Source organism: Saccostrea cucullata, unplaced genomic scaffold (genome assembly GCF_032062105.1).
Source record: "Saccostrea cucullata isolate Sc308-1 unplaced genomic scaffold, CSIRO_AGI_Scuc_v1 ctg114, whole genome shotgun sequence".
Lineage (NCBI taxonomy): Eukaryota > Metazoa > Mollusca > Bivalvia > Ostreida > Ostreidae > Saccostrea > Saccostrea cuccullata.
This window is the reverse complement of record NW_026930714.1, coordinates 129257-184173: the sequence shown is the minus strand read 5'-3', so window position 1 is coordinate 184173 and position 54917 is coordinate 129257. Positions and strand designations below refer to the sequence as shown.

General features: G+C 33.6%; 3 protein-coding genes across 4 annotated transcripts; all 3 read right to left on the bottom strand.

Moving 5' to 3' along the window:
* Nucleotides 1-4757: 4757 nt before the first annotated feature.
* On the bottom strand, nucleotides 4758-8548 carry LOC134229809 (uncharacterized). The gene is made up of 6 exons (XM_062711604.1): nucleotides 8380-8548; nucleotides 7755-8085; nucleotides 7174-7296; nucleotides 6228-6254; nucleotides 5825-5887; nucleotides 4758-5558 (listed from the first exon to the last, which is right to left on the bottom strand). The coding sequence occupies exons 1-6, from the start codon at nucleotides 8404-8406 to the stop codon at nucleotides 4765-4767; spliced, it is 1365 nt and encodes a 454-aa protein (XP_062567588.1). The 5' UTR covers nucleotides 8407-8548; the 3' UTR covers nucleotides 4758-4764.
* A 1683-nt stretch (nucleotides 8549-10231) lies between these two features.
* On the bottom strand, nucleotides 10232-31819 carry LOC134229814 (mucin-2-like). 2 transcript variants are annotated; one of them, XM_062711607.1, is made up of 22 exons: nucleotides 31792-31819; nucleotides 23447-23537; nucleotides 23022-23135; nucleotides 22900-22923; nucleotides 22743-22790; nucleotides 22491-22600; nucleotides 22245-22312; nucleotides 21546-22072; nucleotides 21087-21146; nucleotides 20653-20761; nucleotides 20131-20273; nucleotides 19745-19804; nucleotides 19299-19407; nucleotides 18797-18939; nucleotides 18435-18494; nucleotides 17995-18103; nucleotides 17491-17633; nucleotides 17128-17187; nucleotides 15417-15525; nucleotides 14216-14358; nucleotides 13442-14050; nucleotides 10232-10872 (listed from the first exon to the last, which is right to left on the bottom strand). In XM_062711607.1, the coding sequence occupies exons 1-21, from the start codon at nucleotides 31816-31818 to the stop codon at nucleotides 13449-13451; spliced, it is 2859 nt and encodes a 952-aa protein (XP_062567591.1). In that variant the 5' UTR covers nucleotide 31819; the 3' UTR covers nucleotides 10232-10872; nucleotides 13442-13448. The 2 variants fall into 2 exon arrangements, with proteins under 2 accessions (XP_062567591.1, XP_062567592.1); XM_062711608.1 differs by lacking the exons at nucleotides 18435-18494; nucleotides 18797-18939; nucleotides 19299-19407.
* A 5092-nt stretch (nucleotides 31820-36911) lies between these two features.
* On the bottom strand, nucleotides 36912-47167 carry LOC134229799 (uncharacterized). Its single transcript, XM_062711588.1, has 14 exons — nucleotides 47120-47167; nucleotides 45371-45483; nucleotides 44906-45009; nucleotides 44552-44584; nucleotides 44265-44365; nucleotides 43559-43626; nucleotides 43248-43447; nucleotides 42778-42981; nucleotides 41920-42034; nucleotides 41275-41417; nucleotides 40353-40445; nucleotides 40034-40142; nucleotides 39137-39279; nucleotides 36912-36925 (listed from the first exon to the last, which is right to left on the bottom strand). Exons 1-14 carry the CDS (start codon nucleotides 47138-47140, stop codon nucleotides 36912-36914), a joined length of 1461 nt encoding a protein of 486 aa, XP_062567572.1. The 5' UTR covers nucleotides 47141-47167.
* Nucleotides 47168-54917: the final 7750 nt, after the last annotated feature.

Genomic DNA, 54917 nt, shown 5'->3' with positions numbered 1-54917 from the left:
GTGGATAAATGTTGAGCATAAATAATGTTTATATTCTTGTTATCAATTTCATATGTTCATGTATATAGTGTAGTTATGCAAAGCATTATGGAAGGAAGTGCATAATCAGAATTATTGTAGATATTTATTTTATTTAATTAACATTGATATTTTTATGTGTACATGTATTATACTTGTTTGTCCCAATAGTTTCTTGTTTGATTTTTTAAACAACCCATTATATAAGGTTTCTAATGGAAGAAAACCCAAGTACTGTCAATTTTTACTTTGTGTATCTCTTTTAGATAGGTAATCTGAATAAAACAATTTTTGTTGCAATGTGTTCTTGATCACAAATTAAGAAAAAATAATGCACATTTTTAAAAAGTTATTTACACACTTATTTTGAGTAATACTATTTTAGTACTATTACACATATATCTTGCACACTGTCATGATCATTATACATATGAACAAACATCTTTTGATTTAATAATTTTCTCTTAATATATATAATATTCATAGTCTTAATATATTTGTGTATGAATATTCTAGGTTTTTTTTTTTAAACAAACGACTAAAATACTAAATCTAAATCGTCATTATCGTGTGGAGATTTTAGAAATTGTGATTAACACCGCCTTTGAAAAACAGATTCAAACTTCGTAAATACATTCTTTAATTTAATGTTGTAGATTAGATCTTGATTATCCCTGCAATTGTTGATTTTGACTCGAAAGACTTAAACAATTTTGTTTTGAACATATTTTAATGCATAATTCATAGTTCTTGCAACTTCGAAAAACCTTTCCCTGAGACTCAAATGTCGCAACACTTAAAGCTTTTAAAGCTGAAGAAAGATTAATTTTTGTATTTATTGAAGACTGGATCGTGGTAGTTGTATAAGCACTCAATTCTGACTAAGTTGCACCAGTTAAATCAGCAACTGTTTTGAACATTGCTATGTTTGAAAATCTGTGGTAATTGTGTTGAAAAGTTTAATTTGTATTTATAGGCACTTCAGTTGTAGAAGTGTCTTGCGTTGTATTCGTTTTAATAGGCACTTGATTACTATCATATTTATTTTCTTCAATTACTATTTCACCATATGTTTAAAATGCCCTGATACCTTACGTGAAACACTGTAGAGATTGTAAAAGGGACTTGTTTGCTACACACATTATGACTGTTGTGTTATAATTGATATTTTTTAAAGTTTGATTCTTATGACTAAGCCCGCTCGGATCCACTTTTAGTTTTCATACATCCTATGAAAAATATGCATAACACCATAAATTCAACATTTAAAATAAAATTCTTAATAAATATTAACATTATTAAACAAATACTGAAAGTAGGAATTCTCATATTCATTGCATAAAGCAATTAATGAAATTTTCATTGATTCAAGAAGACAATATCAGGATAAGATGGTATCAAAGACATTGATATTTTAAAAGAACATATGCAACCTAGTTTAAACTTTTTTGTCTGTTTCCATGCAGGTTAAGAGTTTCAATTCTTGAAGGAACTGTATGCTGTAATTTAATGTCTATATATAATCCGTGTTGTATACTTTTAAAAAAAACAATTTTGGATAAAAGAAACATATGGAATATACTATGTTCAGTCTTTTGTTATATATATCTTTTTCCTTTGAATCATCCAATAATTTTCATCATTTGATTTTTTTTTTCAAAATCCCTCTGTAAAGTATGCTTACTTTTTGTTTTGTCTATATTAACATCCGATGATACTATAATCTTGAATTAAGAATTCCTTGAAAAATATCAGTAGGTAAGGTAGTCTTTGTGTATGTCCTGAAATTTTACCGTTTTGTTTTCGAAGCAAAATCATGTCGATGTCATGAGCTTTTTGTCGCCTACTTGCAATTCAAAAGATAAAAAATGCACAATCAATGTTACTATACAGCATCTATAATATGATACAACCAAATTCAATTAAATTAAGATATAATATCCTTAATTTTGTCTAATCTGAATTTGCCCTATTTTTTTTTTTTTTTTTTTTTTTTTTGTTATTAAATGTTTTACTTGAAAAAGACTTTAATGATAATCTAACAACCAAGCTCTATGATAAACGTGATGACGAACTTTTCTATCGTCAACTTCCCTTACTTATGCAGCAATATACCTTCATCACCTGCATACGGAGTTTTTAGCTCACCTGAGCCGAAGGCTCAAGTGAGCTTTTCTGATCACATTTTGTCCGTCGTCCGTCTGTCTGTCTGTCCGTCTGTAAACTTTTCAGATTTTCGACTTCTTCTCAAGAACCGCTGGGCCAATTTGCCACAAAGTATCCTTGGGTGAAGGGGATTCAAAATGAAGGGCCACGCCCTCATTCAAGGAGAGATAATTGGGAATTAATGAAAATTTGGTGGTATGTTTTAAAAATCTTCTTCTAAAGAACCACTGTGCCAGGAAAGATGAAACTTATGGGGAAACATCCTCAGGTAGTGTAGATTCAAGTTTGTTCAAATCATGACCCCCGGGGGTAGGGCGGGCCACAATGGCCGACCAAAGTTTTACATAGAAATATATAGGAAAATTCTTTAAAAATCTTCTCAAGAATAGCAAAGCCATAATTGATCATATTTATATGGAAGCATTGTCAGGTAGTGTAGATTCAAGTTTGTTCAAATCATGACCCCTAGGGGTAGGTCGGGGCTACAATGGCCGACCAAATTTATACATTAAAATATATAGGAAAATTCTTTAAATATCTTCTTCTCAAGAATAGCAAAGCCATAATTGATCATATTAAAAGCATGTTTTATTCAAAAAAGACTGACCAAAGTTTAACATAGAAATATATAGGAAAATTCTTTGAATATCTTCTTCTCAAGAATAGCAAAGCCATAATTGATCACATTTATATGGTATATGGAAGCATTGTCAGGTAGTGTAGATTTAAGTTTGTTCCAATCATGGCCCCTGGGGGTAGGGCGGGGCCACAATGGCCAACCAAAGTTTTACCTAGACATAGGAAAATTCTTTAAAAATCATCTTCTCAAGAATAGCAAAACCATGATTGGTCATGGGACTACTTTTGGATTTAAACTTTTCAATAATAAACCAATTTCTACTTTTTCCTAGCCACAGTGCTCAGGTAAGCGATGTGGCCCATGGGCCTCTTGTTATATATGTAGGACTCCAAAGTGCGATGGGACTCCAAAGTCCGACACGCCAAAGTCTTTTGGTTTGACACGCCAAAGTCTTCGGAAAACAATAAATGTTTATGACGTCATAGTACTGCTGCACAAAAATGCAATGCCATACAAATAAATATTAAATGCAAAGATTAACAATCTTTTAGATATAGGTGCGAGACTAACACTTATCAGTCGAAAAATATGTTAAAACTAGATATCTTGGATGAGTGCAGAATAACCAAAATTAGTCCAATAGTGTGCAAGGACTAACCATAAAATCTCTCGGGGAAACAAATTGGTGTTCAAGAACTAATTATCAATTTCTTAAAGGAATAGCTAGGCGAAAACTAAGCAATTCATAAAATGTTTGTGAGACGAATATTGAATCAATGGATTTTGAATGCAGGACAACAATGCAAGTTGATGACGTCATAAACAATATCGCACTTTAGCGTCGCGCGTCTCATTTTGGCGTGACCATCGGACTAAAGTCATCGGACTTTGGCGTCACCATCGGACCTTGGAGTCTTACATATATCTCAGCTGATTCCATACACAAGAGTATGCTCTACGAATGTACAATTTCTTAAAGGAGGTAAATTATTGACAAACAATTGCAAGTTGATGAAGCAAGAATATCAACAGTCTCATTTAAAGTCATCATTTCGTAAATTATGTGGTCGATACAATGAGCATGACAGCAAATACAATTTATCATTGAGTCAAATGCTGACTTACGTTTTTCATACTAATTGTTAGTCCATTATTAATACACTGAATTGACCACGGATTTTTCCCTAATTTTCCGATCATGTCAAGGAGCACACGGTGGGGATGCTCACTCCTCCAAGGCACCTGATCTCACCTCTGATGTTTTGGAGGTCCGTGTTTGCTCTACTCCTATTTTGTATTGTTTTGTGGACTTTTGAGCTTGAATACTGTTCGTTATCTCCATATATTTCATTGGGAATATTGGTTATTTTATATGCTTTGGCAATTTAAAATTTTAATTACATTCACACATGAGAAAGTAGTCATATAAAGGTAATAAATGATACAAAACAACAGCTTTGACCATTTAGTAAGAATAAAACCCCATATTTACTGATTATTGCTAAAATTTGCACCTTGATTGGAATTTTTCAATCCAAAAACAAAAGTGTAGTTTGTTTGGAAAATCGTTTTTTTTTTCTGTAAAATAAAAACTTTATTCTATTTATATTAATTTTAGTTACATAAGAAAAATTCTTAAAGTCTTTGATTAAAAAAATCATATCGGGATTAAATATATAATGATTATCAAATTGTTGGATGGATCTTTAAGATACCAGTCTTCAAGATGACTGCTGAAAGAATGAATTTTCATTTAACCGGGTTTTTTTTGACAGGACTGCATGTCTGATAATAGAAACGATGTAGTGATTCATCTAGACAATGTTGAACAATGGCGTGCTTAAATAACACCAGTATGTATATTCAATAAAATAAGCATGAATATCCCAATTGTCAATAAGGTATCTGTTTTAGATGATGGAAATGCTAATGAAGTAAAAGAATACATGTTGGTTTTTAATTATTAGGAACCGTTGTTGCATCACTTTTGATATTGTTTTTCATTCGGAGTCTGTACTTGTATATTCTGTAGTCATTGTAGCAGAAGATTCGGTTGAAGATTTTGTTGTCGAACTAGATACAATGTTATCTGTACTTGGCGTTGTGGTTGACTGTATAATGGGGATGGTTTGACTTGTAGTTGCAGTAATACTAGTTACATAGTCTGTTGTACTTGTATTTGAAGATTGCGTTGTCAAGGGCACTTGAATTGTAGATTGAGAAGTTTCACTTTTCTTTGTCGATGTAGAAGGCTGCGTCGTTGATATGGCATGAGTTAAAGTTGTTTGTCCTGTGTTAGCTACAGTGCTTGTTGATGTTGTTGTTATTGAAGACAGTGATGTTGATAAAGTTGAACTACGATTACTGTCTTTTGAACTTGTTGAAGATTTTATTGTTGTGCTAACTGAAGCACTTGATTCTGATGCAGTTGCATTGGTAATATGATCAACTGTATTGAGCATTGCTGTAGTTGAAAACTGTGGCACCTGAGTTGAAAAGGTGCTGCCTTGAGTTAAATTTGCATGGATAGGCACTTGAGTTGAAGAAGTGTCTTGCGTTGAATCTGTATTGAGAGGCATTTCAGTTGTATCTGTGCCTTCTGTTGGATTGGTATTGGGAGATACAGTAGTATCTGTTCCAAGATTTATTGTACTGGGTTCATCTGATGTTTCTGATGTTGATCCTAAGGTAGATTGCTCTGTTTCTTCTGTGTCCCTGCTTTCTGTTGTTGTCCTTTCTATCGTTGGAGATGTGGTGGATTGTTGAGTTGATCCTGAAGTTTGTGTTGTAGACTCTGAAGTTGACATGACGAAACATTTGAAGATAACTAACAGTATTCAAGATCGAAAGTCTCATAAAACAATACAAAACAGAGGCAGAGCAAACATGGACCTCACATTGCGATTTGCCACGTGAATAAATAGTTTGTTAAAATATGGATTGACCACTCATATACATGTATTAACAATCTATAAAACGCATATGACAAATTTCACAAAAATATTAGAATGGTACAATACCTTTCTACCCTTTTTTTTATTATTAATAATTGAAGCTTACCTGGCACAATCGTTGACCTAGGTGTTTGTGGAAGGGGTAACGTAAATACAAACTCTGTCGTTTCTGGAAAGAAACCCCACCGCTCTTCATAATTTTATACTCAATGCGTGTCTTAATTATAATCTCAATATACTACATGTAGTATGTTATAAAATGATGCATTTTCATTGACTGTATTGACCAAATTACATTGCGGAAAATAATTAGAAGTTGTATAGTTATAAATAATTTTAATGAACATAATTTATGGAGATAAACAACAAGGGCTAATAATAATCACAGCCATTTTAATAACTACACAGGCTTTCAAATTGAATTTAAAATAAAATAAATGCTTTACACATGTGTATATCAAGTAAAGAGAAAACAACAAAATATAACTGGAATGTGGATTATTTCTTACGCGGTTGTATGACTCCTTTGTTGTCTTCTGAAAAAAGAAAACAAATGAACATGGTAACAAAGAGTAAAAGTAATTTGTAAGTTGTTACGCTAAAATAAGAAAATAAGGGTTATCAAATATAACATGTAGCTTAACTTGACTCAAATGGTATCTTTAGGCATATGTAAGTCTAGTAATAAAGAATCTGTTCATCCAGCTGGAAAATGTATGAGACCAAGCAAGTTCGAAGATTCGAAGCGAGTCTGTACTATACTCAAGATGCATCGGCCCACTTTGGACTTAAAGTTTCTTGGGAATAAATCTGTTTTCATTTTTAAAGGTTAGATAAAGTGTCCGAAATAGGTCTTGTGGTTGGCATTTTTACATAATTCTCCATGTAAGTTTCGTCCAGGTAGGACTTGCTATTACTTGCAAATAACACTCCTCTATAAATATTTTGTGCCTGTTCACTTGTTCAAAATGTAAATCAGGTCCAGCAGTCTCAGTCAGAATGGTGACATGCATTCTTAAACATGTAAGCATCATCCATGCGATTTTAGTCACCACTGGGCTTGAGTTTTCTGGAGAATGAAACCTACTACCTGCATTCGATGTTGCATAAGTTTATGCACGTTGGTCTAGGGAGGAAGGTTGGAAAATAATGAAACTTACACTTAAAAAAAAACCACTAATGATAACGCCGACACCAATGCCAAGATTATGTAAGCAAAAGCTCACCTCGATTCGACAAGGAGAAAAAAAATTGTCAAAAAGAAGTTATACTCCTAGTATACACCTACATGTTCATTACCATAAACGTTAGTTTTCTCTCGTCAAATTACATAAATGATTGTATACCGTTTTCTTAATTTTTGATGCACCATGTTTGTATTTGGTTCCTCTAAGTGTCCTGCACTGGATTAGAAATCTAAATCTTATCTTCGATATTTTCAATAATAATTCTTACCGTTAAGGTACCAGATCATGTACACAGAGATGACAATGGCGATGAGAGTTATGAGGATAAGAAAACAACTCGATAACGATAAACGCTTCGGTTTCAACTCAGGATAATCTGAATATGAGTAACCTGTGAAAAAGACATTTGATGAACAGAAATATTCTGGGTAAAAAGTTATAGGTGTCTATAGTTTTGAACCTACCTTATTACTGCTTTAATTGTAAGTATTAGCATTCCACAATGCTTTCCACATGTCATTTTCATTGACATAAAGTTTGTATTGTAATCAAAGTCTTTTGCGAATGGAAAGCAAACCAGACAAGATATTAAGTAGAGATACTAGTAGATTGTGAAGTCACTTAATGTCGTACCTGAACTAGTACTCAATATTTTATTTTGCATTTCCAAGTCTAAAATATGCATATATAATTTTGTAACATATGTAAAAAACAAAAATTTAAGTATAAAAATTCATTTTAAAAAACATTTAAGTTTCATTGGGATATGACATGAAGTTTGGTCATCAAGAAGTTTGGTGTTCACTTACCTATGTTAACATGGTTAAGGTGGGTGATACTGAAACTTACCACTGTATGACGAACCTTTCCCCGTTGATCCAGCTAGAGACGTAGAGGGACCTGAAACCGACTCATCTTCCACAAAGGCTTCGTTAGAGAAGGCCATACTTTTTTCTCTTGAGGTGGGCTTACCGTACATGAATGCCGTTTTCTCGTTTGTATCTTCATCAATAACAACAATGATTTCATCGGATGGTTTCTGTGGGATTTGCTGTTTTCCAACTTTTGATAGCAATTGACCATCATCACTGTAAACAGACAGCGGCCTGGCTCCTTGGGCACCGTGCAGAACATATTCCTTACCGTCAGAATACACGTGCACGGACGCACCTTCACCAAACTAGAATATACGAGTTAGCTTTCAGTATGAACCTGAACATAGCATGCGCAATACTTCCTGCATTCATTGATGACAGACACAGTATAGAATATAAAATTTCTTTAAAAATACTTTAATGCGTTTTGCTTAGTAAAATATTACTGCCATATGGTTAATATGTACTTTTCACTTATCAATGATTATATTAAGTCCTTACTGTTCATATTTTAAATATGCTGAGGCCAACGCCCTTGATACGAACAAGATGAGATGCTACTTAAAACTCAAAGAGGGATTTGAAATTAAAGAGCTTACCGTTGTAAATCGTTTCAGTTCTGCCATGTTCTTGTAATTTAATTATCCCATAGAGGAAGCCATAATTAAATTAAACGAAAATGAAGACTATTTTAGGCATACCCTTGTCATTACACCCGTTAAAGGTGCAGACTTTACGACAGATGAATGTGACAAAATACAATAGGAAGTCAGTGATCCAAGAATTTAAACATTTGACATTTAAATTTTATGTAGCGGAATATATGTGTTACGCATCTTATGTGACTGAAACTGCACACAAAGTGAACTTAGAACATATGACATAATTAATTCTGTTGGTCGCACAGAACATATACAAAGGATTTTTTTCAATGAGAAAAGGTTCTCCTTTCTCTCTTTACACAGGATATATGTAAAACAAGCCATCTCACAATTTCATACAAATTGTTAAAATGCAACTCTTGCCCTCTGTATTATTTAATTTTTAACACATTTATATATTTGCATATTTTACTACAGGTAACATAGAAGAAAGAGATAAATGCTCTTTTGTATTTGTGTATTCATAAAAAATAAATGAACCAAACAAAAAGATTATAAAATACCTATATTACAAACGTCAATATAATGATATACACATTGTATGATAATATGAAAGAAAATCAATACAAAACAATATACCAATGCTGGCAAAGAAATAATATATAAATGCTGCCACCGGTTCAATGATAAAATTATGGAAATATTTTAATAAGCTTAACTTATTACAAGGCGTTTACGAGCATAGATTCGTAGGAACCATCCTACACAACAGTATAAAGAAGTGCTCATATATAGTTATTCTGGAAAAGTTAATGGGTATGATTTTTTTAAGAAGTCAAAACATCCATCAAACATATTTAATTTCTTTTTATTCTTGGTGGAATTTTGGCATCTCCACGTCAATTTTTAGCTCTACTGGTCAGAGACCAGAAGAGCTTATGCAATATTAAGGTGTCCGTCGTCCGTCCGTCTGTCTGTCCGTCTGTCTGTAAACAATTTTTCAAAATGCTACTACTCCTACAGTTTTGGTTTGATTTTAATATAACTTGGCACACATGTAGACTACACTAAGATACACAAAATAGTGCACCGGTTTTTGATTTCGATGAACGGTGTTGCCATGGTTACTAAAATAGAATTTTCTGTGAAATTCCTTTAAAACGCTACTCCTCCTACAGTTTTAGTCTGATATCAGTATTACTTGGCACACAAGTAGACTGCACTAAGATACATAAAATAGTGCATCGGTTTCTGATTTCGATGAACAGTGTTGCCATGGTTACTAAAAATAGAATTTTCTGTGAAATTCCTTTAAAACGCTACTCCTCCTACAGTTTTAGTCTGATTTCAATATTACTTGGCACACAAGTAGACCACACAAAGATACATAAAATAGTACATCGGATTTTGATTTCGATGAACAGTGTTGCCATTGTTACTAAAAATTGAAATTCCTTTAAAACCCTACTCCTTCTACAGTTTTGCTGTGATGGCAAGTACAAACCAGTACAGCTACAGTCTCGACAGAGACTTCTGGTTTTTGTTAAGTATATTTTTTTCTGACCTTTTTTACTCCCAACATTTTTAAAATAATGAAAACAAAACCTTTGATTTTTTTAATAAAAATGAAAATTAAAGAATAAAAGCACAGAGAGCGTTTACAAATAGGACACAATTTGATCATTAAAAACTTATATTTATTCCAACAAATTATCCTTCCATACACAAATGTATGCACAGGTCGGATTTTTTATATATATTTTTAAAAATGAAAACGATTGGTATGCCAGTATCATATGTAACATATGGTTTCGTTATCCAAACTTTAGTCTAAGTTGTAAGACATCCATCCCAAACCTTCCTTTATTGCGCCAAAACCCTCAAAGAGTTACATATACAAAATACATTGATAAAACTTACAATGTTTACACAAAATCAACTCAGATTCATGCTCAATATAATAACAAAACATTTATCATCACACGTTACACTAACTAAAGGTGAGCTTTGTACGCTCTGCACAGGTTGGTAAAGCGAGTACACTAAAGAACTCTATAGAGTATCATTATACTAGGAGAATAATTTTTCATTCTTACACTCACTTTAGCTATGATGAAATGATTTAATTAAGGAATAATATAGATAACAAATGGTGTGCATTAAAAGCTAAAACGACTTAACTACAAAATTTTCAAGAAATAATGCGTATATATTATGCTAAGCTTATTGTAACTGGTGTTCACAGTCTTGTATTTGTCAATATCAAAACGCAAATTCTTATTTTGACAATAGTATGTCATTTCTAGGTCTGTAGATGACAGAGGATTTTGATTGATAATTAAGATGATTCAGTAATTATCTATACCATTTACACACATCCAAGTTAATTCAGATTTACTACACTTCATCGTCATGGACGTCAGTATCCCTATCATTGGAGGATATATCCATTTTCTCAGATGCTTTTTTTTCATTCATCCCCATATGAACCTTAAATAAAAATAACTTCAGCGTATGTATTCAACAATGCATTGATTATTGTGTTTTTCTAGAAATATCTCTTGTATTTTTCTCCCACTAAAGTTATGATCATTTTTAAAAGTGGAAAAATTTACCTCCCAACCCCATCTTTTTAGATAAATAAAGTTTGATAAAGTGTTAAAAACAACGTCATCCGTTAATTCATTTGGTATAAAAAACAATCATGAATAGTTTTTACAACTAAAATGGTTCACTTTGTTTATTTAACCTCTGGTCGAAATAAATAATTATATTGTTTGGTAAACAAGCCCATGCACAAAATATACACGTACATTGTCTGTTGAAATAAGGTAAAATAAATTTTAATAAATAAATATCTGTTATATGAAGGAATCCAAACCGTTACTTTAATTATTTATATTAAATTAGCTTTAGGTCACTAAAAAAATGCAAAACAGGAGACCCACCACTTTAAAAAAAATATTGTAAGAGAGAAAATATCATTTCCTCCCTTTTCAAAAATCAAGATATTAATTCGAAACATATCTTGCATTACGTAACAAGAGGCCCAAGGGCCACATCGCTCACCTGAGCACATTATATCAAAAAGCATATGTGCCAAAACTTCTTTATCCACTTAGAGATTGGATGATTGTCAAAATTTAAAGTCATGTTAGTCTGATTTGATACAATATACAATCATAAAAGTTTAACCCTCCTGGGTGTCATGATTTGAACAATGTACAAGGGTACCTGAGGATAATTCCATATAAATAGGAAAATATTTTTATGGCTTTTAAGTACATATATTTTTAAAAGGTTTCCCTATATATCCTTATTTAAAATTTAATCTGCCATTTTTTCAAAAAAACTAGCCCACAGGGGTCATATCTTTAAAAATTGATCATTACACTATGAGGATAATTTCATTTTTCATATTTCCTTTCTCAATGTTTCTTTGAAGGCTCTCTTTTAAAAGATTTTTCCTATATATTCCTATGTAAAACTATCATATTTTGTTCTTGGTATATGTTTCAAGGGTCTCTTTTCAAACTTGGTCCACACTATCCTATAATTACATTTTATTTTTACTGTAGTGGTTCTATAAAATTCAATGAATTTGTTTTTTAAAGATTTTTCCTATATATTCCTATGTAAAACTTGGGTCGGCCATTTTGGCCCCACCCTTGTCCCAGGGGTCATGATTTGAACAAACTTGAATCCACACTACCTGAGGATGATTCCACATGAGTTTCATCTTTCCTGGCCCAGTGGTTCTTAAGAAGATTTTTAAAGATTTTTCCTATATATTCCTATGTAAAACTTTGGTCGGCCATTTTGGCCCCGCCCTAGCCCCGGGGGTCATGATTTCAACAAACTTGAATCCACACTACCTGAGGATGATTCCATATAAGTTTCATGTTTCCTAGCCCAGTGGTTCTTAAAAGTTAAGATTTTTAAAGATTTTTCCTATATATTCCTATGTAAATATTTGCTAAGCCATTTTGGCCCCGCCCTAGCCCCAGGGGTCATGATTTGTTAATATCAAAACTTGAATTACACTACCTGAGGATGATTCCACATGAGTTGTCATCTTTCCTGGCCCAGTGGTCCTGGAGAAGAAGATTTTTAAAGATGTTTCCTATATATTCCTATGTAAAACTTTACCATTTTGGCCACACATCCCCTAGCCCCGGGGGTCATGATTTACTAACAAACTTGAATCCACACTACCTGAGGATATATCCACATGAGTTTTTCTTTCCTGGCCCAGTGGTTCTTAAAAAAAATTTTTAAAGATTTTTCCTATATATTCCTATGTAAAACTTTGTGTTTTTGGCCCCGCCCTAGCCCCGGGGGTCTTGATTTTTCTCAAACTTGAAACTACACTACCTGAGGATTTTTCCACATGAGTTTCATCTTTCCTGGCCCAGTGGTTTTAGAAGAAGATTTTTAAAGATTTTTCCTATATATTCCTATGTAAAACTTTGTCATTTTGGCCCCGCCCTAGCCCATTTGGTCATAAAAAACAAACTTGAATCTACACTACCTAAAATGATTCCACATAAGTTTCATCTTTCCTGGCCCAGTGGTTCTTAAAAGAAGATTTTTTAAAAATGCTATTAATTTTTCACTAAAATCATACATTGTCTCCCCTTGGAAGAGGGCATGGCCCTAAATTTTAATAATCTTGATATCCCCTTTATGAAGGAACTTTGTGCCAAGTTTGGTTGAAATTGGCCCAGTGGTTATAAGATGAAAATGTGAAAAGTTTACGACAACGACAACGACAACGCCAACGCCAACGACGCCAACGACAACGACAACGACAGACGACGGACAAATTTTGATCAGAAAAGCTCACTTGAGCCTTCGGCTCAGGTGAGCTAAAAATGGATAGAGTATATATATCTCAGATATGTTAAACACTTACTGTGCTTTTTCCTGAATGAAGATCAATATATCGTCCATGCAAGTAGGCATAAAGTAAAATCGGGGGAGATAGAGGGGACATTGGGGCAGTTAAACGAATGCACAAATAAAATCCCTTAAATGTATTTTCTCATTAAGAACTTACTTATTTGCTATGATGTGTTTGTCGATGATACTGTTGTCAATACTGTTCCTATTGTAGTAGGTGACAACACTGACGTCCAGGTTGGCGGTAATGATGTTATTTTTGTTGTTTTCGCTGTGGATGATACCATTGTTGTAGTCAGGGATGATGGTACGGGTGATGACGTAGTTATTTTTGACACAGTTGTCATTGTAGGTAGTGGCTCTGCCGTTGTCATTGTGGGTGACGAGAATGTTGTCGTTGTTGTTGTTGTTGGAGATGACATTGTTGTTTCCATTGTTGTGGGAGATGAAAAAGACGTAGCTGTTGTTTCTGTCAGCTTAGTAGTCTTTGAAGTTGTGGGTGATAATGTTGTTGATGTCATTATTTTAGGTGTTGATATTGTTGTTTTTCCTGTTGTGGATAATATTGTTGGTGTTAATGTTTTTGATGTTTCAGGTAAAGATGTTGTTGTTCTGGATGACGTGTGTGGCATTGTTTCTGATGTTAACATTGTTGTCATTCTAGAGGAAGTTGTCGGTGGCAGCGTTGGTTTTTCAGTTGATACACCATGCGTTGTCACGTCAGCCGTAGGAGTCGAGGTTGGTGTCAATGGACTTGTTGAAAGGCCTGCAATTTCTTTGAAAATTTAATTGGATTCTGATTTGATAAACAAAAAGTCATGAATGTTAGACAAATAATAAATCAATTATGTATTAAATATTTTTTCTCAGAAGTAATGAAAAAAATTATCTAAAAATTTTCGGGGGCATAAAAATAAAAAGTAATTCATACAAATTTCTGGATTGATTCCGAGATAGCCATGAACAATACTAGAAAACTCTTTAGCAGCAGCATGTTTGTCGGCCTCTGAACACGTAATATTGAATTCATTCTGTATTTGGTTCAGAACACAATCTATGGAAGTGAGGACAAAACTGAAATAGAGTAAAGATAGAATTTGTAATTATTAAACGTGGTATACTTGCATACATTTAAGAATCTAACATAAAATTTTGACTACAAGTACTTATTAAAGAAGATTCCTTAATAATAGAAAGAAATCAAAACAATCTTAAGATAACTTTAAACACCCAATTCTATGTTAACGCCCCCAAAATCTACCTGACTCAAGATAATTAATTTACCGCCTGTCAATCATTGAAAAAACAATAGCTTCTGATTTGATTGACAGGCCAGCTACCTGTGCTTCCTGATAAACTGAATTTGCATGTTTTGAAAACGATTGCCTGGTCACGCATCAAACACTTTCATGTACCCGCCTTGTATACACAGCTGATACACGATGCTCTGTGTCATGATAAGGTAAACGGAAAGAATCCGTACACAATTCAGAGTGAAAAAATGGCCTTCCGAGTTGTATGGGAAAAGACAGCTAACATTCGAATATCTTAAATTAACATCACCTTTGCGTGCATTTGTAAAGCTTTAAGAGTCGTTTAGACTTGGTAAGTTCAGATGAACAGATAACGCGTTGCAGTTCCATTTTGATACTCATGGTCCATGTAATTAAGGAATAACTGTTAGATGTTTTGGTTTCATGATGTGATCAATCGATTGGCTTGCATGATAATTTGCATAAACGCCGAAGGCGTTCATGCATTAAATTATCAAGCAAGCCAATCGATTGATCATCGTCATGAAATCAAAAAATCTGACGTACAGCTATTACATATGTAATTATATTTACATTCTCCTGATTGGACGCTAATCCACGTGCTTCAAGCCCCGCGTCTGTCTCTATTGCTTTGACACTCCCGCCCGTGATTTTTTTTTTCTAACAGCGCCTATCCATGAAACAGTACATTGATGGGGAAATAAAGTACATTAACTATTTGAAATTTTATCTCGGACAAAGACATTGGAAATGTAAATATAAGTGTATAAGGTTCAGTTAGGTATCATCAATTCAGCAAGTGAGAAATGCAATATACAGTAGGATTCAATGCAATCTCAAAGGCTTTCATAATCTTACTTGCACTTGATATCAACAGTGGAAAGCTGCACTTCGCTAAGCTGGGTTGTATTCAGACATTGTTCTGTTAAGGTTTGGGTCAGGTAGGCTGTGTTATTGCAGGGAGATACTAAAATATAATACAAAAAATGCATTTTTGAATAGGAATAGATATGGAATAATGCATAAAATATTTAATATGATGAAAATAATGAAAGTGTAAATTAGTTAAATGCACATTTCATTAATGGTGAATGCAAATGTTCGTGTACAATGTATGATAGAATATGTACTTAATAATGATAAATGTTTGATTTTCGCAACAAATAAACACTGATTCAAAATAACAAGAGGCCCAGGGGCCACAGCGCTCACCTGAGCACATCAGGCTTGAATTTACTCCATCCCCCCTCCAGGCGTTCATCATTTGAACAAACTAGAATCTACACTACCTGAGGATGATTCCATATAAATATCACTAATCATAACTTTGAAGTATTTGAAAAGAAGATTTTAAAAGGTTTCCCTATATATCCCTATGTAAAACTATGGTCGGCCATTTTGGCCTCACCCTAGCCCCGGGGGTCATGATTTGAACAAACTTGAATCTACACTACCTGAGGATGATTTCACATGAGTTTCATCTTTCCTGGCCCAGTGGTTCTGGAGAAGAAGATTTTTAAAATTTTTCCTACATATTCCTAAGTAAAACTTGGGTCGGCTATTTTGGCCCCACCTTTAAAACGGGGGTCATGATTTTAAAAAAACTTAATCTAAAATACCTGAGGATGATTCCACATGAGTTTCATCTTTTCTGGCCCAGTGGTTCTGAGAAGAAGATTTTTAAAGATTTTTCCTATATATTCATATGTAAAACTTAATTCCCATTTTGGCCCCACCAATCTTGCCCCGGGGGTCATGATTTGAACAAATTTGAATCTACACTACCTGAGGATGATTCCACATATAAATCCTTTCTTTGGCCAGTGGTTCTGGAAACAAGATTTTAAAAGATTTTTCCTATATATTCCTATGTAAAACTTGGGTCGGCCATTTTGGCCCCACCCTTGCCCCGGGGGTCATGATTTCAATAAACTTGAATCTACACTACCTGAGGATGATTCCACATGATTTCATCTTTCCTGGCCCAGTGGTTCTGGAAAAGAAGATTTTTAAAGATTTTTTTATATTCCTATGTAAAACTTGGGTAACCATTTCAGCAAGTGAAATATGCAATGTACTGTAAGATTCATTGGAATCAAAACTTGAATCTACACTACCTGAGGATGCTTTCACATGATATCATCAGTGGCATGCTGTTCTTGAGAAGAAGATTTTTTAAAAATGCCATTAATTTTTAACAAATTCATGATTATCTGTGTTTTGAAAAGGGAGTGGCCCTTCAATATAATACAAAAAATGCCCCTTTGAATAGGAATAGATATGCCAATTTTGCATAAAATATTTAATATGATGAAAATAATGAAAATGTGAAAAGTTTAAATGACATTTCATTAATGGTGAATGCAAATGTTCGTGTACAAATTTTGATAGAATATGTACTTAATAATGATAAATGTTTGATTTTCGGCAAATAAACAATGTGAAAATAAAAAGGAAATACGCATCCAAGTTAATTCTGTAATATGCCGATTGCATTGAGAACTGTGAAACAATAATATGAACCTTTTTATCCATTTTCTCTTTATGTTTAGTTCTAAATGATACATACTTATTTTCATCGCCGTTGTCGTCAGAATAAGGGGTGGTGAGGAGGTTGACGGGATGAGACCTGTAAAATTAATTGTTAGATCTACAATCTTCTATTGTCAAAATATTTAAATCCAATATAGTTCTTGAATACTTGTGTACTTTCGTAAACCCCAAACAATTTGTGAATTCTGTAGGTACAATATATCAAAGCATCTGATAAATGATTCCATAATATGAGTCTATTAACAAGGCAAATGCTAGCTGAACCTTAAATATATAAAAATTATTCGTCTAATTTAACGGGTTTCTATTGCATTCATATTTATTTTTAAAACGATGAAGGTTTTAAAAAGTAATATAATAAAAAATAAGTAATTCATACAAATTTCTGGATTGATTCCGAGATAGCCAGAAACAATACTAGAAAACTCTTTAGCAGCAGCATGTTTGTCAGACTCTGAACATGTGATATTAAATTCCTTTTGTATTTGGTTCAGAACACAATCTATGGAAGTGAGGACAAAACTGAAATAGAGTAATGATGAGATAGAATTAGAAAATATAAATCCTGGTATATGCTTGCCTCATTTAAACAAATACAACTGTGAGTGTTTAGATTTATAATTAGGCATAAAATAATGGCCCACTGATTTGTATGAAAAACTATAATCCACATTCGAATATTTACCAACTACATCACATTTGCCTGCATGACATTTTTTAGCTTTCAGATTCGTTTAGACTTGGTAAGTTCCGATAAGTAGATAAAGTGTTGTAGTTCCATTTTTATACTCATGGTCCCAAATTAGGTAACATCAATTCAGCAAGTGAAATATGCAATGTACTGTAAGATTCATTGGAATCACAAACGCTTTCATATTCTTACTTGCACTTGATATCATCAGTGGCATGCTGAACTTCGCTAAGCTGGGTTGTATTCAGACATTGTTCTGTTAAGGTTTTGGTCAGATAGGCTGTGTTATCGCAGGGAGATACTAAAATATAATACAAAAAATGTATTTTTGCATAGGAATGGAAATGGAATAATGCATAAAATATTTAATATGATGAAAACAATGAGTGCAAATTAGTTAAATGCACATTTCATTAATGGTGAATGCAAATGTTCGTGTACAATGTATGATAGAATATGTACTTAATAATGATAAATGTTTGATTTTCGCAACAAATAAACAATGATTCAAAATAAAAAGGAAATATCCCAGTTAATTCTGTAATATGCCGATTGCATTGAGAACTGTGAAACAATAATATGAACCTTTTTATCCATTTTTCTCTTTATGTTTAGTTCTAAATGATACATACTTATTTTCATCGCCGTTGTCGTCAGAATAAGGGGTGGTGAGGAGGATGACGGGATAAGGCCTGCAAAATAAATTGTTAGATCTACAATCTTCTATTGCCAAAGTATTTAAATCCAATATATTTTTGAATACTTGCGTACTTTCGTAAACCCCAAACAATTTGTGAATTCTGTAGGTACAATATATCGAAGCATCTGATAAATGATTCCATAATATGAGTCTATTAACAAGGCAAATGCTAGCTGAACCTTAAATATATAAAAATTATTCGTCTAATTTAACGGGTTTCTATTGCATTCATATTTATTTTTAAAACGATGAAGGTTTTAAAAAGTAATATAATAAAAAATAACTAATTCATACAAATTTCTGGGTTGATTCCGAGATAGCCAGAAACAAGACTAGAAAACTCTTTAGCAGCAGCATGTTTGTCAGACTCTGAACATGTGATACTGAATTCCTTTTGTATTTGGCCCAGAACACAATCTATGGAAGTGAGGACAAAACTGAAATAGAGTGATGATGAGATAGAATTAGAAAATATAAAACCTGGTATATGTTTGCCCCATTTAAACAAATACAACTGTGAGTGTTTAGATTTATAATTAGGCATAAAATAATGGCCCACTGATTTGTATGAAAAACTATAATCCACATTCGAATATTTACCAAGTACATCACATTTGCCTGCATGACATTTTTTAGCTTTCAGATTAGTTTAGACTTGGTAAGTTCCGATAAGTAGATAAAGTGTTGTAGTTCCATTTTTATACTCATGGTCCAAAATTAGGTAACATCAATTCAGCAAGTGAAATATGCAATGTACTGTAAGATTCATTGGAATCACAAACACTCATATTCTTACTTGCACTTGATATCATCAGTGGCATGCTGAACTTCGCTAAGCTGGGTTGTATTCAGGCATTGTTCTGTTAAGGTTTTGGTCAGATAGGCTGTGTTATCGCAGGGAGATACTAAAATATAATACAAAAAATGTATTTTTGCATAGGAATGAAAATGAAATAATGAATGAAATATATAATATGATGAAAACAATAAAAGTGCAAATTAGTTAAATGCACATTTCATTAATGGTGAATGCAAATGTTCGTGTACAATGTATGATAGAATATTTACTAAATGATGATAAATGTTTGATTTTCACAACAAAAAAAAAACAATGATTCAAAATAAAAGGGGCATATCCCAGTTAATCCTTTAATATGCCGATTGCATTGAAAATTGTGAAACAATAATATGAACCTTTTTATCCATTTTTCTCCTTAATATTTAGTTTTAAATGATACATACTTATTTTCATCGCCGTTGTCGTCGGAATAAGGGGTGGTGAGGAGGTTGACGGGATAAGACCTGTAAAATTAATTGTTAGATCTACAATCTTCTATTGTCAAAATATTTAAATATTGTAAGTATCCAAAATAATTTATTAATTATACTTGACAATGTATTCTTTCGTAAACACAAAACAATGAAACAGTGATTTCATGTAGGTACAATATATCGAATCAACTGATTAATGATTTCATAAAATGAGTCAATTAACAAGGCAAATGCTGGTCCTTAAATATATTAAAATTATATGTCTTATTTTTACTGGTTTTTTGTTGCATTCATATTTATTTTCAAGACGATAAAGGTTTTAAAAAGTAATATAATAAAAAATAAGTAATTCATACAAATTTCTGGATTGATTCCGAGATAGCCAGAAACAAGACTAGAAAACTCTTTCGCAGCAGCATGTTTGTCAGACTCTGAACATGTGATATTGAATTCCTTTTGTATATGGTTCAGAACACAATCTATGGAAGTGAGGACAAAACTGAAATAGAGTAATGATGGGAAAAAAATAGAAATTGTAATACCTGGTATATGTTCGCTTCATTTAAATAAATACAACTGTGAGTGTTTAGATTTTTAATTAGGCATAAAATAATGACCCATTAATTTGTATAAAAACTATAGTCCACATTCGACTATTTGCGGACTACGTCACATTTGGCTGGATGGCGGTTTTTAGCTTTCAGATTCGTTTAGACTTGGTAAGTTCCGATGAAAAGATAAAGTGTCGTAGTTCCATTTTGATACTCGTTGTCCATGTATATGTTAATTAGCCACAGTTAGATAACATCAATTCAGCAAGTGAGAAATGCAATATACAGAAGGATTCATTGCATTCTCAAACGCTTTCATATTCTTACTTGCACTTAATATCAACAGTGGAATGCTGGACCTCGCTAAGCTGGGTTGTATTCAGACATTGTTCTGTTAAGGTTTTGGTCAGATAGGCTGTGTTATTGCAGGGAGATACTAAAATATAATACAAAAAATGTATTTTAAAAGATTATGATGGAAATTGAATAATGCACTTATTGAATATTATAGAGAAGTTGTGCAAAGAAAAACAAACATGCACAGTAAATCTACAATCAAATGTCCATGTGTATTTACATTGTATGTTAAAATATTGGGGACATTTTGAAGTCTACTAAGTACAAATTAATATACATGTACAATAATATCATCGGAGACATATCCGTTAATTTTCAAGTATACTAGTACCCATTGCACTGTAAACTAAGAATAATAATGCTATTTTCTAATGTTGAAGTTTTGTTTTTAAAAGCATACCTACTTATTCTAATCCCCGTTGTCGTCATCATTGGGGGCGGTAAAGATGTTGATGGTGTAAAGCCTGTAAAATCAATTATAAGATTTTCACAATCTGTAAAAACTGTACTTATCCAAAATCATTATATAATGCTTGTGTTATAGTCTATTCAAACCCAAATCAATATGTGAACTATGTAGTCCCAATGAATAAAACATCAAATCAACTACTAGTATTTCCGCAAAAGAGTACTCGAAAATGTACTATAATAATTATTATTTAAACGTAGCTTGTATAGGTATGTTTATACAGTAAATCATTCTTTATACCATGGTGAAATGAAGTGATAGTGAATGGTTTTACCAGAAATAGAAAATTTCAATATTGTCTAACGGTTCAGATATTAGATGAGGAGTTCCTGACGTGTCAAATTAATAAGTAACTCTTTACTATTCTACATATGATTATCATATTGCTTCTTACTTGCTGGCGTTGATGACGCTGTTGTCATCAATGGGGTTGAAGACACTACTGTCGTGACATTTTTTGACGGTGAAGTTGTTGGTGTTGTCATTGTTTCAGTTGCCATCGTCGTTGATATTGATGATGATGATGGTGTTGATGTTAATAATGAAGTTGATGATGATGATGATGATGATGATGATCTAATTGATGATGATATTGGTGTGTTTGTTGATGATGAAGTTGTTGTTGATGATATTGGTGTTGTTGTTGAAGATGTTGTTGACGATGATGATATTTGCGTAGGTGATGATGATGTTATTGATGATGAGGATGATGTCATAACGGAAGTTGTATCTTTTATAACTGTTGTAGTTGTTTGTAAAGTTAATGAAATGTAAATGCTTTCAGTGTCAACATCCGCCAGTAAAGGGAGTAATCCACTTGATTTTGCCCTCTCAGTTGCATTCCTCAGACTCGATAATAGAGTTGGTGCTAATGAGGGGTTCTTTAGTTGTATGAGAACATCAATGATAACACTTCCATTTCTGAAATTTATTTCTATAAATGCTAAAATATATCCATATACTAAAACGATCAATTTTTTGGAAAATTATTCGAAGAAATAAAATCATTTTCATAAAGAAATACTTAAGTGCTATGTCTTCTACAGATTAACGTAACGAGAAAAGAAAATAAAAAAAACTTAAGATTTCTCACCTTATCCCGGTTATAAACACGCCACTAAGGTTAGGTCCGGTTTCTGTCGCGTTCAAACCTTCCTTGATCTACGAAATAAAAACCTTTGATATCATAACTGTATGTAGTTTATAAATCTTCATTTTGCCTAGGTTACTTTCTTCAGCTATTCAGCAATTGATTATATGCATTTTTTTAATTTTCTGTTCATACAATTATCCTTTTCATCTCTTTGAAAGATACTTTATTTGAATCAATGTACATAACCTGTTCCGTTAGGCTGTTTGATAAATTCCTATACGCTTCAGAGCTTGTGTCCAAGAAATCATCAGTCCAAATTTGATTTGAGAGTCTCAAAGTAACATCAAAGTTCACTCCTTTAAAATGAATGTATAAAAATTGTTATGATTTAATCAATCCGAAATTGAAATTGTATTTAAATATACAGTAATGAAATTTGAATATTAGATTTACAATTTGAAGAGATATAGACAACTTGACATAAAGCGTTATGCTAACCTGTATCAGGCGGCTTAGTGGTAAACCCTCCCAGTCTTGGTCGTGATGCTAAATTGAATATATCAAATCACAGCATAAAACTTGAGAGTTTTAAAATTTATTGAAATCTAATTTCAGCTGAACTTTTTTATGTTTATAATCAGACTAAATAACTTACTGGGATCTGCATCATAGTTGTCCTCTGGAAAAGATAAATAAAAGATACAAATCAAGCCATCCATAATTACACATGAACAAAAATTGCTACTCCAAATAAGTTAACATTTTGCTGATACATACGTGAAAATTTGACAATCAGAAACACAGCTAATCCCCCGGAGGCCAAGATGAATATTGCCACTGCAAAGTTGAATGGTGTACAGCGCTTTTTTTGAGGCGAGAATTGAACTGCATCTATGGAAATTATATACAAATTAGAGGACACGTACACGTATGTCTTTGCTTTTTTAAATTGCGCAACATACTTCAAATTTTGAAAGTCTTACTTCTTTGATATTAAGATGTTTGTTGCATTTAAAAATGAAAAAAAAAGTATCCTCTAGAGATCCTTGGGTAGTTTTATGTATGATAACGATTAATACTTTTTTAATAGTAATAATTAGAGCTATCAAAGATTAAAACAAGTAAGGACATCAGTAAATAATATATATTAAAGATACAAGGCTTTAAATTGATGATTTTTTTCCTTATATAGTTCCACCTACGTCTTGGTTCCTCTTTGTCATCAAAGTCACACACGTATGAAGGGTTTTCGAAAGAATTACTTTCACCATTTTCATCTTCCTCAGCCTTTATCTATAGATACATGAAATGAAATATTTCTTATATATATACAACGTAAATGGATTTCTCTGGCGCTCATATTATTACATTGCTTTTATCTAAATCCTATACTTCACTCAAAATATCGTTTACAAGGAAATAGTTATATCTCCCAGGGTTAAATTTAATTCTTTTTTATTTGACGAGCTGTGTATTTTCGAAGATGATAAACACAATATCTTCGAAAAAAATTAACAAACTTTAATCTATGAATGACAGATGCTAGAGTTTCTATATTTTACAAAATTAATACAAATATATATTCCTTGTGACAAGTTCTACCCTTTACTAACACTGTTGTACTTTATCGTGACCTTTGAGCTTGACCTACTTTTGAAAAACTGTAACCTTTCTCATAACCGTTGAACTGACAGATCCATAGCTTTCATATTCTTTATGGTATTCCTTGCGATAGCTAGTGCAATAGCTTTCATTTTCACAGTTCACTCAATTTGTCAAAACGTTTACTCAGGACCAACAGTTTTGACAACTTGACCTTCGCCTTGGAGATAAATATTCTTTTAAGAAAAAAAAGCAAAGGCCATAACTTTTCAATGGTTGGTGATGAAGCTCTTATATTTCACACCTTAAAGTTAATCGTATTCTTTCCAGTGAGGGAATCGCTAATTTACAAATACAACTTCATAGCACATAGCTATAATTTTTCTATACATGTTTATCTTGTTTTATTGTGAATTCACTTCACTTTTTGTAATCATTTTACTCAAAAATAAATGTGTCGTCAAAACTGGTGCAATGTTAGTTACAATCACTAGTATGAAAAAGTTTTTGAAATAATGCTATTACATCAGTGAGTGAATTTGTGTTAAAAAAAAAACCAGGAAGTAGTACAGTGTGATTCGTAGATGATGTGGTTGAAATGTAATCTAGAGCAACTTCGATCAATTTCTGTATACCTGTATTTCACAATATTTATGAAATTAAATGTCTCTTGAAATTTTATGTTATTTGAATATATTAAGCTTAAATTTGGGAAATAGCGAGCACGTTATGCTATGCATTTCGGAGACATATGCTGTAATCACAGCCACAAGAATATGCACATGCTAATTTAGGTCAATATTCCAAGAACACAACACAACATTTCCCCCCTAAAACAACACAGACAAGTGCCAAATATCCTTTAAGCTGTAATATATACAACCAGGGCAAATTCTGTACTTTCTTCCCCAGATGCCGCTACAGCCACACTTGCAGTCAGTGCAGAGGAAATCATCCCAGAGTCAACTGCGCAAGGAAATAAACATCTCTATACATTAGGGCATACTCCTATTAAATTTGATTCACTTAAAAAACATTTACAAGGTTATGAACATTCTCAATTTCTGCTCCAGGGATTTAAATTTGGGTTTAGACTGCAGTACCTGGGTCCTAGGAGAGCACGGTTAAGTAAAAACCTCCCAAGTTTGTACAAAAATATGCCCACAGCACACCAAAAAATCAAAAAAGAATTACAACTCAACCGAGTAGCTGGGCCTTTCCCACAACCCCCCTTTTTAAACCTTCAAGTGTCACCATTGGGTTTGGTTCCTAAAAAAGATGGGGTCATGAGGTTACTTTGCAAGAACTTCAATCGCTCATAGGTCAACTTAATTTTGCTTGTAGGGTGGTTGCCCCTGGTCGTGCCTTTTGCAGGCGCCTCATTAATGCAACAATCGGAGTTTCAAAACCTCACCACAAAATTAGGCTTTCTAAAAATATTAAGCAAGACCTCCTTATTTGGCAAGTATTTCTGCGATCATATAACGGTGTTTCAGTGATCAAAAGCCAATTTTTAGATAATCAAACCATACAATTTTTCACTGATAGTGCAGGGGGAAGCAATGGAGGATTCGGCATTTATTTTGGGGGGAAATTGGCATTTGGGTCCTGGCCCCAGTCTTGGGCTAATTTGGGTATCACCAGAGACATGACATTTCTTGAAATGTTTCCAGTTATGGTAGCTATTACACTATGGCATGGGTGCTTACAAAATACAAAAATCCTATTCCACATTGACAACATGGCAGTAGTACATGTCCTTAACACACTATCTTCTAAATCAGAAAGAGTTATGAATATTGTCAGAAAGCTTGTATTACTTTTACTACAGTATAATATTCAGATAACAGCAAAATACATACACACAAAAGAAAATTGCATTGCTGATGCTTTATCTCGTTCGCAGTGGGCCAGATTTCGACGACTTGCACCAGAGGCAGACCTGTGACCCACACCGCTACCACGCCACATTTGGGACATTTAGAACAGGAAGCTTCAAGACTTTTGTATAGGTCGTTAGCACCCAATACTCACCAGGCTTATAACACTGCATTAACAAAGTTTAAAAATTTCACTGCTCACTATGGGTTGGCTCAAAGCTGGCCTGTCCCAGTTCATCAGCTGTTACAATTCATTGCATACCTTTCAATCAATAACTTCACTTACAGAATTATATGTCTATACATTAGCGCAATATCTTATTACCACAAAATCAACGGGTTTCAGGACAATACAAAAAATTTCAGTGTTACAAAATCTGTCGAGGGTGTTAAGAGGTCTGGTGGTTTAAGTAAAGACATGCGACTCCCCATATCATTTCAGCTGTTTGGGAAAATTATACAGACCTTAAAATCGGTATGCCGCTCACCATTCGAGACTGCACTTTTTTTTCCGCAGCCTACACTCTTACCTTTTTTGGTCTGCTTAGAGTTAATGAGATTCTAGCTTTGTGCATTAAAGATATCTCCAAAAGCAAAGCTGGTCAATTTTTCATAAAAATAAATAGATCCAAAACAGATCAAATAGGCAAAAGTTCAGTTCTGCAATTACAAAAATTACCAGACACACAATTTTGTCCAACGGCAACAATCGAGCCTTATTTGCAGTTAAGACCCCCCCAATACAGATACATTGTTTGTTCATGTAGATGGTACACCGATTACCCGTTTTCAATTTCAGGCAGTTTTGGATAGGTCCCTCTCATTTCTCCAAGTGCAAGGTCACTATAGGTCTCATAGTTTCCGCATCTCAAGTAATTTTACCAAAGCATTTCAGATAAAACAATATGGATAGTTGGATCATCAATCCCATACTGGGCGACTGGCTGCAGCTAGCAGACCTGGTGGAACCAACCTAAACTTAAAGGCGTCAATCCTGTGGAGGGGAGTAAGAGGACTTAAATGGGAAGAGTTACAAAAAACTGTAAATGAAATGACAAAAAATCAAAGCCCACCAGACATTCTTATCATACATTTAGGCTCAAATGACCTAACCACTGAACAAATCACTTCAAAACCTTTCTCAGAAAATGCACAATGTACATTACTTAGATTTAATGCATTATGGCCAAGTACCGCCCTCATTTGGTCTGCCATCCTACCGAGAAGGTATTGGCACTTTGCACCTTTGGGAATGGGAAATAAAATTAACAAATAACGTATCAGAATCAATAAATGTATGAAGAATTTCATGGCTGACCAAGTGGAGGGTTTGTACATTGGCCACGATCACAACATTAAAGCCTCAGAAATAGAGCTGTTCCGAACAGACGGTACACACCTGTCGGACATAGGCAACAACATATACTTAAATAATATGCAAGCTGCCTTAGAACATTTTATCGGGGGAAGGGGTAGTCACTAACCACCATCCGACCTTTAATTAGGCTATCAGATCCATATTTTGATATAGATGTATATACTTATATGTCATTGTTTCCACTAAATCCAACATTGTTTCATTCTAAGAACATGTGCATATGTTAATTCATTGTGTTTGTTAGCACAGGACAGGCTGTTATATTTTGTTCATATATGTGATAATATACCTTGTTGTATCATACCTTTGTTTACGAGCTCTAAGTGTAATGCTCATCAATGGTTTTAATAATGAAGTTGATTAAGTATCAAAAGGAGTTGCTTATTTTTAACCTTATTCTATATCTGGGATAATATTTCTGTTTTTCTGACAAATGGAAAAGTTTATAATGTAAAAGGTTTTTTTTGTGGGGGACATTGTTCCAATATCTCTGGCTGCACTGGGGATTCTGCAGTGCAAGGTGTTGACACTTTCTGCTCCAAAACCTGGTTGTCTCCCCCCACTTGCTTCCAAAGCAAGGGGTTTAAATACAGGATTTAATTCAAAGTGTAAATTAAATCAAAATATACAAAGTCAGGACACAGTTAATTGTTGTCAGTATTCTAATGTTTTTGGCATAGTCAGGGCCCACACCGGGTATGGTTGGGGCCACATCCACCTCACTTCGCCGTTTGCTTACGGACTTAGTCTGCAGACAAAGTATGCTCTTCCTTTGCGTCTCCGCAACAGCAACACTCATCGGACTAGATTTGGTAGCAGTCCGAGAAAAACACACACCTGCAGTAGAATCGCATGTTGTTGCTGACTTGTTGTCAGACGATCCTACAGACGGGTTTCCCAGGTTTGTCTTCATGCAGGCCCGTCCTGACCCCTTGGCTTGATCCTTTTTGATCGTTGAGTGATCGATGGACGCAACTGGAAATGATTTCCTTTGGGAGGAACGGTAAGGTGTTGTTGCAGAAGAAAAACATACTTGCGCATAATGACCAAGTTTTCCGCACACGAAACACTCGGAAGTAGGATTTCCCGCACCTATAGCACCGTGGAAAGGATCCTGGTGTCGAGAAATTTCGTGCTGGTCCTGGTGTGATCCAAGGACGCGAAAGACAATGGCGCTGGTTAGATGTTGGGGAGGAGCGGTAAAGTCCTTTTCTCCAGGTTGGCATGGTGTTGTTGAAGATAGGTCGTCTCGGGGAAACTTGCTTAGTTGATGGTACTCAGGATCAAACTGCTACAAAATATAAGCAGCAGTCCCGGGTGTTATACCCTTAGGATATCTCCACCAAATTATCACCGGGGAAAATAAGCGTAAAACTTTCCGGCAACAATAAAACATAAAAATGCTAACGATGGAATAGCACTTTATTATAAACTTAGGTCGGTAGGGTGAATTCTGGAAATCCAAAAATTGCACCCGAACAATCCGAAGCCTAGGAGTTAACTGATTAACAATGATTCGTGTAACATATAAATAATGAAATATAACAAAGGCAATTAGCACAAATCTGAGCATGAGTGACAGATGGCTTAGATGGAATAACTCATGACATGTTGAGTAAATTGATTAAATAATTAATTTCCAGATTCGGAGTTACACAGTAATTAGCATAATTAAAGTTTTTCAAGTTGTTTGAAATAATTACAGTAAATTAAGAGTATATTTTAAAGTCAGCTAAAACATATGTTACTAAAATTGTTTTTATAAAAAATCACACCGTGATACTATTACATCAGTGAGTGAATTTGTGTTAAAAAAACCCAGGAAGTAGTACAGTGTGATTCGTAGATGATGTGGTTGAAATGTCATCTAGAGCAACTTCGATCAATTTCTGTATACCAAAGATGTGTGCCTCACAGTGGATTTGAACCGGGGTCTTTGGGTGGAGGGGCTAACGCTTAATACACTAGACCAGTAATGCTTGCAAGTTCGGGGTATTTAAATTCTCTTTTATGTTGGTATTATTAAGTGGCACTATTTTGTTTATAGCAGTAACTTGCAGGTATTTGGTTTTAGGGTATTTAAATCTTGGAATCGGGTATTGTAATCACTCGACAAAAGTTAGTCAACGACTTTCAAGTTTTATTTTCTTTTGTTAAATTCTTTTTTTGCTGCTTCAATTTTTAGATGTGTTTTTCAGATATTGCATGAAAGTTTTTCTTGAATTTTGCCACTTAATCTCTCTCAATCAGGATGTTACCGATTTCACCCATCAACAGCGGATTTTGGGAACGTTTTCCATTAGGAATCTTCCAACATTGACTCATTTGGATGCTGATCTTGCCCTCCTACGGACGCGAATATCTTTGTACAACTTTGGCTTTAATAAATGGCTAACGATGTCTTATCATATACTCTGTGTTTGTTTTATTTAAATTAGAACAGGAAATGATTTATGTTCGGATGAGCGAAGCAAAGGAGAACATAACAATATTTATGAAATTAAATGTCTCTTGAAATTTTATGTTATTTGAATATATTAAGCTTAAATTTGGGAAATAACGAGCACGTTATGCTATGCATTTCGGAGACAAATGCTGTAAGTAGTGTTTGTAATGTTCATTCGTCCATCTGTTTGTCCACGGAAACTTTAAACATGTTCATGACTATTGATCTGTTTAAGCTATATATGGCTTTTATACTTCAGACGTGTATTCCGTGCTACAGGAACCTGATTTGGGTACCAACATATTTGACCTTTTGATTTTGAACTGAAAACCAGCTGCAGATCTTTTAAAAAAAAACTGAATCAAAACAATAAACTTTTTAATAACTTTTTCATAACTACGAGTAGTAGTTGGTGTTAGACTTTCATTCTTCACCTTTGTGTTCCTTGTGATAAAATCATCTCAAATTGCGCTCCGTTATTAGCAGACCTATTTTTATATTCATATGAAGCAGAATTTGTGCAAAGTCTTATGCGTGTATAGAAGAAAACACTTGATGTGGCCGTCAACTCGACACTTAGATATATCGACGACGTATTGTCAATTAACAATGGTCATTTTCCATTCCTACGTCGATACGATAAATCCTGGTGAGCTTGAGATAAAAGATACCACAGAGTCTGACACATCTGTTTCATACTTGGATATTTTACTTGAAAAAAACGTTAATGGTATTCTAACAACCAAGCTCTATGATAAACACGATGACTCTAACTTTTCTATCGTCAACTTCCCTTACTTATGCAGCAATATACCTTCATCATCTGCATACGGAGTATATATATATTTCAGTTGATTCGACATGCAAGAGCATGCTCTACGAATGAACAAAAGTTGATGAAACAAGAATATCAACAGTCTCGTTTAAAGTCATCATTTCGTAAATTCTACGGTCGATACAATGACCTTGTCAGCAAATACAATTTATTATTGAGACAAATGATGAATGATGTTTTTCATACCAATTGTTAGTCCATTATTTATACACTGAATTGACGACGGATTTTTCCGTTATTTCCCAATCATGATAAGGAGCACACGGCGGGTGTGACCGGTCAGCAGGGGATGTTCACTCCTCCACGGCATCTGATCCCATCTCTGATGTTTCGGAGGTCCGTGTTTGCTCTTCTCCTATTTTGTATTGTTTTATGGACTTTGAGATTGAATACTGTTCGTTATCTCCATATCCTTCTTTTGTAAAATATTTTGACCTTCACCTTCGAGTTTGGCCTACTGTTGAAATCTTTAACCATAGCCATAATTTTTTAACAATTAGTGTCATGGCTTTCTTTATTCTCAAGTGAATATTTTGTGACATGACGGTCCCTTGGTTACCGTTTATTTTGATTCTTTCACCTTTGTTTTGGAGTTTTACCTACTTTCAAAAAATATATTATCCCTGGTCAGTGCCCTCAAACAGTTTGTGCTACTTCTTTCATAGTTTTAGGTGTATTACGTGTGACTAGACATTCCTTTAGGTAAAAAAAGTTTTGATCTCTTCGGCTTCATCTTAGAGACTAACATGCATCTTGGAAACTTGAACGTTACCCCCACGAGCTGCCATAATGGTACATCAGTGCTTCACGAACGCATCTTAATGAAATTTTTTGTAACTTTAATTTATTCAACCAACCTGAGAGTTTTTATTGAATGATGGTGAACGAATTCAGGTAAACAAAATGAGGAAGTGATGAAATTTGCGTAAAAAAAATATGTACTTGAATTGAAATTCAGTTGTGTCTATATCGTTTTATAATCAATTACAATATAATTTGCATTAAAAAAATTTAACGGTTTTCAAATGTTACTGGAAATAACAATCATTTTATAAATTCAAAGATAATTTGCAGAACAATTTTACAGATGACTCTATAGCTACCATTTTAAATGCCATGTTATGGTCCTGCGCCGATTGTTCAAAGCAGTGTTATAAATGATAATAATTTCAAAATTCGTTTTATCAAAACAACAGATGATATACCTTAGGTTAATGATAATACCGGCTCACAATTTCGTCATGCATTGTTATTTTCAACTGATCACAGTATCCAAATACCCTTTATCTGCTGTGATTACAAATGACAATTGGTGTAATTGATTTAACTTTCAAACTACATGCACGACTTTTAAATAAGACGTAGAAAAAAATATTATAGACCGAAAAACAAAATTGTAAACATACCGAAGTAAACTTGTGTAACTTGGCCATGTTTGCCCTCTATATATAGGTTGCAGCAGATCTAGAAAAACTACGCCTTGAAATATTCCTTCCTCGAATTTCTGTAATATTTTCTTTGGGAATGGCAAAATCAGGAACAGGCTTGAATGATTCTAAAACAGGAACCTTACAGTTAACCATCCTTGTCGGGTATTTAAATCTTACACAAAATGCGTCAACGCATACCGCCTTTCCACAATGTGCAAAACACACATTTTTTCACCTTAGAATTAAAATTGTAATGGTAGATTTAAAATTCATTGTTGATTGACTTTATAGCATTTTTATTCACTTAAAGAGAAGAGGTTAACATTTCATCAGACAGTGTTCTTCATAAACAAATAAATTATACCGATGAATGAAACGGACTTCTGTTAAATGACCCCATTTCGTCGAATTCATTGTGTAAAACAATTCAGGGTATGTGTATAAAATTTCATGATTGAAGTGATAATAAAGTCAAACTGAAATCGAAGGTAAGTAAGACAAGCAACACACATACATTATACATGCTATATGTCAATAAATATATGTACTCTTACAAGATTGGAAAAAGAAATTGATTGATAAACCTTACTTATTTAACATAAAGAGATATATTTCAATGCTTTAGAACACTGGTACATATTTTTTTTTTCTCCTTTATGTCAGTCAAACTATATGTCCATTTATATATATGCATTATACTAATCATGTATGCATATATTCATAGGTATGTAGTCTATATAGCAAGGAAAGAAGAAGAACAATGCTTGCAAAATGCATGTTTAAGAAACAAATTCAGTTTGTGAACTATGTATTTAAAGCTAAGTTCTAAATATTAAAAAGTATGAAATGAAGTATAAAAATATTTTCTGTGGAAAATTTCTCTCGGTAAAATTATTCTATGGAAAAACAAGCAAAAATTTAAAAGTATATATTTGAAGATATACATGCAAGGCCGTAACTACCATTGAGGCAAGTGAGGCAAATGCCTCACTAAATTTTTAGAATTTTCTGAAAAGTGAAAAAAGTTTTACACTAAACTTATGAATTATGTGTGTCTTTGTGCTAAATTAATATTTTCAACTTTTGATTAAATTTCTGTATAAAATATAATTCAAAATGTTTGTTTTGTAAACTGTTTGATTGTTAAAACATCCCTTCTAAGAATTTCTCATTCATATCGAGACACCACTAGTTGCCAGTGGAGGGCTGCAAGTTTAAAATCTGCACTAGGCTTTCAGGGTCACTGAAGATGATTGAACAGTGAAAAATCTTTTTGTGCCATCACTTACTGTGATATAGGACCTCGATTTTTACGGTCTGATCCGAAGGACCGGTCTACATCCCGCAGTGGGATTCGAACCCGCAAGTAAGGATCAACTCCTTAGTCTGCGACTCTAGAGCATACGGCCATACGCTCTAACCACTGTGCCAGCGAGCGACAATTCATAAACGTAAAAACTTCCTAAGATTAAATGTTTTATTTTCTGATACCCAGGTAACTGGTTTCACGATTCCCCATCCTCCTGGATTTTCCACATCATTGGCTATTAGGTAGTACCCTCGCCCCTTCTGGGACTAAAAATGCCCAGCACTCTTGCCTCACTAAAAATTGGAGCCTAGTTACGGCCTTGACATGTACTTGTAACTTTAAAAAAAGAAAGGAAGACCAACGTATTTTGAACAATTGTTTTGTAACAATATATCCACATCATATGCAGATGGAATTTGTCTCGTAGTTGATTTGATAAGCAAGGCCATGCTCTGCGTACATGTATGGACATTATTTTTAAATGAGGAAAGCTACTTGTAAACAAGTTGATGAAATAAGAATATTAAGACTCACGTGAAGTCATCATTTTGCAAGTTTTTTGGTCGATACAATGACTTTGTCGGCAAATATACAACCAATTAAGTCAAACACACGCTGGTATTTTCATACTAATTGTTAGGCCATAATTTTTATATTGAATTGTCTGGGACTTTTCACCCTTTTTTCCCGATCATGACAAGGAGCACAAGGCGGAATTGACAGTCAGCAGGGGATGCTCGATCCTCCATGGTACCTGATCCCATCTCTGATGTTTTTGGAGGTTCGTGTTTGCTCTGTTCCCGATCTGTATTGTGTAAGTAATAGTTATTGTATATTTATTATGGTGTATCCTGAGTTATTTGGGCGAAGGGCGGTGACGAGTGCGAAGCACGAGTCTCCGCCCTTCGTCCAAATAAATCAGGATACACCATAATAAATATTCAATAACTTTCTTGTATCATGGCCAATCAAACGTCATATTATAAATAATATGCATGATTTTTAATTACACCAATAGAAAATGTAGTTTTTGTCAGGTGACCGCATGGATAATCTCTCCTTCCTGCCAGTATTTTTAATAAACTCATTTTGCGTGTGTGTGTTCATGAGAAAGGACGTCGGATTGCAGCATCCCGTCGTAATTTAAGCACGGATTTTATTTTAATGAATATCACAAGAAAACCTTTGGATATCAAACAGGAAAAAAATCGAAGTTAAGAAGGAAAACTCAGATGTTATTCGAAAATCCAGAAAAAAGGTACCCGTTGATCATTTGACATATTTGAGAGCTGTCGCGTTCACTAAAAGCCTGTGTCAGGGTCTTCATCTGTGGATGCAGTACATCTGCACTTGTTCTCGTTGAGCAAAGAACACGGCAAAGATGTTTTTTTTTTTTTGCTAAAGCGGTTTATTACAATAGGTGTGATATTTTAATATAATTCTGTGTGAAATTCGTGTCAAGAACTTGATTTCTCGTTGTGGAGGATTGAATATTTGCAGAGTTCCTTAAAAGCATTTAGTAGTTTGGGATACGCACTGTAATTTTATTTATGTAAAAGACTTTTATTTCACTTGCAGAAATTTAGCCTTTGTATTATAGCCCATTTCATTCTGTAATTCAGATTCAACATACATGTGATTTAAAATGATGAAATCGCGTAAGTGTTCAATAATTTATTTATACGGCACAGTTTTTGCTGGCTCCGCCCATCGGTGTATCTCCAGTTATTGTACACTTTACTTCAAAGGAAAAACACCGCAGCCATGATACAAATGGACATTGGGCATTCATACTACATAAAGGAATGATCATTTTTGCCCTTTTAATGTGTTTATACTTTTACATAAACGAATATTTCTAACACTTTTTAAAAGTGTTTCAATTTTTGAGTGTTTTGTTAAGCAAACAATAGTATTAACTTTATAAAAAAAACTTTTTTAGAATTATTTTTTGTTTCTTTCTCATCAAAAAATATAACAAATATAGCCCTTTAATTCGGTCAATCCATAAATATATCGACTTTACAGAAGTGTTTCGTGTTCGGTCGATATGCTTTCCTGTGAAGTCGATATATCTTTGGATCGACCTTATGAAAGGGAGATATATATATATTTTTTTATTTCAGAATCCAGAATTTACCAATAATAAATGCTTAATCTAAGTAGGTAACTTGTTTTTTTAAAGATTCCATACAAGATAAAAATATCAATAAATCATATTGTTTTTAATAATTATTCAAAAAGTATCTCTTATTTTAAAAATTCAGAAATTTATCAGACTCTCCTTGATATATTTGAAAAGATAGTTTTATATTGCTTTTATTAACAGCAAATATTAAAGTGTAAAGCATATTATTTGCAAATAGGAGAATGTTTAAATTTTCTTTGAAAAAAAATTATTATGAAATACTAGTAATGCAGAGCTATCATCGATCTTTCCATTCTAATCTGTTTTTGATAAGAGAGAAAATATAGATCCTTTGGAAAGAAAATGATGTATACGATTCGTAAAAGGAATGTGTCCACTATTTTTGTTCGGAGAATCACTATACCTGCAGACCCCTATATAAAGGGCAGGACTTTTCTCTTTTCAGTGTATCAGTCGACTCCGGTGTAGACGGACGTATGCTACACAGCACTCAGTAGCCAAAATACTAACGTAATACTTCGTCAAATACAGGAAAGTAAGATACCAAAGAAACTTACAATTATAGGTCAGTTCAGTGTACAAACAAACACAGATACAAATAACTGCAATAAAATGCAAACAAAGGTAATGTAAGATGACCAGCACGAACGCGGTCGCCATTCCACGCTGATACCCGTGACAATAAAGCAGTCAGATGTAACGAATCTGAGGAGTTGATGTATCGTAGATGATATCGAAAATGGCATATGCCTATTTAGGAGTCGTGTTCAGCTTTAAGTTTGATAATTGACAGTTGTCTGAAGAAATGAAACATTAAATTTCAAATTACTTTTTATTTTGTTATGTTTTAATCATAAACGTTTTAATAAGTTACAAAAATAAAAACAATAGGCACAAAGTATAAGTAAAAGTAATAATGTCAATTAATGCCCTTCAAAGGTTTTGATGGGACTATTTATACTATAAGCTGATATGCAACTATAATAGTACATGTATTTTACATCTCAGAATTTTATATAATAATCGAAAAACAAAGTACGTCATCGCCAGGAAAACTTTCTATATAAGGACAATCAAATATAACACAAACAAAACAAATATAGTCCAAGTCAAGTCAAATTCAGAAAAATCGTACTTTCAATGGAACTAATGAACCAAAAAGTTTTACATGTATTTCAATAGAGATTCTGTAGGATAAAAAAGTACGACAAATGAAACATTATTTTTATAATACAACACATAATATTTCAGTCCAAAAAATCCTCCAATTTAAACCTTTTTTTAAATTCATACAATTTGGCTATAATTTTACCATTTTTCAATGCAAAAAAAAAAATTACAAGTAAAACCCCATGTCTTTAAACAAAATCTTATAATGTTTGCTTGTCGAATTAAAAAGCAAAGTTTTCAGTAATTTTTGTTTTAAGGAAATCTATTTGTAGAAATTCTTCAGTCCTTCAGTATTGTTTACAGGATTTAGGTACATGTATTTAAAATGCCTTTTCATATGCCTATCTTGTGAAATTAATGTACAATCCTAAAGCCCTGCATAAAATAATGCCCGTGGCTTTCTCTTAGTATCCTTGGATGAAAGAACCGGGTCTATTTTCTACCATATTCCCGAATGGTTGTTATTTTCTACATAGGAAAACCTGAAAAGATTAAAAATAAATCAATATAATAGTATCAAATTATTATACATTAAAAATCTTATATCATATACTAAGAGTAAATCCATTCTAATTATTAAAGGTATGCATGCTGCTTTTGTATTTATTTTTTGGTTTCCAATTGTTTTGTCTTCGATACCTTTTTCATAGACAAGTGTGGTATTTTCCTTTACCACTGAATTGATAAAAAATTCCTATTCTGAAAGTGAAAGTAACATCTCAACATAGTATGAAACCAATGTACCCTATGAATACATTTTGTATCCAAAAGCTATAGTATTTGTCTAATGAATTAAGAGGAATTGCTAGTAACATCCAAGTACAACATGTATACACATCTCTGATATTGTACGAGGGTCTTTCAATAAATAATGCAACATTTCATCTAAAAATATGAAAAGGTACATAATACATATTTTTAATAGTTTCAGTCCTTGAAGGCATTCCCTTTTACCCTTTACACATTTATTATGTCTTTGTGTATCCATGCACAAAAAGCCTCAGCATACTCATCTTTAGGGATGCCCCAAAGGCACTGACGAATATCATTTCCCATGACATATCTGACATTGTACAATCTTCCCTTGATTATTTTCATGTGTTTTGGGGAAAAAAAATCTCACGTCTTATTTCTCTTAGCATACATGCAACTGCGTTGTCAGGCACAGGAAAAGTACTCTTAAGTCACCGAAATTTGGACTACCCTTGCAATAACTCTGCTTAACTTTACTTTGTGCGATTCTAACATAAAAGATACCATTGCTAGTCCTTCATTTGGATATATGTACATGTTCTAACGGATCCCTCTAAATACACGAAAACTAATAAAACATGTTTGAAGCACTTGCTTTTATTTATCGTAATAAAATGACACATTTTCTTTGATTCCACATTTTTATTTCATTATTAATCGTATTTTTCGGCTATAAAAAAGTGCACCTATGTTTTGTCATCTATCAAGCAAGATTATCAAATCTTCTATTTAACAAAAACCCCATTTTTTAAAAAAGACCGTTGCCACATTTACCGCATGTATTCTCTAAGGCATTTGTAAGAAAATAGTGCACCTATCTGATAGAAATATTGTTATTTTTTTTTCTTTGTCGAAAGTCTTCGAAATGCTGTGATGATTTAATGTTTTATAGTATCTTTATGATGTCTTTCCATTTAAATTTAGCATTTTCCGATATCATGCGGCACATAACACCGATATTTTTTGGTGTCACCCCGAATTTTAATCAGCCATATTGATTGTAATATTTAAAATCTCCTTTTTTCTTCTGAGTTATAGAATCCACCTGAAAAGGATTTCTTTTTTCTACATATAAAATCATCTTACAATGTAAATATGAATTCTTCGGCGATTTAAGTAAAAAGCACCGTTTTCACATACACTGTTATTTTCATTCTTTTCTTTTCTTTTTTTTTTTTTGGCAGAGATCATTTATAAACAGTTTTTCGCTTAGTGTAGTGACCATGCTAACTTTAAAAGTGAATTCCTTTGCAAAGACAATAAGAAAATGCATGGGGTTTTCAGTCTTTAGGACCTCTTAAGTAAAACTTTTCAACTGTGAAAAAAAATATCAAATGCCTCAACATTTATTATGATAATACTGTATGTTGCATTACTTATTGAATGACCCTCATAACATTGATCTGTAAATTTAAATAAAAATCTCCTTTCTTGAAAATAGAAGGCGACGTTGTCTGAATAAATTATGTACCCTTTAGGCAACGTTATAGCTCAACAACTGTAACTGATATTTTTGTCAAAATTAATTATCAAATCATCTCTGATACTCGCATAATTGATCTGCAAGGAAAAAACTCTGTAGAAGTTGGACGGAAAAATGGTACAGTGTCACCTTTTTAGCAGACATAAGTAATCAGACAATCGGGTTTAAAACGGTACTAATTTATGCTTTATGACTAATAAGAATTTTGTACATGATACATAGTCTACTGTTTGTTAATATTTAAGAAAATTATTGATGTTTGAATCATGTAAAACAAAAATAAATCCACAAATAAATAAATAGCAAATCAAACATTCATTTTTTTTTTGTTTTTTCTAACATTCATCCTTATAAAATAATAATAGTAAAGTAAATTTTGTGCAGCAATTAATTTACAATCAAGTGAACTGTCTGCAAAGTATAGGTGTAGTGTTTTACATGTTGAAATAATACTCACATGTTGATATATCTATTGACAGAAGACGTTGTACTAAATCAGCGTTCTGCTTAATAACTGCATCTCTCTGATTTTTGGTACAACGGACACCTGTCTCATTGTAAACGTTTTTTATTACGCACGCAATGGCGTCACCTACAAAGCTGAAAATAAAGAAAACAAAATTTTACTTACCATAAGAATGGTTCAGCAGTGATTTGTAATAATACAGGCACTCCAAAAAATGTAAACCATTTTTATCATTTTCAACGGTAATCTAAAAATCAAGTTCTATGATAAACGTGACGACTTTAACTTTTCTATCGTCAACTTCCCTTACTTATGCAGCAATATATCTTCATCACCTGCATGCATACGGAGTGTATATATCTCAGCTGATTCGATACGCAAGAGCATGCTCTACGTTTGTACAAAAATTTCTAAAACGAGGTAAATTATTGACAAACAAGTTGATGAAACAATGTCATCAGCAGTCACGTATAAAGTTATCATTTCGTAAGTTCTATATGGCCGATACAATGACCTTGTCAGCAAATACAATAAATCATTTAAATCAAACACTGACTGACGTTTTTCATACTAATTGTTAGTCCATTATTTTACACTGAATTGAAGACGGATTTTCCCGTTATTTCCCGATCATGACAAGGAGAACACGGCGGGTTGACCAGTTGGCAGGGAAAGTTCACTCCTCAATGGCACCTGATGCCACCTCTGATATTTTGGAGGTCCGTGTTTTCTCTGCTCCTATTTTATACTGTTTTAGGACTTTTGAACTTGGGTACTTCGTTATCTCCATATATTTCATTATAGGAGACTTTTCAACCTGTTTATTTTCATGCTGTAAAATTGAGCATTAGCTCGAAACTTGTGTTATAATTTTTGATTTATACATACCTGCATTTTACTGTGCTGTCTGACTGAGACACTTGAACGTATCTTGAGTAGTCTACACATTTTGTAAGTAGCAACTGTTCTAAGTATGATGAATTTTCACATGGTGATCCTACAATACCAATATTGTAATGACGTTACAATGGAGTGATTGAATTTACATGGAGGTGTTATGATATTTTATGTTTATGGATTAATTACACACAAAAAGTTGATGGTATTATTTATTGAATCTTGTTACAAACAATCTTTTTCTCCTTTTTAGATAAAAGTTTTATTCAAAGTCGATATAAAGATAAATGTTTTAGAAAAACACAACCACTGTTTGTTATGATGGCTGATGTCGTCATATCCGGTTCTGGGTAGGCAGTGGAGGTGGACGTTTCAAAAGATGGAAAAGGACTGGAGGATAGACCTGAGGAAAATAAAGAACAGTTAACGGTAAACAAAATTATCGTACATTTAGTGAATATTAATTAAGGAATGAATTTAATAGCTACCCATTTTATACGGTATAAACTGGGTTGGGGCAGTTTACGCTTTATAAACCGCGAAGCGGTTTATAAAAAAGCGTAAACTGTTCCAACCCAGTTTATACCGTATAAAATGGGTAGCTATTTTATTCATTCCTTATAATTTAATTTTCATTCATTTAATGTAAGAAAAAACGATCATTGTACAAACAAAATGACTTCAATTTGTACAAAATTTGAATGTAACGTCAGGCGGATTAATACGTTTCTGACGCAAGTCATTGTGACGTAGGCAACCCATTTTATACAGTATAAAATAATTTTTTATCCAATCAAATAAAGCGTTACAACTAGAATTAAATTATTAGTTTTTAAAATCTGAGTGGAAATATTTTCACGATGAAGGGAACAATTCTGCTAATGAAAACATATGTTCATATATTTAAATTTGATTCTTTGGTTTGAGACACATGAACAGATACACAGATCTCTAGGTAAAAGTTCGTATTGTATATATAATTCAGCCCTTTCATTAATAGATAATGACTTGTCAAAATCATGCTGACAGTTGATACTGACTATGGATCCATTTCATTTCAGTTGAAGAGACCTACATACAGATTAACATGGTATTTGAGGCTTTTGAAACTTGTACTTTAGCTATTGAAAATCTCAACTGTCTCTGAGTCTGTGAATTTTAAATTCAATGGGTATAGTCAATATCATCCTTAAAAATAAGGATATAATGGTACAGAAGAGGTTAATACTCACACATCCTTGGGTCTATTACAAGAAGTATCTGGATGTTGTCTGCATTCTGCTCTATAAACTGATTTTGCTGAGCTCTGCTGCAGGTAATCCCAGTATCTTTAGCAACTTCTTGAACTATGCAGCGAATTGTTTTATCAAGAAATCTGAAACATTCCACAGAAGGTTGTAAAGATTATGTAAAATAAAACGGAAATGTGACTTGGCGAATTCAAAACGGGGCAATATTGTTCACAAGGCTAAAAGGATGAAAATAACCCTAAATGCAGTATCAATTTCTGGAAGAAACTAAGCATCGCTCCGTGCTTCAGACTTTTTCCATTTGAATATAATGCTATTATTGCTAATAAAAAAAAAACCAAAGGGATAATCTACATTAACGTACAATTTATTTATGGTTGTAGGACATTTTTTCATATATTTTTGTGCATATAAAGATTTTAATACCCGGTAATTATTTTGCATTTTCCCCCATTTTATCGTGTACGGTATATACATGATATATAACTAAATATCATTTATATGAAAAAAAGGTCCCAGCTCCAGGGTTGAAAATCAGGTGGGGTGGGGGGGTGGGGGGGGGGAGTAGTACTTGTCCACAAGAACCTGATTCATTAAGGTTTTACTACGAATTTCTATGAAACCTACCTACATAACGCTGTTGTCAGGTCGTTAGACTGAAAAGCTCGGTTATATGCATCGTCATCATAACATGACATGAAGAGCACTGTCTCCAAGTAGGTAATGTTTCTACAAGGTGAATCTACAAAAGTTTTAGATTTATAATTAACTTTTAAAAACTCAGTATATCGGCAGTATTCTGAAAAGATTTTTAACAAAAGCAATCATTTTTTTTGTTGTTCAAAAACAATTTATGTTATTAAGAGAACACAATAAAGGTATGGAGCTCTAAATCTGTCTTGTATATTGATACTGAAAATCAAAATTTTGATAATCATTGATGGAAATACCTTAGTTAATTATTTGTAAACAGTGACAATGCCAGATAACCAATGTGGAATACATGTACTACTAAGTACTGGTTTAATGTCAATCCAACTTTTCGGTTGAATTTTGGGCCTAGATGGGAAATGTAGTGTATGTAGTTTTTTTCAGTACATAGAAATTGGCACTAAAAGAAGTTGGCATTGAAAAAATTAGTCTCAACACCCCCCCCCCCTCCCCTTCCATCCCCCCCCCTTCACGAAAAAGGATTTTTGAGTTTGGGCGATTTTCCTTTTTTTTAATTTTTTTTTTTTATTTATCTATTTATTCTTTTTTGCTTGTCAAAATTTTCAAGTAAGTAAAAAAAAAAATCTGGTTGCCCCCCCCCCCCCCCCTTTCTAAAACGATGCTACGTGGCTGGACAAGCATTATGTTTCTTTTTTTTTTTTTTGTTTTGTTTATCAAATACTTAATGCGTAAAGAAATACAACACATTTTACAATATTGTTTGAATTTTCGTCTTCCATTTTTTTGGGGTGTACGTGTGTAAAGTAGACTTACCATTCCCCGGAATCATATCTGGTGTTATGTCAGTACTAGTGGATGGAGAAGAGGATACACTTGACGAAGTCCGGCGGAATACTGATGTTGTTATGGACGATGTGGTTGTCGTCGTCGTTGTTGTTTTTGTTGTTGATGATGATCTTATGGCGGTCATTGAAGTTTGTGGTGGACTTCTTGTTGATTCTGTACCAGAGTGTGCCCCTGTAAAATTACTTCCATTAATGTCAATTTTCAATGCTTCACTTTTACTTAGGTCATTAAAAATTTACTTTTATGGAAATGTGTTTTCCTATATTTTTGTATTTTACCAGAATTATATGCATGATAAAGCATATACCAAATTAATTAACAACTATGGAGTTTCTAGACTACAAGAGATTTTAAAGACACCTTATAAAAAACATTCTTAAATTAAAGTGTAAAAAAATCTGTTTTTGCTGATGTCAATAGTAAAGACAGCTAAGCACCTGTTTGCGGCTGTCTGACACTTATTTCTGCTGTGTCGACTTTTGCCAGAAGTGACGCTGGGTTGTCTTGTTTGGCCTTCCTCACGATTTCTGTAATTGTACTCAGAATTACAATGGGAGTTACGTCACGTGACGCTCCGTTCACTGAGTACTTGGCAGTTTTCATAAAGATTTTGATATCACAAATCACGCTTCCTGGGCTGAAAAATAGACATATATCTTTTCTTCATAAAGCACTTTTATAAAGAAGATACGAAGTTTTTTTTATTGGAAAAGAATTTTTTTTCTTTTGGCATTTTTAAAAAAAATACCTTAAATTTGAAATGACGATGAAATCCAGGTCCATGCCAACTTCACTTTCTCTTATACCATCCTCTGTCTAACAAACAGGATAAAAGTCAGTAAACTAGAGTATTCTGTGGAATGGTACATGTAGTGACATTAAGAATTCTATTTCAAAGTTGAAGAGTGATCATTTTGTCATTCTTTGCGAATACAAGTGAAATCAGTGCAAAAGATTTTTTTACCATATCTGTGTCAAATACCAAGCGGTGAGGTAAAAATTATCAATATATTTTTTTCTACGTAAGAAAGGGGTAACTAATGGTTAATATAAGAAGTAAATGATTCTGGAATTTTTAGCAACCTGTGTAGGAACATGCAAATATCGAAATAAAGCCCCCCCTTTCCCTTCCTAACCTCAATGTATGGTTTAAAAGGTATTGTTGATTGATGGAATTGTTTCTTGAAAAAGTATATTAAAATTAAAGTGAGTTTTAGGATCAAATGTAAGACAAAAATATATAAATCTAAAAAAAAAAAAAAGACTATAAGATTTTTTAAAAAAAACATTTTCTTTCGAAATAACAAGGCCTTTTACTTATATTCAAATGATACTCTAATCTGAAATTCTTGCATTTGCTTTCAAAGTGAATTTCACACAAAGTATATGGTAGTATTAAAAGTATGATAGTAGTGTCCTTCTTTATGCTCAATTAATGTAAAAGACTCTCGTACCTGGGCCAGGAGGGTAGATGTAAATCTCTGATATACCTCACTGTCGGGGTCAGAGTACTCTGGTTGCCATGGAGTTACTAGGGTCATGGTGGCCTCAAATTCTGTAAGTATCATGACTTAAATTCTATAAATATTACACGCATTCTAAAAATATCATGGCTTATATTCTATAAATATTAAAAATCATCTTTTTTAAAATTCTGTTTGAAAGTCATGCATTTCCTTTACTAAAAAATTCTGAAATGTGTTTTCATGGAAAGTGTAAAATGAAATGAGCTTTGACGTACCCATTGGTGTCTGGGGTTTACTTTCATTTTTCTCTGAAAACAAAATATGATAAGTATTTATTTTATAAGTTTTCTAATTCGTTTAATTTTACATTATGTTCACATCTTTCATGATTCTTTATAGATATACTGAGTGAGAATCTAATGATACCTGGGTACATCGTTAAAACTTTAAATTTCTTAGTAATAAATACTTGGAATTTAAACCTTTCTAATTTCAAACTTTTAACAGATAAAATTTGATAAAATAATGAGAAAAATCAACAATATATATACGAAATGTGTAATAGTGTATTTTTACTAATGAAACCATGTAGTTTTATAGATTATCCAAGTCAATTCTGTCAAACTTACTTTTGACGACAATAACGACGACAACAGTGATGATAACTATAAGGACACCAACGATGACAGACACAAACAAACATCGGTTCTGACGACTGATGGAAAGAGATGATCTACACGAGGAAAAGAAGGATTTATCAAACATTTGACTTCAAAAAACGCTACCTTTTATGAATGATGCATGTGTCTTATATTTTGTAAATTCTTTTGTGCATTTTAAATTTTAATTTAAGTCAATATTATATAAATTAATAAATGAAATATACAACCGCAATTCTCTCGCATTCCCGATTTCTACCTACTTTCAAGTATTTTATGTAGGATTTTTGAATTGAATTCTTTAAGTATATTTACGTAATCACTTGAAACAATCACTAATTATCTTTAGATATCAAGGCAATCAAAAACATTTATTTGAAGCTTAATATTTTCCAATACAATATGCTGGTATTCTAACTCCGGTAGACGCCATACCTTTTTGGAGGGGTGGGTTGGAATACCTCTCTGTTCTTCTGGATACTAGTATGACCCTCGTATGCATAATTACTGAAGGCACTGGAATCGATATAGTCGTAGGTGTGCTCGTCCTGTAACAAAATACACAAACACATGATAAAACTGTTAGACGATTTATAGCCATTGATTTGTAGGTACATCGTGTACTCTTTACTGGACGAAATATCTGGGGCAAAATTTAGTCAGTCAGTCAGTCCTTTTGTTGCAGCGTTTGAATAAAGTAACTAGAGATAAATAAATCCTTTTATCGTTTAAAGTTCAGAGACTAAGCAAAATTTAGTCAGCATTTTTGTCATAGAGTTGTAATGTATTGATAAGGGATCAATCAGCCACTTCCAGAGATTTAGGTCAGTGGATATATTGTATATTTCCGATTTCGTTGACAAAGTACACGTGGAGTAAATGTATCATTTGACTATTAAGTGTCAGTTTTATTGAAGGGGTGACAGAAGCGTCTCTTTTTCTGAAGGTCCAAAACCTACTGTATTTAAGAAGTAACCTATGGAGATAACGAACAGTATTCAAGATCAAGATAACATGACTATTTCATTAAGTTGTTGCAACGATGAATATTGGACTTTAAGACTTCAAAACAAGAGAATATGTCAGAAGATACAGGTGTACTTAAAATATATAAACCTCAAAAATTCGGAATCAATTCAATTGTTGTTGACGCAAAGTTTTTTTGAAAAAGAAAAATCAGTTTTATCAAATTAAACAATCTAACAAAATAATAACTGACCGGTGGGCAGGGGATGCTCACTCCTCCATGGCTCCTGATCCTATCCTTGATATTTTGGAGATCCATGTTTGCTCTGCTCCTATTTTGTATTGTTTAATGGACTTTTCATCTTGAATACTGTTCGTTATCTCCATATATTTCAGTATACGTGCAACGAGGATTATGGCTGATTCAGATGCTTTAACTGAAGAATATTTAGTTAATATGTGCATCACACGCGCAAAGTTTGATACTTTAAGATTTTTTTTTCGTTTGTCGTGTTTTTATGTGTGTTTGTTCTGCAAAAATGATCGTTTGTTTTGCATTCATATATGTTTGTTACGTACGTTGTCGTTGTTTTTGCTTAAATGTATATTTGTTTTGAAAAAAGTTCTGTTGATAATGCATTATATGTCATTTGTTATGTTTTTATGTTCGTTGAAATTATAATAATTGTTTGTTTTCTCATTATGGTAATTTTTGCCCTTTCCGCTTCCCATAACCTTTGTGCAACGCGGGCGACATTTCAGAAATGTAAATTGTAAAAATAGCAAAAGAAGTTTTGAATAAGGTGAAAACCGAACAAGAATAAAGAATAATTTAGATATTTTGAAATACTGTAAAGTAAGATTGGGTCAAATGGTAACGCCCAGAATTGATGTTATGTATGTATAAATATATATAATTACGTATACGTGTATATAGTTCAGCCAAAACTGGGTACAGGTAGCCTTAGCCAATTCATATATAACACCAAGAAGAAATCCAGAGCAGTAGCAGAGCAGTAGAGAAATATATATGTATATAGAAAACAACCGTTTGCTTTTCGACAATATATATCTACTGATCTACACAGCTGATGGATATAAGTATCGCAATGCAATAGAAACAGATGTGTCACTGTGATATAACGTGTATAGGTAGCTGAGACAAAGATCAAGGCTTTCTCGCCGAACTTAAGAAATTATACAGCAGTTTATACCTACCTCTTTGTATGCACTATCCATGTCCTGTGTTGTTTTCCTTCTGCTGACCTCTTGTCTTCTGGTCAGTCACCTGGAACGCGACTAGCGACCCGTATTAATTAATTTCAAGTCTATTCAACATGTTCAAAAGCTGTTCAGCCTGAATAAACCCACATTCCTTTAATTATTTATAGACACTAAGTATTCAAAATAACAATGCCAAGTTTGATAAAAATAAATCAGTCTGTGTTCATAATAAATATACTGTTTAATTGCAATTTAGTCTTCAAACTACATGTAGATTCAGACTTTTGAATTAATTTACTACCTGGGTTGACGGTTTTGGGAGGAAGGGAGCCCCCTTTTAAAAATTTCCAAATTTAGGGTTAAATTTCATTCTTGAAAAAACTGTCATGAAATTAAATGTGCATATATCAAAATACGTTGAAGTATTAAACAATATCATAAAATAAAGATTTGTTGCACTTGATACAAAATCTTAATATTTCTTAATCATTTATTTCTGTAGCCTGCTAGCAGTATCTTGATACCGATCGAGTTAAAAAAACGCTGAGTCATATATTCTGCCATCGTCGCAAACCACGGCCAAAATGTACGATACTCTATCATTCTGGAGGAGAGAGCTTTATGTGGACTCCGGACCGTGGCTTGAGACGATGATATTCTGCTTACTATAATAATGTTGTTTTACTTTTCTCTGAAATTCTTTGAAACAATCTAACTAACCCCGAAAAGTAAAGAAAAGGCAAGAACGACGATAGAGGATCGGAAAGACTAAAAGTTCTCTTTTATTGGCACAGGGACGGTAATGTATTATTAATATTTGATTACAGTTGCTGGTCCCTTTGGGGCCGTGTAGTTCAGTGGGCAGGGTTTATATATATATATAGGCTATGCCTGTTGCCCAGTCCATTTATGTATTATCAATTCCAGTTAAGTGTGAAAATTTGCATAACGTCACAACCTATGATGACAGCTGCGCTCAAGGTAAATAGTACACGCCTCCTAACCGCAAGCTTTACGACTGGAAGTTTCTTCCAATCCCTGATTGGATGCTCATGCAGCAGACTATTTCGTGTCAATGTTGATAATATGAGTTGACCAATCACACAGTGGGTGCGTGAATTGTTTACGGTGGGTGCATCTGTCAAACTAGATCGTGACGTAACGTGAAACATCACGCTTAACTGCAATCTATGATATTTATTACATTGTAAAATATGTTCAAATTTTTTAAAAAATCATTTCACTATCCCATTATAGCTCGCTGACGAGATAATGCGATGACGATGAAGTGATGACGCCATGATGATGATAATGCGATTTTCACTATCGCTCCATCGTGCTATCGCACCATCGTCATCGCATCATGTCGCACCATCGCAGAATCGTCATCGCTTTATATATCGCTTCATCGTCATCGCATTATTGCGCCATCCAATCTCTTGTCGACTTAATGATCTGATGGAGAAACACGTAGTCCTATCTCCACCGCGGGACGTGGAGACTGGTCCATCCGTGTCGAAGTATGATGCTGGCATGAAAAATATTCCCCACTACTCAATGGGCCTGAATGTCGAGTATAGGTCTAGAATTCGCAGACCCCTTCGGCCAGTCGTTGCGTCTCAAAATGAGTGAAAATGTAAACAACAAAAAAAATCAATCAACACGAACAGCCAGGTACTCATGGCAAATACTTGATATCAGATATCACTGAATTTCTTTTTAAGAACAGTGGTACGCTGTATGACTATGACCCTGTCCACCATCTGAAACTTGGGGCAAAATACCGTTAATTCGCCCTTGAGAATACATTGTCAATGTAAGGAGTAAATCCCTAAGTTGCAGGTTCGAATCCACAGAATTACGTAGAGACCGGTTCATCGGATGAAACCGAGTTTCCGTGTCTCAGTAGACACTGTACACGATCTCTCACAGCTCAAAGACCCTTAGTGCAGGAGCTGATCTAAATTTGCCCTCTATCGGCAAGTGATGTCGTCTCAATATGAGTGAAATCTCGAAAGGAACACTTAATTAGGACGATTTCCACCTTAGTTTGCACTTTCAGTAAGGCGTGGCATTCTCGGCGTTACATAATTAGCTTCTGAAATTTACACAGCTTTCCTTCACTGTTGAAATATACTGTACATGGGATAGAAATTCGGGCAAATGCCAACTAGATGCTGTCATGAGACAGTAATACCCGCACTAAGGTGTTTGCCTCTAAATGCACACTTCTTCATATTGGGCTTTACCAGGGAAAAAGTCAATATAATTCAATATTTACATTCACTAAATATTTTCATCTTTATTCCTTAAGAAAACCCATTGCATTCATCACTGCATGAACTACATTAGGCATATCACCTGTACAGAATTCTTCATCAGTGGCCGTTTCATATATGAAACGTACAAAGATGCTCGCATCATTAACACAATAATTAATATTTTTAATCCTACTTCAAATAATTTAAACAGATATAAACAATAAAATGTCTTTCTTTGTTTGTTATTACTGGAATGAACGGTCGCAGCTACTGCAGAAAAAATTTACATAACCCGCTTACGCGGGTTATGTATTTTTTCTGCAACAGCTGCTTCCGTTCATTCCAGTAACAACAAACAAAGAAAGCATTTTATTGTTTAAATAATTTACATATTACATGTTTTATCAAATTGAGCATAATATGCTCAGGTGACCATGTGACCCATGGGCCTCCATCTAATAAGTATTTCATATCCTTAATTCATTACCAGTCTGAATTAAACAACAGAATTAAATTAATGATGTAAATAAGGTTTGATAAAGGGGGGGGGGGGTTATAAATTTTTGGCACATAATTGGAACTTTTTAAATCTATTTTCTCATATCTGTAAATCAACAAATAATATTATTCAAATTAGTGTAAAGAGTTTTTGATGAATTTTTCAAAATGTGCAAAGTTTATTTATATTTGACAAGGCAGTTCTAAACTTCTTGAAATCTGCCATATATACACAATCAATTTAGTCAACCCCCACCCCTCTCCCATCAACACACACACACACAAACACACCTAATTTGCCTGTTTTTGGAAATAGGCCTAGATGGAAAGTTAAGATAAAACATCTTTCGTAAATTATAATTTTCAATTTGTTCTTGCACTATACATGTATTTGAACACCTGCATCACATTGGGCTTCCGTCACGTACCCAACTTAAGTACTAGTTTTACCATTGGCATTATCATTTTTAGATTTCACTGCACGTGCAGTAGGCTACTAATGTGGTATACACATCATTGCATATAGGAATTATTTCATTTTGTGTTTTAATTGGATTATATTTCATGAAGATTACAGGACCTAAATAATGACAATCGGTAAGTACAAAATTTTGGTATAGATTTGGGTAAAATAGTCTGAAATGCAAACGGTTCTAGGTTCAAGTTTAAAGGATCAAAGGTCATCCGATGCTTTGACATTCTGAAGAGTTATCCCCCGTTATCAACGTTACATTCAGTTACAAGATCCAGATTTTTTTTTCTGGGACTGGGAGGGAGGGGGGTTTCCAGACCAGAATTTCCTGAGAAGCTAAAAAAAAAAAAGAAGTTATGTTTGGGTCTGTTTTCTAAGGTGGAGGGACACTTAGGGCATACAAAGTCATTTTTATTTCCTCCAGTATATATTATAGTCCTGCAAATTCCAAGGGGGGGGGGGAGGGGGAGGTTGAGATGGCGATCAGCCAATCCACTCCCTGTCCCTGTAATGACAAATGATTATGTGACTCCTAAACAGTTGGAAAGTTTTTCCATTTGACTCTCCATAATTTTGTTTCTTGTGTTATTATGTTATGTAAATTAAATGGTATAAAGGTTATGAACCCCTGGAGGTCATTCCCACTCCTAATGAGCTGGAAATGTTCACAATATGACTGCATTAAATTAAATAAAAGTGCATCAATGATAAGATTACTTGACATTTTATTCATGAATTTGTGTCAACTTATCTTCTGGCGGCGGCCTAGAATAGGAATGAAAATCATTCAGAGATGGACCACATTAAACTATTTGTATAATTTTTTTTAATGTAATACAAGTAGTAGTTTGCATACATAAACAAACAGGGGTCTGGGAAGGGGTGAGGGGAAGGATCGAGTTAATATTTCTTTATGTCTATTGGTTGAAAACTCCTAAAATGAATGTTGACCTCAAATCTAACTTGTCCTCATTATTTTTCAAGTGGTGGTGTCTCCATATGAGTGAAAAATTCCTGAGAGGGATGTTTAATAACAAACAAAATGACATAAAAACACAATATTGATTTGCGTTAAGAAATATGCAGGGGATTTTTTCCATCATAAATCTTCTTCTCAAGAACAGCAAGGGCATTATTGTCCCCCATTTTGGGGAAAGGGAGGGGACGTTAAATCTCATTTGTCTGTCAGTTTGTCCATTTTATTGACAGCTAGTATGTGCATCTGTCACAATAAATTTAACCTTGGTAATAACTTTTGAATAATAAGAGATACTGCTTTCCTATTTCACATGTACATTACCACAAAACTTTCTAAATATACTATGATTTTTTAACCCAAGTGAGACCTTGACCTTAAAGTTTTACCTACTTTCCAAAAAATAACATTTTAAATTGATCAATTTGAAAGAGAAAAGAAAGGGCATTCAAATTATACATGTTTATTACATGTGAAAAGACTTTTCTAAATATAACATTACTTTTGACTCTGTGACCTTGACCTAGAAGTTTAACCTACTTTTCAAAAATATTATATTGTATATATAAATTTTGATTCAAAAGAGATATGACTTTTATATTTGACATGTACATTACCTGCAACAAAATGTTTCAGAACATGCTATGATTTTACCCCTTTGACCTAATTTTCAAAAATTGATATATGATATGGGTGCATATTCAATGACATAATATGCCATAAATTATGGCATCCCATTCACTAAATCACAGAAAGCAGAGGACCACAATTCTTTGAATTTGCTAATGTATAATCTTGATAGATGGAAACATCCTCATATAATGTAGATTCAAGTTTTTTATGCCACACCATGATTAGGAATACATGTATAGTTTTTGTCATGTCCGTCCTCCACCCTTCCATCTGTCTTTCCATTGGGCTCAAAGAAACTTTCTAGATATTTTTATCAAAGTTCATATGTTGATGCATACTGATGTAAATATCCAACTGCAGCAATATTTTTTGACTTTGACTTTTCCTTTGACCTTCACGTAACTTTTCTTTAAAGAGGCTGGGTGGTTGCAGCCATTTTTAGACTATTTTGATCTCCTTTAGAAGAAGAGCTCCATATAAAGATATAATAAAAATGATAAAATGATCAAATTTTAAAACAAAAATTTATGAATTTTTTTTTTTGCCAAATGATAGTTGATGGCTTAAGATATCATATCCCCAAATTTAAGTTATAACCGGTGGTTAATAAAAAAAATAATTTGTTGACCCCCTAGCGTGACCTTAAATTACTGTTTAGCTTTATTTTAAAGAAACCATTCAAGTTGTGTAATGAAACTTTACATGATAATACATACTTATGTAAGCTTTACAATACTTCACTCTTTTTTACCTTGACCTTTCCTGTGACCTTGACTTCACTTTTCTAAAATTAATGTCTAAATCAGTTTTGAGTAAACAATTCAAAATATATTTATCAAACTTCATATGCTGATACATACTGCTGAGAGCTATTAATACATCAACTTATTTTGACCTTGAATTTTCCTTTGACCTTGACCTCACTTTTTAAAATATGTGTTTATCTAAGTTTTAAATAAACCATTAATTATAGTTTTATCAAACTACATATGCTAATAGTAAATTCATACTGATGTAAGCTTTTCAACTGCAACAATTAACATTTTGGCCCTAACCTTTCCTTTGACCCCTCTTTTCTTAGAAAAAGTGTTGAGGTCAGTTTCATTAAATCATTCAAGATATTTTTATCAAACATAATATGCTGATAACTTCATCAAAAACTTAACCTTGCACATTCCTCTGACCTTGACCTCCATCCTTTTTAATTTGTATTTCGCTTAGTTTTAAAGAAATAATTTAAGACATTTTTATGTTTAGCATGCACTTATAATACATAATTTGGTGAGGATTTATAATCTATATCAAATTTATTTAGATTTTAGTTTCAATTCTAAAGAAACTGTTCAAGATATTTTCAACAAACTTAATACGCTAATACAAATTTTCCTGTAGCATGAGTAATATACATCCAGTGGGACATTCATGTCCTATAGACATATTTCTAGTTTTTCAAATCATAACCTCAAAGGCTAGGTCAGGCCACAATTAGACATTAAACATTCCAAAACCTTACTGCACATCTACATGACACCACCAACCATCTCCTCAAAGATGATTAGACTACTGTGTAAAATGTAAGGGGAGTTCAGGGAAGACGGGGCTTTCTGCAAAAAAAACCGTCATTCTTCGACCCCCCTTTGATCCCCTGGGGCAAAATCAACATTCCGAAACCTTATTGCACATCTACATGACACCACCAACCATCTCCCCAAAGATGATTAGGCTACTGTGTAAAATGTAGAAGGAGTTCAGGGAAGACGGGGCTTTTTGCATAAAAAACATCATTTTTCGACCCCCATTTGACCCCCTGGGGCAAAATCAAAATTCCGAAACCTTACTGCACATCTACATGACACCACCAACCATCTCCCCAAAGATGATTAGGCTACTGTGTAAAATGTAAGAGGAGTTCAGGGAAGAGGGGGCTTTTTGCATAAAAAACGTCATTTTTCGACCCCCATTTGACCCCCCCGGGGCAAAATCAAAATTCCGAATCCTTACTGCACATCTACATGACACCACAAACCATCTCCCCAAAGATGATTAAGCTACTCTGTAAAATGTAAGGGGAGTTCAGGGAAGACGGGGCTTTTTGCATAAAAAACGTCATTTTTCGACCCCCATTTGACCCCCTGGGGCAAAATCAAAACTCCGTAACCTTACTGCACATCTACATGACACCACCAACCATCTCCCCAAAGATGATTAAGCTGCTGTGTAAAATGTAAGAGGAGTTCAGGGTACGGGGCTTTTTGCATAAAAAATGTCATTTTTCGACCCCCATTTGACCCCCTGGGGCAAAATCGAAATTCCGAAACCTTAATGCACATCTACATGACACCATCAACCATCTCTCCAAAGATGATTAGGCTACTGTGTAAAATGTAAGAGGAGTTCAGGGAAGACGGGGATTTTTGCATAAAAAACGTCATTTTTCGACCCCCATTTGACCCCCTGGGGCAAAATCAAAATTCCGAAACCTTACTGCACATCTACATGACACCATCAACCATCTCCCCAAAGATGATTAGGCTACTCTGTAAAATGTAAGAGGAGTTCAGGGAAGACGGGGCTTTTTGCATTAAAAACGTCATTTTTCGACCCCCATTTGACCCCCCGGGGCAAAATCAAAATTCCGAAACCTTACTGCACATCTACATGACACCACCAACCATCTCCCCAAAAATGATTAGGCTACTCTATAAAATGTAAGAGGAGTTCAGGGAAGACGGGGCTTTTTGCATAAAAAACGTCATTTTTCGACCCCCATTTGACCCCCCGGGGCAAAATCAAAATTCCGAAACCTTACTGCACATCTACATGACACCACAAACCATCTCCCCAAAGATGATTAGGCTACTGTGTAAAATGTAAGAGGAGTTCAGGGAAGAAAAGTGTGACAGACGGACGGACGGACGGACGGACGGACGGACGGACGGACATGAGTAACAA

What these genes read in the sequence shown, in the direction of transcription:
- LOC134229814 (XM_062711607.1), bottom strand. Translation starts at nt 31,818, where the DNA reads ATGGCCAAGTTACACAAGTTTACTTCG. An exon ending in ACTGATGATATCAAGTGCAA is followed by an intron (nt 18,940 to 19,298) that starts GTAAGAATATGA and finishes ACTCTATTTCAG; the next exon opens with TTTTGTCCTCACTTCCATAG. An exon ending in GACAACGGCGATGAAAATAA is followed by an intron (nt 15,526 to 17,127) that starts GTATGTATCATT and finishes ATTATATTTTAG; the next exon opens with TATCTCCCTGCAATAACACA.
- LOC134229799 (XM_062711588.1), bottom strand. Translation starts at nt 47,140, where the DNA reads ATGGATAGTGCATACAAAGAG. An exon ending in TAAACCCCAGACACCAATGG is followed by an intron (nt 44,366 to 44,551) that starts GTACGTCAAAGC and finishes TGATACTTACAG; the next exon opens with AATTTGAGGCCACCATGACC. An exon ending in ATCAGCCATCATAACAAACA is followed by an intron (nt 40,143 to 40,352) that starts GTGGTTGTGTTT and finishes TTGGTATTGTAG; the next exon opens with GATCACCATGTGAAAATTCA.
- LOC134229809 (XM_062711604.1), bottom strand. Translation starts at nt 8,406, where the DNA reads ATGGCAGAACTGAAACGATTTACAACG. An exon ending in GAAAGGTTCGTCATACAGTG is followed by an intron (nt 7,297 to 7,754) that starts GTAAGTTTCAGT and finishes TCTTTTTCACAG; the next exon opens with GTTACTCATATTCAGATTAT. An exon ending in CAAAGGAGTCATACAACCGC is followed by an intron (nt 5,888 to 6,227) that starts GTAAGAAATAAT and finishes GTTTCTTTCCAG; the next exon opens with AAACGACAGAGTTTGTATTT.